The following is a 60,948-nucleotide window of genomic DNA, read 5'->3' on the forward strand; positions in this document are numbered from 1 at the left end:
CCCTGGCTGCCTTGAGGATTCTTTCTTTGTCATTGATTTTAGACAGCTTCAATACAATGTGCCTTGGAGAAGGCCTGTTGGGATTGAGGTAATTAGGTGTTCTATTTGCTTCTTGGATTCGAGGATCCAGTTCTGTCCACAAGTTTGGGAAGTTCTCATCAACAATTTGTTTGAATATATTCTCTGTTCCCTTCTCTCTTTCTTCTCCTTCTGGTATGCCCATTATTCTTATATTGCTCTTTCTGATGGAGTCAGAAAGTTCTTGTAGAGTTCTTTCATTTCTTTTAAGTCTCAAGTCTCTTTCTTCTTCCATCTGTGTAATTTCCAGGTTTCTATCTTCGATGTCACTGATTCTTTCCTCCATCTGGTCAACTCTACTACCTAAGCTGGTTATTTCATTCTTAATTTCTTCTATTGAGTTCTTAATCTCCAGAAATTCTATTTGGTTCTTTTTTAAAATTTCAATCTCTTTCTTAAAATGCTCATGTTGTTCTTTGATTGTGTTTCTGAGTTCATTAAACTGCCTGTCTGTGTTTTCTTGCATTTTGTTGAGCTTATAAGAACTGCAATCTTGAATTCTCTGTCATTTAAGTCACATATTTCCATATCTTTAATTTCCTTTTCTGGAGACTTTTCACTTTCTTTCTGAGCTGTCTTGTTGCCTTGGTTATTCATTGCAATTACTGATTTATTATTTCTCTTCCTAGACATCTGCAGGAGTGGCTTCTGCAACAGGTTGATAGGAAGAAGTCTTTCTTTTGTTTTCCAGTACTTGTTGTTAGAATGTTTTATTTTCTCTCCGATTGCAACCTTTTTTTTTCCTCTCTCACAGGGTAGTGCTATGTTTTCTCTGCACTATTCCAGCTTCTCACACAATGGGGCAGTTCCCTGGGTGACGGGGTTCTCCTCTGTTAATAGTTCGCCTGGGTCACAGGGCGCAGTGTCCGTGTTGGGTATGCGGAGAGCTTTTGAAGTTCCAAAGCTCTTCCTGCACCAGATTCAGAGCCCGTGTGTTTCAGCAGTTCTGTTTACCCCTGCAGGGATCCGCCCAGATAGGTAGGGCCAGGGGCAGTGTGAGTTGTGAGAGGTGGCCCAGAGCAATGGCGGCGACCACCACCACAGCCGGTCCTGCTTCCATAGCTCCCTCCCCTTTGCCGGAACTAGTTGGGCTCCGAATCTGTGTCTGTGGTCCATAGTTCTCAGAACAGCAAATATTCTGTTCTTTTGTTCTGACACTGCTACTGTTCTGCTTCTAGCACTGGGCAGGTGGCGGTGGGGCGAGCTCTGTGAGGGTAGGGAGGGGGCTGATAGTCTCAGTGCCTAAGGCTTCCGTTCTCTGCTCAGCAGTGAGGGCTTAAACCACGGTTTTCAGCCTTCTTCCCTCAGTCTTTTCTCTGAGGTGTCTGCTGTGAGCGTTGGGTTCAGCCATGTTATATTTTGCCCCCTCAGCCCTGTGGGCCGTAAGCGGAGCCCTAGCAGTCCGAGTTCATCCCTCTCCCGCAGCTGCGGTAGTTCCGGGATGCAGTGAGCTCAGAGCACTGAGCTAGGTCTGCGTCCTGCACCCACGTGGTTCCGTCTCCATACTTCTCCCTTCCCTCCTCCCCCACTAGTGCGATTCGCCCACCTTTAGGTGAATGCAGTAGTGGGCCTCTTCGTCTTGCCTGTCTTCTGTGCAGGGAGTTCCTTGTGGAGTTATTGTTGTTCAATGAGTTCTAAATTCCAGGGGAGATTTGCAGAGGCTCACTTCACGTCTCCATTGTGATGACCTCCTTCTATTGTTCATGTTTTTGACATTTTTTTTCCTCTCAAGGAAGTCCTTCTAACATTCCTTGTAATACTGATTTGGTGGTGATGAACTCCTTTAGCTTTTTCTTGTCTAGGAAGTTCTTTATCTGTCATTCGATTCTAAATGACAGCTGTGTTGGGTAATCTTGCCTGTAGTCCCTCACTTTTTGTTATGTTGAATATTTTGTGCCAATCCATTCTGGCCTACAAAGTTTGTGTTGAGAAATCAGCTGACAATCTCATGGGAGCTCCCTTATAAATTACTAGCTGTCCTTCTCTTGCTGCTTTTAAGAATCTTCCTTTGTCTTAACATTTGGCACTTTAATTATGATGTGTCTTGGTGTGGGCCTGTTTGGGTTCATCTTGTTTGGGACTCTCTGCACTTCCAAGGCTTATATGTCTATTTCTTTTGCCACGTCAGGGAAGTTCTCTATCATTATTTCTTCAATTAGGTTTTCCATTCCTTGTTCTCACTCTTATCCTTCTGATACCCTAATGATGCAAATTACCAGGGCGGGGCAAATGAATGGTGTTAACCAGGCTGATGGAGACTCAGCTATGGCTGTTGCCAGTGTACGTACTCCGGGAGGCGGGAGGCCTCCATGAAGAAACAAGGGCTTCCACCAGCTCCTCCCTCCTGGAGAAAGCTGCCCCTCCGGACAACTCAGTTCCTCTTTGTATGTCCCTGGCGCCTTTTCAACTGCTGCCCCTGTGCTAGAGCTCAGAGTGAGTCCATCAGCGAGTAAATCCATGCATGGGCCCTTTAAGAGTAATGCCTGGGACTGCAATCTCCCTTTGACTCACTCAGTCACAATCTCCCCTGGTTTTCACAGCCAGAAGTTATGGGGACTTCTCTCCGCAGCAGTGAAACCCTGGGCTAAGAAGCCTGGTGTGGGGTTGGGCCTCCTCGCTCCTCAGTGGGGGCCTCTGTAGCTGAGCTATCTTTTCTGATATTTAATGGTCACACACGGGTGTGGGACTGGCCTTTTCTGAATCTCCACCCCTCCCACCAGTGTTGAGGTGGCTTCTTCTGTATGTCTTTACTTGTACGGCTCTTGTTCAGCTAGACTTCAGGCAATTCTCATTGATGGTTGTTCTGTAGTTTAGTTGTAATTTTGATGTGGTCATGAAAGGCAGCAAGCACAACAGTTACCTACTCTGCCATCTTGACCCTAAATCAGTATTAATTTTTTGTAAATGACAGAGTTAATACCTCAGTTTTACATTTCATATCTAAAACTATACTCCAAGTGGAAATGTGGGGCTTAGCTTTTTTGGTGGATGACATCATCCCAGCATATTTTCTAAAAGTAAATTTAAACACAACTATTTAAGAAGAAAACAATATTTATTTTGCAAAAGACTTGTATTTGTTAATCAAAGACACCAAACAAAACTAAGATTATTAAAGCTGACCACAGTACTGACAATTAAGTCATATCAACCTTGTAAGGAAATACCACCAGCTAAAGCGAATAAAGATGAGTTGCATTAAATTTTTCAGAAAAATAATTCCGACAATGAGCATTAATAATTAAACCTTTCAAATAATAGAGAAAATATAAACATCAAGTTAAACACCTTAATTTGGTGGCAAAGAAACGTAAAGTGTTAAGTGTGCTGCTGCTACCTGATGTGTCACAGAATATTGGTAGTGACTTTTAGCCTTGGGTGCCATAGGTCAGAGACTGTTACTACCACTTGGCAACTCTAATGTCGGGTGCCATCCAACTCCTAGCTGGAATTAAATTACACAATGTCACTCTTTGCCTATCAGCAGAACAGAGAGAGACTAATGAAAACATTTTAACTTCTTCATGTAAATGATATAGTCAAACCAGATAACCTTGGCTGGGAAGGGGCCAGTTCGGAGGGGTCGATTTCCCATTTTATAATACTACATCAAAATAGAAAATCTACAGTGCCTTTCAAAAGCCCCACAATGAGAAAAACAAAAGACAAGAGGAACACAGCATCATTTCATTTACAATTTACTAGCTCTTCCAGTGTTTCAGAGTGGTAAGGGGTTTCAATGATCTTCGATGAATGGGACAAAAGGTGAATGTATATTGAACAAAGGTTTAGATTGAATCAGACTATTGGTGTAGTTTTTCAGTCTATTCGTGGGTAATGTCAGGCAGTATTCCATCCAAGCGATCTGGTACTTCATGGGGGAGGGAGGATGTAAATGTCCTAAAATTAAAGAAAAAAAATTAATTTACTTGTAACCCAAATTTTGTATCTGTATCCACTTGCACACATTCTAATATATTCTGCCAATGAAGACCTTCATGTGTCCCCAAGCGGTGGCTCAATTAAAATGTGAAGGGTGATTAATTCAGCCAGCAACACTTCTTACATTTTACCATTCAAATGCTGAAGTTATTGAAACACACATTTCCCCTAAATCTGGTTCCTGGTTAGGTTAGATGAGTTTATGGCGCTAACGATACACAGTCCACCAGAGGACTGTGATAAATGAGAACTAGGTCAAAGACTAGGGGAAATTCCACTATTGGTCAAGAGCAGAGTATACCTGCCAGGGAACCTCATTTCTCTTCATTCTAGGTCCAAAATTGTTAGAAAGGGGACCACTTAGGATCTTTAGGCTGATGTGTTGGTAAACCCAGAGAGGTTCTTCTGTACTTTTGGGCCATGCCTTGTATGTAGAGACTTGAGCTGTGTATGTGGGGCTAACAGTACCAACAAGATTTGAAGGCACTACTGGACAAGACCTTCTTGGCAAACTCTGCCCATCCATCACATGCATAAGCTAAAGCAAACACCAAGACTGACAGGTCTGAGGACCAAAATGAACGTACCTTAAAGTTGGAAAGGAGTAAGACCGTGTTATGCTGGTTACACTATCTCATACTGGTTATTTGTTATGGCACGAGAGAGGCAGTAGGCGAGAAAGATTCCGATCAGCTGGAAATAAAATGCGAGCAAAATTAAACACACACACTAAAGAGTTTAAAGAACTCAGGATATAGATACTGTCTCCTTTCACTTCTAATTCACTAATAATTTCCTTCCTGAAGTTTTTCTAGACAGTTTTCTTTGATACTCTGCAGCATCTATGTCACATTCAAAGAATATAAGTGAAGTTTTACTACTACCGCGACTAGGAATTTCACAAGTATCACTGGCAAAAATCACTCAAGGAAAATTCTAAATGTCACAGTTTGGGGAAAGCCTTTCTTACTCTTCTTTTCAGTTACCAGAACAAACAGGGTATAGCTTAGAATAAGGATGTCATCAAGTAAAATCTCCATCTGTGAGGGGCAGAGATTTAGAGCCACAATACAGACTTTTCATGCTACAGTGAGAAGTAGCAAAACTCAGGAAATACAATTTGACCCACAACATAATATCCACGCAAAATAACAGGCACATATTGAATATTGGGTTGTATGATCTAAATTTTAATAGGTTGGGACTTATATGCAACTCATTAGGCAGTTGTAGCCCAGGAAAGAAAGATACTAATAATGTTTGAGAATCTTCACTGATTGCAGAGCAAAGAAAGGTTCCCATCTATCTCATGATTTATTTAATTAACTACGGTGCTGGAAAATTGCCACAACTAAGAGAGCACCAGGTCTTTCCACAGTTAACTGCTTTCAAAAGATATGTACTGCTAGAAGTTAATTCTAAGCCTTGCTTTCTGTAGTTTCAAGGCATGACTGGCCATGGCAAAAAGAAGAGGTAAAATGGGAATAAAATCTTAGAAAACTCTGCAGTTGTGGGAAAACATAAGATCCAAGATGTCATGATGTCTACATATGTGACTACATATGTGATGAAACATTTCCTAACCACAGGGACTTACCTGGAAGCAAGCAACTCCAAAGGAAATTCCGGCAACAACTCCCATTTCTGATTCTATAATGGTCATCACCTTTATAAAACAACCCTCATGGGAGAGAAAAAAAAACACATTAAGTACAGTACAAGCAATAATAAACGCTTTGATCATATATCTCTGCAGAAAGATGAGCTTTAGCTACCCCAGCCTTTGGCATTTTATTAAAACTTACTCTTTCATATAACAGGTCCAGTCTCCTTTCAAGCACAGTGTTTTTGACAGAAGTTTGAGGAACAGAAGTCCCACCTTTTGGATTATGCATTTAAAAGTGTTTCTTACTAGTTGTGTGAGTTGAAGTTACAAATTTTCTGAGTTTCAGTTTCCTCATTTTTTCAATGGGAACAATACCTGCCCTATTTCAGATTATGTGTATTGTGAGTAAAAATTAAAAATTGAGTCAACTCTATATTCAGTTAATATTTTCGAAAAAAAAATTAAAAGGCTCCTTACTTCATTGTTTACTTTATCTGCATCTCTCTGAGGAGAACAATCTTCAATTTTACAGCAGCTTTTTGGAAATCCTTTTTCTGAGTAGTAATTAGTATCCTTCCAATCCTTAAAGTCGGTGACACCACAACAATGCAACTGAAAAAATCCAACAAAAACATTGATACTTCATATTACAACTTTGTGTCAAATATTTAACCTATCATCTTAGATTGCAATTTGTGTTCAAAACAACATTAATTATATATACTCAATGATATTTTTGTGTGGCTATCCTCAACTGGCATTATAGTTCAAAAGATTAGCACCTGTTTCTAATAACAAATGTTTCTAACATTTTTGGACTGGCCTTACTTTCCTGCTATCCTAGCTGCTAACAGTACTTGGTCCATGATACCAGTGGGGAGTGAAGAGAAGAGGTACACATGTGAGGAAAATGATTAGGAGAAAATGGAGATATGTCACTTAGTATCATCCCACACTTCTTTCCAGGGACATAGCTCCATTTTCTCCTAATCTAAGATTATGATAAGAATATAATATAAGTGGAGAGCACCTAGCAGCCAGTGCCTTATCCTCTTCACTGAGGGGTGGGGAATGTGTTCCCTCTTAAGAAGCCACCACCTACGACCACTTACCGTATTTTGAATCTTGTCTACTGCATCACTTCTATAATCTCCCGTAGTGTTATACTGCTTTAAAGCCTTCTCATAATTATTCTTAAAGCTGTTCTTAATCTACAACAAAGAGACACAAAGCTAGTAAACAAAGATTCTAGAAAGTTCTTTTAGTTTCTAGGTCAAATGAGAAATTCCTACATCTGACCAATGTTATATTTTTGACAGCAGCAATATGCATGGTAATTAACTTCTGTGGTCCAATCCTGTCCTTTAAGGGATATAGTTTAGCTGAGGGGACTACTAGGCAAAAAAAGATAACCACTACAAGTTCAAAGTATTATAGGAGCATGTATTTATTCAAGTAGCAGCTGTAGCCCCCCAACCCCAATCTTTATCCACTATAAACAGTACAAATTTGATGCATATGAAATTTTTAAGCTACAAAACCTTACTTTGGGAGATTATATTACCGCTTTGTAAAACACTCTCATTGATGAGCCTTCACTAAACTCACTGAATCATTTTCTAACCTCAGGCTTAACAGAGTGGAACCCTTATTTCTAATTCAATATTAAGGTTTTGATTATTTGCATTAAGTATATTCAATCTTTTCTAAATGTGTGTCATAAGTGGAGAACGTATCAATTTTGTGCTTTAAATAGTTTCCTATCAAAGTTATAAATTGTACCATCTCCACTTTAATAGCTACTTATGCACAAAAAATGACTGGAAATACATGTAATTATGGGTACCTTTAATTTTATTCTGGTGATTGTTAGTCTTTACAATTTTCTAAATTTTCCTTTATATTAAAAGTGGGCTAGAAATTTTACAAAAAAAGCCATATTGTCAGCTATAGGTTGCAAAGTAAAGCATTAAACACAGTTGCGATTTTTGAACTAGTAAAAGTTGTCTTTAACTCTGTTACTTAAATTAATCCATTTTTATCTCCCAAACTCAAGCTTACCTCATGTCTGAAAACAAACCCTACGATGGCAGCGACCAGTTCAACCAAAAAAATGAGAGTCAGAAACATTGCATACTGCAGGATAAAAAGAAAGTCCAAGTCAGTATTAACAAGATACATCACAGCCGCAAAGGGAGTCAAAGGGGAAAAACAAAAAAGGTCTGCTCAATCAGCTCAGCATGTTTTTATTGAAAAGGGCAGGGAAAACACAACAAAAGTGGGAATTCGCAGCTGAACTGTCAGTTGGTAAGTTTTCATAATTAACAAGAAAAATCTTAAAAGGCTTTGGCCAGTTCCAAGAAAACAAGTGTGCAAGACTTTTCAAAAACCAAGAATCAGTTCTAAGTAAAATAAAAACTCACCAGTTTTAGCATCCATGCGGAAGCCCGGCAGGTAGCAAAACAGCCGAAAGTGCCCAAAATGATGATGACAGTGCCAGTACCGATGAGCACAAAGGGGACATTGGTGGCCTTCTCATTTAAGAGGGAAAAATAATTCTCCAAGCTCACCTTGCCCCAAATGCCAACCACAAGAAGGATAACACCAGTGATCTATATGGGAAATCAGAGAATAGAAAGTTATACATTGTATACAGCAGCATCTTGAAACCACAAACCACTAGGCATTTAAGAAACAATAGGTGTGTAAAAGTAAATGGCCGGTAATCAAAATGGCGGCATGAGGTGAGCCTCTGTAAAGCTCCCCTGGAATTTACAACTCATCGAACAACAATAACTCCTCAAAGGACTCCCTGCACAGCAGACAGGCAAGACGAAGAGGCCCACTACTGAATTCACTTAAAGGTGGGTGAATCGCACCAGCAGGGGATGCAAGAAAACAGAAAGGCAGTTTAATAAACTCAGAAAAACAATCAAAGAACAACATGAGCATTTTACGAAAGAGATTGAAATTTTAAAAAAGATCCAAATAGAATTTCTGGAGATTAAGAACTCAATAGAAGAAATTACGAATGAAATAGCCAGCTTAGGTAGTAGAGTTGACCAGATGGAGGAAAGAATCAGTGACATCGAAGATAGAAACCTGGAAATTACACAGATGGAAGAAGAAAGAGACTTGAGACTTAAAAGAAATGAAAGAACTCTACAAGAACTTTCTGACTCCATCAGAAAGAGCAATATAAGAATAATGGGCATACCAGAAGGAGAAGAAAGAGAGAAGGGAACAGAGAATATATTCAAACAAATTGTCGATGAGAACTTCCCAAACTTGTGGACAGAACTGGATCCTCGAATCCAAGAAGCAAATAGAACACCTAATTACCTCAATCCCAACAGGCCTTCTCCAAGGCACATTGTATTGAAGCTGTCTAAAATCAATGACAAAGAAAGAATCCTCAAGGCAGCCAGGAAAAGAAGACGGTAACCTACAAAGGAAAGCCCATTAGATTATCATCAGATTTTTCAGCAGAAACTCTACAAGCCAGGAGGGAGTGGAACCAAATATTCAAACTATTGAAAGAGAGAAATTATGAGCCAAGAATAATATATCCAGCAAAGATATCCTTTAGATATGAAGGAGGAATAAAGACCTTTCCAGACATACAGAAGCTGAGGGAATTTTCTAATACACGACCTGCACTACAAGAAATACTAAAGGAGGCTATTTGACCACCATCAACAGGGACAATTTGTGGCAACCAAAACATAAAAAGGGGGAGAGTAAAGGCCTGAACCGGAATATGGGAATGGAGAAAGTAAGCGTGTGAAGAAAATGGAATACTCTAAATATGAAACTTTCTTTTACATACTCTTAAGGGTAACCACTCAAAAACAATCCAGAACTGAAATATATACTGTAATAAAAGAAGAAACAGAGGGAAACACCATAGAATACCACCACACAGAAATAACAGACAACAACAAAAAGGCAAAGAAACAATGGAGACACAGCCTTACCAGAAAACTAAAGATAGAATGACAGGAAATCCTCACATATCAATAATCACCCTAACTGTAATTGGACTGAACTCACCAATAAAAAGGCACAGAGTAGCAGACTGGATCAAAAAACTGAACCCACCATATGTTGTCTCCAAGAGACACATCTCAGCTACAAGGACAAGCATAGACTTAAAGTGAAAGGGTGGACATTGACACTCCAAGCAAATGGTATCCAGAGGAAATCAGGTGTAGCCATAATGATGTCAGATGAAACAGACTTCAAGGTGAAAAAGATAACAAGAGACAAAGATGGACATTTCATAATGGTGAAGAGGACTATACAACAAGAAGACATAACAGTCATCAATATTTATGCCCCCAATAAGGGAGCACCAAAATATACCAAGCAACTACTAACAGAACTAAAGGGAGAAATTGACCAAAACACAATTATACTAGGGGACTTAAATACATCATTGACAGCTATGGATAGATCATCCAAACAGAAAATAAATAACGAAATAGCAGCCCTAAATGACACATTAGATGAAATGGACATAATTGACATTTATAGAGCACTTCATCCTAAAACATCAGACTATACATTCTTTTCTAGTGTACATGGAACATTCTCAAGGATAGACCATATATTGGGACATAAAATCAGCCTCAGCAAATTTAAGAAGATTGAAATCATACCAAGCATATTCTCTGATCACAAGGCTTTGAAATTGGATATCAACTGCAAAAAGAAAGCAGGAAAAAACACAAATACATGGAGATTAAACAACATACTTTTAAAGAAGGACTGGGTCAAAGAAGAAATTAGAGGAGAGATCAAAAGATACATAGAAACAAATGACAATGAAAATACATCCTACCAAAATTTCTGGGATGCAGCGAAAGCAGTTTTAAGAGGGAAATATATCTCATTACAGGCCTACCTCAAGAAACAAGAAAATCCCAAATAAATAACCTCATGTTACACCTTAAAGAACTAGAAAAAGAAGAACAAATAAAACCCAAGGTCAGCTGAAGAAAGGAAATAACAAAAATCAGAGCAGAACTAAATGAAATAGAGAACAAAAAGACAATAGAAGAAATTAATGTGACAAAGAGCTGGTTCTTTGAAAAGATTAACAAAATTGACAAACCCTTGGCTAGACTTACTAAGATAAAAAGAGAGAAGACACTGATTAACAAAATCAGAAATGAAAAAGGGGAAGTTATCACGGACACCACAGAAATACAAAGGATCATCCAAGAATACTATGAAGGACTATATGCCACCAAATTCAATAACCTAGAAGAAATGGACAAGTTCTTAGAAACATATAGCCTTCCAAGGCTGAACCATGAAGAACTGGAAAATCTAAACAGACCGATCACCAGTAACAAAATTGAATCAGTCATCCAAAACCTTCCCAAAAGCAAAAGTCCGGGACCAGATGGCTTCACTAGTGAATTCTACCAAACCTTCAAAGAGGATCTAATACCAATCCTGCTCAAACTCTTCCAAAAAATTGAAGAAGAGACAGTACTCCCTAACTCATTTTATGAGGCCAACATTACCCTGATACCAAAACCTGGTGAGGACAACACAAAAAGAGAAAACTACGACCAATATCTCTGATGAATACAGATGCAAAAATCCTAAAAAAAAAATTCTAGCAAATCGAATACAACAATGCATTAAAAAGATTATTCATCACGACCAAGTGGGGTTCATCCCCAGGGCACAAGGATGGTTCAACATCAAATCCATCAATGTGATACATCACATAAACAAAATAAAGGACAAAAATCATATGATTACATCAATTGTTGCAGAAAATGCATTTGACAAGATACAACATCCATTTATGATTAAAACACTTAATAAAATGGGTGTTTAAGTAAAAGACATTAACATAATAAAGGCCATATATGACAAGCCCTCTGCAAATCTCATAATTAATGAGAAAATTGAAGCCCTTTGCTCTACGTTCAGGAACACGACAGGGCTGTCCCCTATCACCTCTGCTTTTCAACATAGTGTTGAAAGTTCTTGCCAGAGCAATCAGGCAAGAGAAAGAAATAAAAGACATCCAAATTGGCAATGAAGAAGTTAAATTATCACTTTTTGCAGATGACATGATGCTATATATAGAAAACCCTAAAGACTCCACCAAAAAGCTATTAGAAACAATCAACGAATACAGTAAAGTTGCTGGCTACAAAATCAATGTATAAAAGTCCATTGCTTTCCTATATACTAACAATGAAATCTCAGAAAAAGAAATACAAAAAACAATTCCTTTTGCAATTGCAGCAAAAAGAATAAAACACCTAGGAATAAACTTAACCAAGGATGCGTAAGACCTATATGCTGAAAACTATAAGACATTTTTGAAAGAAATTGAAGAAGACACAAAGAAATGGAAAGACATTCCGTGCTCATGGATTGGAAGAATCAACATAGTTAAAATGGCCATATTACCCAAAGCAATATACAGATTCAATGCAATCCCCATCAAAATCCCAATGGCATTTTTAAAAGAAATAGAACAAAAAATCATCAGATTTGTTTGGAACCACAAAAGACCCCGAATAGCCAAAGCAATCTTAAGAAAAAGAACAATACTGGAGGTATCACATTTCCTGACTTTGGCTTGTACTACAGGGCTACAATAATCAAAACAGCATGGTATTGGCAGAAAAACAGACACATAGACCAATGGAATAGAATTGAGAACCCAGAAATAAAACCACATAAATATGGACAGATAATTTTTGACAAAGAAGCTAAAAACATACAATGGAGGAAAGACAGCCTCTTCAATAAATGGTGCTGGGAGAATTGGATAGCCACGTGCAAAAGAATGAAACTGGACTGCTATCTGTCACCATGTGCCAAAATTAATTCAAAATGGATCCAAGACTTAAGCATAAGACCTGACACAATAAACTGCATAGAAGAAAACATAGGTACTAAACTTATGGACCTTGGGTTCAAAGAGCATTTTATGAATTTGACTCCAAAGGCAATGGAAGTAAAAGCTAAAATAAACGAATGGGACTATATGAAACTTAAAAGCTTCTGCACAGCAAAAGAAACCATTGACAAAATAAAGAGGCAACCAACTGAATGGGAGAAGATTTTTGCAAACAGTGCCTCCGATAAGGGGATAATATCCAAAATATACAAGGAACCCATGCAACTCAGCAACAAAAAAACAAACAACCCAATTGAAAAATGGGCAGAGGACCTGCAGAGGCATTTCTCCAAAGAGGACATACAACTGGCAAATAGACATATGAAAAAATTCTCAACATCACTAATCATCAGAGAAATGCAAATCAAAACCACAATGAGATATCACCTCACCCCAGTTAGAATGGCTGTCATCAACAAGACAAATAGTAACAAGTGTTGGAGGCTGTGGAGAAAAAGGAACCCTCATACACTGTTGGTGGGAATGCAGACTGGTGCAGCTGTTATGGAAGGCAGTGTGGAGGTTCCTCAAAAATTACGAATAGAATTACCATATGACCCAGCAATCCCTCTCCTGGGTATCTACCCAAAAATCTGAAAACATTTATACATAAAGACACGTGTGCTCCAATGTTCATTGCAGCTTTGTTTACGGTGGCCAAGACATGGAAACAACCAAAATGTCCTTTGATAGATGAATGGATAAAGAAGTTGTGGTATATATACACAATGGAATACTATTCGCTGTAAGAAAAGATGATATAGGAACATTTGTGACAACATGGATGGATCTTGAGAGTATAATGCTAAGGGAAATAAGTCAGACAGAGAAAGCAGAGAACCATGTGATTTCACTGATATGTGGTATATAAACCAAAAACAACAATAGAACAAGACAAACAAATGAGAAACAAAAACTCATAGACACAGACAATAGTTTCGTGGTTACCAGAGGGTAAGGGGGGTGGGGGTGGGAGATGAGGGTAAGGGGGATCAAATATATGGTGATGGAAGGAGAACTGACTCTGGGTGGTGAACACACAATGGGATTTATAGATGATGTAATACAGAATTGTACACATGAAATCTATGTAATTTTACTAACAATTGTCACCCCAATAAATTAAAAAAAAAAGAAACAATAGGTGTGACAACTGATTTAGCAGTTTGTGGCGACAGATCTGTGGCTGGGATATGGCAGACAAGGGGTGGGGGCGGCATAGTGGTAGGTAGAAAGGGGATCTGCATGCAAGGACAGGTCTTTATAAATCAACACGCTGGATCACTAGGCAGCCCAGGTAGCCAGGGTGAAAGCAGGGTCAGCTAGAGAAGGAATCTTAACAAAATTCTTAAACTTTATCTGTTTTTTCGTGTAAAGACAAGCCCATGGCATATTTGCCCTAGGGGTCAAAACTTCCTTAACTGTGCGGCTCCCGCCTTAAGAAGAAAACCTTCCTGGAGGAAAAAAAAAAGTTTCTATAAGTTCCAGAAACTTCCCTCCCCACCCCCACCCCTACCCCCACCCCGCAGTTCAGAGATGAGCACAAAGAATGGTACACAAAAGCAAGCCCAAGGATAGATTGGCTGGAGAGGAACCATTACCATACTTACCTGAGAAATACTCCCCGCTTATGAAGCAGTGAAAAGAAAGAGACTATTATGCAAGCGAGTCCTCAGAGTGGCCGGGCCAGCCTTACCTCTACAACGGTCTGGGGACACCCTCTGAGTACTCTGGGGAGTTAAGTCCCTCTTTCGCCCCACCCCCACCTCCAATCGAATTTGAACGCTAGGCAAGCCTGGGTCCCAGCTCAGCCTATCCGCCGACGTCGTCCCACACCCAGACCGTGGCGCGGGCAAGATGCCCAAGTTCGCGCTGGGGCCCCAGCAACTCGTCGACAGCACCCGGGTCCCCGCAGCAACTGCAGCCCAAACCACCCGCCATCCGCCCCGCACGCTTCCCTCTCCCACGCCTGATCCGAGCTCCCTCCGCTCAGTGTCACACCCCCCACCCAAGCCCAGGATCCCCTTCCGTTCCCCGGCGCCTCCGTCTCTCACCCAGAAGATGAAAGTGTAGATCAGGAGAACGCTCTTGAAACAAGTAATGACTGGTTTAGTCTGCAGTCTCCGAGATGGGGACGCCATGACTAGCCCAGGACCCTGCCCCGCTGCTCTGGGCGATCAGAACTGAGCAAGCGAGGTGCGGAGTCCTCGAGTTTCTCCGGAAACTGCCGAAAACTTACGAGCGTCCACAACTGGGAAGAGCCGGAAACACTGTTCAATTTTCTAGAGGGTGAAGTCCGGGAGGCTGTCCGGAAAGTGATGACAATTTCCGAGCGCCCCCTGCTGAAAACTATATACGTACAAAGGTTCCAGTGTGGGGAATTTCTTACATCTTTCAGTGGAGCTTGCTTACTTTTTTACTAAGTCTTTCCCTGGCCCTGCCCCTCCCCCATCCTTATAACTTCATCTTACTGTTTCTATCACCAGCAGCGCCTGGAGCGCTGAGATTCGGCCTCGCCGACCCCTGGTACCCTAGAGGGAAGTAAAGGAATAAAAAGACGTTAAAAGTGATCTAAGAGCATTTTATTACCTGGCAAAATACCCACAAAAATATATTTCCAAAGAGAAACAAAGCGGTTGCAAAGCAATACGTACAGTCCACAATTTTGAGACAAAAACTGAAAGGAAAGGTGAAATTTACCTGAGTGGAAAAATTGGCTGATTTTTTTTCTCTTATTTTGTGCTTTTCAATAAACATTGTTTATTTATTTTGTGCTTTTCAATAAACATTGTTTTATGTGGTGGGGAGGGAGCATAAGAATGAATGGATTGTGGGGAATAATCACTTGTTGGGTGTCAACTCAATTTTCCATTTAGTGGAAAATACACACTTTGTGAAACTTTGTCTGAGTCTTCTTGCTCCCTCCATAAAAATATATCCGTATGAGAAAAAATAGTTTTTGTTTTCCTGTAGGAAATGTGAGTTGATACCTAACACCAACAATACTATAGATTTAGATTTGCATGCTCCTTTACCCATATGGTGAAACACAGAAAAGTGAAATTCAACCAAAAACAAGTTAATTCTCAAGGAAAGATGGTAATTGGACATTCCTAGTTAATTGTAGATGGCATTTAAAGTATGGAACTATAGTATTATTTTTGCTTTTAAATCATGTATATAGGTAGCTCATTGTTCCCATGTTATGTATCCTGAACAGGCAGGTCTATATGATTACAGCAGAGTTATGTATTAAGGTCTGGTTTCTCAACTAAAGTGTAAGCAAGCTCTTTCAAGGCAGAGACTGAGTGTCTAGTAAGTGTGTGTTATTTCTAAAGGGATGGGATTAGGAGACCATATCAATTGCCTAGCCAACCCATTACATCATCACTGACACAAGCTTAACATCACAAATGGGCATTCAGTAGTATTGCTATGGCAAAAAGTCTTGCATTAGCAAAGGAGAGGTGGATGCCCAAACGTGTTTGCTTGAAATCTTGCTTTAAACATATACTACAGAAACATAAAACAGAAATGTTCCATTGACATGGTCACACAGAGCTTCCTTGTGCTTCGACTAATGACCTAGGACCAGCTCCTTTTAGCATCACGCCAAATGTCTGAGGTCCAAGAAAACTGTTGGAGAAAGAATTACTGCACTACCAGGCTTTGTACTAGAATTTTATCCTAAAATTAGAAAAACCTAACACATTAATACATGGAGAGAATGGGTCAAAGACACATTTATACGCCTATTAACATTGAGGCGAGTTCATCAGGAAATATAGCATACATCAACATTTCTAGCACCACGAATGCTATAGCTACAGGAAATGAGGCTTGGGGCGCGGCGTGGGGTGGGAGGTGCTCTAAATATATACAAAGCTTTTTCCTGAGGCTAGATAACACTATCTAAGGGGTTCTCCTATTAAAACAAACAAGTATGAAGTGAAGTCTTGCTAACTCCTTGACATCTTAAATGGAAGTTTCCTCTGAAACTTAGGTTTATACCATGTCCTGGACGGGATTTTCGTTGTGAGCCCCAGAGCCAAGAAATATTTCTGTGGCTGATGAAAAAAACAAAATAGTCAAAGCAAAAGCCACATCTTATTTCCAAGAATGTGTTGATTTTCCTCCTCTCCCTTCCTCTGCTACTCACAACGCTGCTTTGTTCGAGTAACAGTCGGTGCCAAATTAAACTAAAGGCTGACATGGAATTTAATATTCCTATGGCAGTAACACCTTGCACCCCTGCCTCCTACTCTGCTATATCCCACTTCGCCCCTGCCACACCACCAAAGCCAGAAATTCAATTTAGTTCAAATTTAGGCCTGGATCTGGAGCCAAACCCCGACCGAAGGGGCATCTAATTCCATCTGAGGCAATGTAAAAAGTAATTCTCTAGGTCATAAGATAAATTTATTCTTTAAAGTATTAATAATACTGTGATATTGAGCAATGACTATGTAGCAACCATTGTTGCTAACCACCGTTGTTATGCACTCAACACATATCACCTTATGAATACATCACAAAAGCCTTTATTGTGAGGTCAAGAGTACTACTGGCAGCATTTTGCAGATAAGGAAACAGGTTCAGAGAGGCTAAGTAACTTGCCTAGGACTAAGCCCTGCTAATTTCTGTTTCCCTCATGAGAAATGGGGCCACTCTGTGATGAGACATGGTTGCCATTGTACAAACAGCTGTCTCTGCTGGGAATAACCCTACCAAAGATTGCTGTACTCAGACATTTGACCGTGAACAAGGGCTCTTTGGAGCCCCTGAAGCACAAGAACTTTGATCATTTCCCCAATTCTGCATTGTTCTTGATGTTTTTTGAGTTTTACTTTTACCTTCACTCCAATAGCCCAATCAGTTAGGAAGTTACCCTGCTCATCCCACAGTGGCAAGATAGAGAGTTCAATACTTTCTCTGGTTCAACTTTAATTTTTCCCTCTTGCTGACTGCAAAAACACATGTTTGATACTGAAAATGTAGGAAAAAAGGAAAATGCTTTTCTTATGTATTGCTGCTGCTTGTATTGCATTCAATATTTAGTAGGGATTTGTGTCCCCTCCCTATTAACTTCCTGTAACCTTCAAGATTAGGTTTAAATGCTTTTCTCTGGCATTTAAACTATGCTTCCCCCAGCAAAGGTGATATCAAGTTACTTCTTACAGCTCTTCCAATGTGAATTTTCTGTTCCACAATAGACCAGTATGATTATCTCCCCAATAAACAAGATGTTCCCTATTCCCTTCCCACTCAAAATTTCTACCCCCTACTTAAGTACTTAAGGTTTAGCACAACCCCAACTCAAAGAGACCATCCTCCCTCCATTCTCCACCACAAACCACCCACTCCCCCACCCCCACCTCCTCCTTCAATCCCCACTTCCTCCTACCCTTCACCCCCACCCCACAGTAATAGTCTGACCACTCACATTAACTCAGACCCTTAGTCAATTACTAGGATACCTGGTAATTGCTTTCTTCTCTACTTACCTGTCTTACTTATATCCTGCCAACTACATGTTCAGAGATTACCTAAAAGAGCCAGTGTGGCAGGCTTGTGCGCCTGCCTTTTATACTCTCCTCAACACCCTAGGTCACAATGCTCAACTGATGAGCTCATTTGGTGCTCAGCCAATCACTGTTGAGCTCAATGGTCACGGCAGGTCTCTGAGACTAACAACTTAGTAGTGACTCAAAGTTTGATTAACTAAATTAAATTAAAAACTAAATGTCTAAGTCATCCCAGTATCACACTGTCATAAAATAGAAAAATTAAGTTGAACTGCCAGGTAACGTCTTGGGACATTATTACACCTTGTCTTAGGAACCAGTAAAAAGACATCAACCATTTCACCCAGAATATATCTTATCTCTTATTCACATAATGACCTTACCATTTTCATTTTCTAATACCTTTTTTCTAGAATCCATTCAATTACCTTTCGCTAAGTGCCTATAATAAAATTTTAAAGCACCTCCTACTTATTAAAACCTCATTTTACATTACAACCATCAGATAAACATGTTTAAACAGATAATTCAAACATCATCATTTAAATAGACAATTCACATGTACAGTTTTAGAAATTAGTTTCCTGAATAGGAATATCTTTTTAACTCTTATTTTCTCTAATGTAGTCTTATTATTCCTTCTCTGAAACTCTCTTCTGTGTCTATTTTTCATTCACTTTTTTTCCCATCCTCTCCTTTTAAAGTCTCCATGAATCCTTTCCTCCATTTTCACCACTGAAGAACTGTATCATCTTCAAGAAAGCTTGTAATATACAATTTAGGACACATTAAAATGAGAAATATTCTTGAATGGTATTAAAATTCACAATTGCATGTCAATTTGCCTTAGTCCATTTTCTAAGAAAGTTGTTTCTAGTCTAGCCTTGTTAAGCTTTGCTGAGCTCTCAGCTAGGCAAGTCAGTTACCAAATCTAATATTTCTTAAGACAATATCTTATTAACTGTTGAGGGGTTTCATATTAAAAATCTTGAAGTTGAGAATGATACTGAACTTTAAGGACTTTAAGAAATTTATATTTGTATGTATCAATGTTGTCTGTCTGTTTGTGTGCCTTTGTCATATTTTCCCCAGCAAATCATATGGACAAGTGTTTTATTTAATTTTATGTCCTTACAGTATCTAACATACTGTTATCTATACATACTAGATGTTGAAGAAATGTTGAGTTTGTTTAATTAACCCCATCTCTTTTGGGTAAGCTCTTTATATCATGCTTCATAGTAACGCTGTCCCTCTTCTCTCATTTATCCCTTGTTCTCCCTATGGATTTCCATATTCTCTCCCCTTCACTTTCTTCTTTAACCTTTCCTTGCCACCCCTTTTGCTCCTTCCAGCTCTAAGTGGGATGTGAGGCCTTATGCAGAATCCTCATCGTTGCATGTGCTAGTCTCTGTATTTGGTACTGGGGAAATGAAGAGGGCTAAGGCAAGGTCCTTTCCCTCTAGGCACCCATGGTCCAGTAAGGGATAGAGATGAATCTGAGATGAACAGACTAGTAGAGTAGGGGACAGAGATTGTCATAGATGAACAATAAGTGTGATAAATACTATCATTGAGACATGTACAGAGTGATGTGATAGAAAAGAAAGACAAAGTAAACCAGCTCTGGCTGGGGTGGGTTGATGGTAGCTTCTCAGCAGCAAAGATGAATATGGTTTCCACAGGTCAGAAAAGGAGGGAAAGGAATGCAGGGAGGAGTAAATATGTCTGTGCAAAGGCACCAAGGTGTGAAAAAAAGAGCAAGAAGTTCAGTGTGTCCAGAATGAGAAGGAATGAGGTAAATGTTTAAAACTAGGCTGAGGACATGGGTGGCATTTGCTTGTGAAGGACTTGGTATGCCTGCTAAGAGCTCAGACTGTACTCTTTGCCAAGAGGGAGCCAGTGAATGAATGGGGTGTTTTTTTTTAATAAAGAAAACAACCCTGGTAAAAATTTATTCTCTCTCTCTCTCTCTCTCTCTCTCTCTCTCCCATTTAAGAGAGTCATTATTTTCTAACACATGAGTTTAGAATGAACTCCTATTTTGATTTCAAGGGCCCCACAATCTGGCCCTACCTTATCTATTCAACTTTGTTTCCTACCACTCCCCTGAACCCTCTAACCAGTTAGCCCATCTCCCTCTGACCAAACAGTGAGCTCTTGTTTATGTCATTTCCCTTGCCTGAGAGCTTATCCAGGCCCACCTATTCTGAAAGAGTGCTCAGAGAGTCCTCACAGTCTATACCATAGCTTTTGGAATTTTATATGGTCTTGTACTATTTCTAATTGTTTGTGTCTCCTTTCTCTCCCCTACTAAACATAAACCCTCTGGAAGCTAGAAAGCAAGCTCCTTAAGATCAAGTATCACACAATTCTTACCCCAGTGCCCCGGTTCTTAGCTTACAGTAGATGCCCAATGACAGTTCGTTCCCTAAGCACACACAATTGTAACCAAGAACATATTTGTTGAAGGTCTGTCTCCTCCATTCCATAAGGGCAAGGATTTTTGTTACTTTTTTCACCGATGTCTCTCAAGTACCTAGAACAGTGCATGGCACATAATAGATGCTTAATAAATATTTGTTGAATTAATTGTGGGGAGCCATGGTTTCTTGCAGCCCTGAACCTTGTAGACTGGCTCGGTTTTTGTCCCCATAACATTGTCTTTGCCTTATCTGAAAAGCGCCTAACGGCTGCTGAGGAATGTGGTGAAAACGGCCAGTTTCCAGACACAGAAAACTAAGGGCTTTCTAGACAAATAGTAGATTTTGTCTCCTTGAAATATTTACTTTTGTGAGTTTCAGTGACCTTGTATCTTCTATGTCAAAGTAAAGTTGAGGCTGGAAAGATTTACTTTCACTGAGATAATGCATATCTTCTTCGTTTAACTGCACGTACTCAAATTGTATATATTGGTTAGAGATAATAAACTCAGGGCTTCAGCATGACTGAAGACCGGCCGCATTAGCATTTGTGTGTGTCTTTTATTTCATTCCACTCCCCATTCAGGTACTGATCGACTCGTGGCGGCTGGCCCGTCACACTTGGCGCCGAACAGGGACCTGAATACGGGGTAACAGTGAGGAACACCACGTGGCAAGGGCCCAGCTCGAGAGAGCTTATCAGTGGATGCGTGGTGAGTAAGGCACAATACCCTCGGTCGAATGAATGTGTGAGTGAGTGATAGTTCCACGACTTCTTGTCACGGAGCTTGATTGGGCCCTAATCTGCGGTTCCGGTTCTGTCATACGGCATAACGGCGACTGGACTTCAACCCACCTGTCCGGGGAATTATACCGGAGCGCCTTAGCTAAGACAGATTTGGCTCCGCGAGGGGCACGGCCAGACGGGCATCAGAGTGTTTTCTTTGTTTGAAAGAAGGGCCGAGTTAGGGTGAAGGATGGGTCACGCTAGCAGCAAGGACCTGTATGTTAGAGGACTTAAGAAATTGCTTGCCGCCCGTGGCAGTCGGGTGAGCAGAGAACAGTTAGATAAGTTTTTAGAATTTGTAAAAGAAGTTTGTCCATGGTTTCCAGAAGAAGGCACTGTCAGTCTGGAAACTTGGGAGAAAGTGGGAGAGCAGTTACAAGATTATTATGCTGCCCACGGACCTCAGCAGATCCCTGTAGAAACATTCGGGTTGTGGACCTTGATTAGAGATTGTTTAGATCTCAGGCGTAAGAGCTGTAAGCTAGAGAAAGTAAAACAAGCTGGCAATGAAGAAATTCTTTCATCTGCCGCTTCTCTGGCAGAGAGAGAAAAGGGGGAGGAAGCCAAACCCACAGAAGAACTTTTTAAAGATACAGAGCCTATTTATTATGAACCTCCGGTCGAGGACTGGGAAGATTTAGACTCTCAGGATCAGGAAGACTTAGAGGATAAAAGCAGCCAAACATAATAGGAACAAATACCCTCCTTTGGTGGCTATGGCTCAAGAAGACAGACAACCTGCAGGCACTACACTTTCTTTTGCAGATCAGCTAAAAAAGATTCAGGGACAGCTGATTGAGCTTAAAGTTGCTGTGGATGGAAAAAATTGTCCTCGGAGTCCCCAGATTCCTTTTAGAAATCAATGGAATCCTCGGGGTAAAGATCCCCCTTGGAAGCAGAGGTGCAAAGATTACAAGCTGCACTCACTTCCCTCTCTGTTCAAATGCAATTAGTCCAGGCTCAACAGACTGGGCCTTTATTAAAATCTCAATCAAAATAGAAGCCTAGGTTACAATTAAGCTCTCCTCCAAGTGTAGTTACAGGGCTGGATCCACAGCCTGAGGCCCCTGTTGTAGCCCCTGTGACAATGAGACAATTACCAGGCGTAAAAGATCAAAGGTCCCCCCTACAAAAGAGTTTACAAGCTGCTAGTACAGGACCAACTTTAAAAGGGACACATTGCTTCCTCCAATTCTCCCTGGAATTCTCCCATTTTTGTTATTAAAAAAAAAAATCTGGTAGATAGAGATTATTACAAGATTTACAAAAGGTTAATAAAACCATAAAATTAATGGGAGCCTTACAGCCAGGCTTGCCCTGTCCTGCAGCCATACCAAAAAACACATATAAAATTGTTTTGGACTTAAAAGATTGTTTTTATACTATACCTTTAAATCCTGATGACTGCCCTAGGTTTGCTTTCAGTGTTCCTTCTGTTAATTTACAAAAACCTTTTAAGAGATATCATTGGCTAGTGCTACCTCAAAAAATGGCTAGTAGCCCTACATTATGTCAAAAATTTGTATCAGCTGCTATAAAACCTACCTAAAGGACATTTTCAGATATTTACATCATCCACTACATGGATGACATAATTCTTGCCCACTCTTGTGAACCAAAGTTGCTTGCTGCTTTTGCTCATTTACAAAAAAAAAACTCCTCAATTATGGGCTGGTTATAGCCCCCAAAAAAATTCTGCAAGTGCTTCCTTACTCTTATCTGGGATATTGTTTAATGCCTCAGGCCATTGTGCCTCAAAAAATACAAATCCGGCGAGATTGTTTAAAAATATTAAATGATTTCCAAAAGCTACTGGGAGACATTAACTAAATTAGACCTCAGTTGCGGTTGACAACCGGTAAATTACAACCTTTGTTTAAAATATTACGTGGGAAAGCTGATCCTACTTCTCCCCGCGAGATAACACGGGAAAGAGGCTTTGCTTGTATTTCTCCAGGTCCGGAAAAAAAACCTTTGTGAATTCCTGGTCGGTGTTAAACCATACCATGAACAACAGCCCACAGAAGAAAAGACATCTATAGATACCAATCCACGCCCCTAGGGTGTGAAAAAGCTCTCACTTTCTGCAGCTGCAAAAGGACTTTCCACTTCAGACCCTGTTAAATAGATAAAGACTTTGGGTAGAGGTTTTGCTGGGGATATTGCTATTCTGTTTATTGTTCTGTTTATTTTACATAGTCCTCAGATGTGGACAAATAGCCCTCCGACAGGCTATAAATGAAATAACTACACGTTCTGTGTTTCTCATACTTCAAAAACAAAAAAGGGGGAGATGTAGTCACACAACAGCCTAGCCGACTGTCCCCCCCATGTCTTTCCTTAAGGAAAGAAGAGCCTGTAAGACTGTGCCTTTTTAGGAACTTTGCTTATCTCTATATTTTACACCTTATGTCTCTCTGTCTGGTCCCCAAAAGATGGTTTGCAGCCAAAGACGGGTAAGATATCTCACGGAGATACAACCTAAGCCAGGCAAAACCGAGTGGGGACCCCCAATGAGCTGCCTTAAAAGATCCAAAAGGAGCCTTGCCTCCCCTTCCCCCTGCCTGGGAAAAGCCACTGCTGTCTCTGGCTTTCCTCAAAGGAGATCGGTAGCCAATGACGGGTAATGATCAGTAAGCGTTTTTACAACCTAAGACAGGAGTCGATCGCTTTGATGATTGATATCCAATGACGGGTAAGTAAAAATGTCTGTACTGACCACCTAAGCCAGACACGATCTCAAAAAAATAAATAAATAAAAATAAAAAAGGGGGATATGTAGGGAATTGGAGCATTAAGGGTTAAGAAAATGTAACTTCAAGCAGAGTTTGGGAGGATCGCTAAGGGAAACTCCGATAAGCATAAAGAACAAACAGACACCTGCTGTTCTGGGGATGAGAAATTACCAAAGAGATAAAGACAGTCAGGGTCAAACTTTGAGAAAACATAACTAATCTGTACTTGCTGCCTCAGCCGCTTTATGTAACCTTCTTGTTTCTGTGTGTATAAAAGAAAGCTGGCTTCATGATGAAATTCAAAGTATGAGAGAAGCTAAACCTTTAAAATTTGATGCAGCTCAGGCTGCCTCTGAGTTTGTTGATGTTCTTAGGAGTGTTTTGCCCTCTATGCCTTATATTACCCATTCTGTTATAATATTTCTTACATTGGGCATCTGTGTCTGCTTGGTTCTGTGCCTACTCCCTATCCTCATCAGATGTTTCATCAGCAGGATGTTAGACTTACGAGCTGACATCCATCAGCTTGAGCTCAAGGCGAAGCCTTAAGTCTTTCTCCCGCATGCATTTAAAGGGGCGGATTAGCCAAAGACGGGTAAGTACTTGGGAGCCGCTTCAACACCTAAGACAGGGCTTGTATTAATAAAATATGAGTACCAATGACGGGTAAGTTGAGGCAGGCGTCCTGGGATGCCTAAGTCAGGCACCGTCACCTCGCCATCCTGGCTGGATGGACTTTGCTTTTATAAAATAAAAAAGGGGGAGATGTGGGGAGCCATGGTTTCTTGCAGCCCTGAACCTTGCAGACTGGCTCGGTTTCTGCCCCCATAACATTGTCTCTGCCTTATCTGAAAAGCGCCTAACGGCTGCTGAGGAATGTGGTGAAAACGGCCAGTTCCCAGACACAGAAAACTAAGGGCTTTCTAGACAATTAGTAGATTCTGTCTCCTTGAAATATTTACTTTTGTGAGTTTCAGTGACCTTGTATCTTCTATGTCAAAGTAAAGTTGAGGCTGGAAAGATTTACTTTCACTGAGATAATGCATATCTTCTTCGTTTAACTGCACGTACTCAAATTGTATATATTGGTTAGAGATAATAAACTCAGGGCTTCAGCATGACTGAAGACCGGCCGCATTAGCATTTGTGTGTGTCTTTTATTTCATTCCCACTCCCCCATTCAGGTACTGATCGACTCGTGGCGGCTGGCCCGTCACAATTAATTATGGATTAGGATGTCAGGGATTTTTGCCTGTTCACCATCCTTAACGCAGTAGATATTTGATAAATTTGTTAAATGAATGAGGCCAAGATCATATCTTCAGCATCTTTATACCACTATCATACTGTTGAACACACGGTAGAAACTCGATACATATTTATGAATGGTGGATTGGAAATGAAACAGGCTTGCTACTGAACCTTTATTTTGTATCATAAGCACAATTCTCCCCTTCATAACTGAGAAGGGGTTACCATTTGCTTGTACACACAAGGAAGAAACCCTTTCTAAAGTAGTTGAAATATTTCCACCATGACCACTGATATTTCAAAGATGGAAATGTCAAGTCTGAGGGGAGGGGGAATGTAAGGAGCTGGCCTGCACTATGGTAGAATAGTCTCATTGTCAAACACTAAAAAGAAAGCTTGCTTAGGGAAGAGAAACATATCTCTTCATTGGAGGTCACTGGGAAACAGCTTAGCAATGGTTGTAACCTTGTCATGCACAGATTATCAAGATTCTCTTAAACAGCCTCCCACTAAAGCCTCTTTAGGCATGCTTTCCCTCCACTCTTACTACAGGAAACCAGGCTTGATTCTTCAGGCAAGAAGACCATGGTATTTTCTGTAAACAACATAATCTTATCAGGAACTGAAGTCCATAGAAGTTAGGTAATCAGTTCGAGGATTTCAAAGTGTGTCTGACCCTGTGCGTATATATGGACGGTAAGGCAACTTGGAGTTGGGGAGTGCTAAGGAATTACAGGGAAATCTCCAGGGAGTGTGCTGATCAAAATCAGCACACTCTTCCCCTCTCCTTAGAGTTTGGGAAATTCCTTTTCATTAAACCTTGATGTCATGCTGAGTCATAAAAAGACCGTGTTCTTCAGAGCACCACATCTCGGGAGGTCCTTGAGCCAGCCTCTGTTAGTCATTACTATACGCTTGGGCGTGGGGCCAGTGCCATTCACACTTCCCTGTTCTGCAGCAGCAGACAGACCAAGTTCCTCTAATCGTTGCGTTCCTTCTCCTTCACCTCTCTAAAACCCTTCTCAGAGGGAGAAACAGTTATAGCTTGGGGGATAATATAGCTTTAAGGAAACTTTTGGCAGATGCGGATGTCCTAACATCTGGGCAGTGTTAACAGAATCCCGGAGGCCCGGACCGACCAGGAGCCACTCGTTCTAGGAATGTTAAAGTAGAAGTTTTTTCAACTGATGAGAGAAGCAGAGAGGAAGGAGAAAGAGAACGAGGAGAGAAAAAGAAAGCACAAAAAGCCATAAAACAGGTAAGATCTGCTGCTTAACCCCGCCGCACCACACTGTCCCCATTTCACAGCCATGGAGGGTAATAAGCCTCAGGACTTGGGCAGCATCGCTGGGGGTGAGGAGGGAGGAAGAAGTTCTTTTATGAAACTGATTATATGCTGCTTTCCATTTGAGCTGTGACCGGCTGCAGACACAGGTTTCCACTAACTTCCCAATGCTCAGCAGAGGGTTGGCTGACTCTGGAGTGTCAAATTTTCAGTCTGAGATTGGGGAGGAAGTGGGCAGAGAAGTGGTCAAAAACTCAAAGCACCAGATATGAAAAAAAGAAAGCCCTTACTCCTGAACCAAAAAAACTGGATTGAGGCTGCCTGTGGGAGAGGGTTCCGTGATTAGTTTATCTAGCTGTTCATTTGTCTGGACCTCTCTTTAAACTCCTTTCTCATCCTTTTGTTTTTCCCTCTTTCTGCTTTTATCTCTTTCCTTCAGCTCTGGCAGATTTTCTTTTCTTTTCAGCTTCCTTCCCGCATCTTTCCTTTTTCCTTGCCTCCCTCACTTGCTCTCACTTTTTCTCTATTCTGCTTCTTTGTCACTCTCTAGACAAAATCTGAAGCCAAGTAGCAATAAATTGGAAAATGAATGTATGCCATTCTTTGACTTCTCATATCCCTTAGGGACTCTGGCCAGAATCTTCCATTTTTTTGTTTCTCCATTTCGGGGACTAACTCCTCCCCTGAGCATGGCATTTCATTGAAAGCATGTGGGTGAATGGGTATTTATTGAAAAGTCCAGTGGCCAGTTTATACCAATGGGCAGCAAAATTTAATACTGTCATTTATGAAGTATTTGCCTGCTGGGAACCACAAAACTCTCATCCCATTAGAATGAGGACAGGACAGGAAGTGAGAGGGCAATTGGAGCTTGCTCACCCTCTCCTCATGTACCTCATTAGGTTCTTCCCAACCTCACCAACTTCCTGCTGGCTCAGCAGGGTAAATCTTGAAGGTTAAGCTGGGCTCGAAAGCCAGAAACCACTACTAAACCTCTAAGCTTTAAAAACCAAAGTTAAGAACAGAGTCAGGGTATACTTACTGACTAGAGAAAGGAGACATCCAGTCCTGTCCAATACAAAGTTGGTAATAATAACTAGTATATATTGATTGCTTTCCTATGTGCCAGGCAATAATCTATTCTATAGGGTAGATACTATTATTCTTCCCATTTTATAGATGAGGAAACTGAGACTCATAAGAGTTAAGGCATTTGCCCAAGGCCCCGTAGCTTAAAGGGACAGAATTAGATACACATCAAGATAGGTGTAACTCCAGTGTTCAAGCTCTTAGTTCATACACTCTAATGCTTTCCCAGATTAGTAGTTAGGAAATACTAGTTAAATGGATGAAACCATCAACTGTCAACCTTTAGATTGCAGGATTCCCTCTTGATTCTACATAACTTTATGTTGACCCTTTTCTGGACTTAGTACCTCCATGTCCCTCTCTATAACTTGGACCATGGAACATTTGCATCTGATCTCATCAGGGTCAATTGAGAATCGGTTGTTTTACATCCTCCTCTTTCTGGGAGGAAAAGAGACTATAAACAACAAATAGAGTGTTGTTATTCTATACAGTGGAAGATCCTTACAAAAGGGGATGACATAGCAAGTATTCATTAATTTAAAAATCTCTCTTCTTCACAGATCCTACATTTCCTCTTCCTCTCACTTTTGGAAATTCATTAATGGCTGACTTTTGAAAGTTATTTTCCTTTGCTCCGGTATTTCTGGTCACCTACCCATAGTCTTGTCTCCCTAACAACCCCTTCCCGTTTAAAGGATGTCCGGTCAACTAACTCAAAGAGGAGCTCTCTCTCTGCTGTTCTTCCTCGCTCCAGCAGTGACACCAACATGGTATGCAGGTAAGTTCTAGGAGCTGTTGCCCATTATTTCCAGGCAGGGCAGGGCTTAGACCAAGTCTTGGAGAAGGGAAGAGTTAGATTGTAATGAGAGACACTTAAATACAGAGCAGAACTATTCTCAACAACAGAGATGGTTAAATATTGTAACAGGCTACCAAGGGAGGCTTTTGAGTCAAACTAACAAACGATATTTGAAAACAGGCTTCACCAGCATAAAAATGAGAAGGTTGGACAGCATGGTTTTTGAGGCCATTGTCTCACCTGCCTCTGCACCTAGCTTCCTCCCTCCTCCTTCCCTCTCTCCTTCTTTCTGTCCCTCCCTCCCTCTCTCTCCCAGAGCTTATTTACAGGATGAGATTTTTACAGCCCCTTTCTGCCGAAGATGTTGATGACAGGACAGATTACATTCTCTCAAATAGGAATTCCCCAGTTTCTTCTGGCTTGTTCCTTCCAAACGAATAGAAATTTCTGGATTCCTGAACGTTTCATCCTTTACCCCTGGAGACATAGGGAGCTTAGGAGAACAGACTCATGAGGAGAGGGAAAGGGGAGGGGGGGAATAATGGGAGGATAATGAGGGGGCAGACAGACGTTTTAGATGGGGCCCAGCTGGCATTCCAAGTGCTAAGAATATTCTGTGGCCTGCAGTGTCTGCCATCATGGGGGCTGGGGGGCAGTTGGGGAAGGAGACAGGCCCTAGCAATGGAGTTAGGAAAATATCCAGAGATGAGTAAATAACAAACTGCTTCCATCACAGCCACAGTCATTGCAGCTAAAATTTTCCACATGCCCTTAGCTCCTGGTGGAGGCCTTTGGCAATAGCTCTGTTTGTCTGGAACAGCTGCATGAAGCTTTCAAACAAATATGCAAACGTCTTCCCCTCTTTGGCTTGACCTGGCTTTATAGGGGATGAAGTACAAGAGCTGACATTGAGATGAAGAAATTCAAGTCAAACCCTTGGCAGAGTACACACTCTTTGGGGTAAAAGGAGCCATTCTCCCCCAAACTTCCCATGCTTCAGTTCAAGTACATAAGGGCAAAATCCAGCTAAAGACAACAGGATTTAGGGAGTGGAGATTAGATGACTCAAAGTCCAGTTTTGAACACCTGTAAGAAACCTCATGGAGTACAAAAGCCTTTATCCTTCCCAAGATGGAAGCCTGAGCTATTGGAGTCTTGAGGACAGGGCAGTTTTATTTAAAAACTAAGATTCATCTGAAGTTCTCAGAGAGCTGTTTGCAAAGGTGGCACTCCCACTTCCACAGAAATCGCCAGTCATCACTCCTTCTGAGGCGATCAGGCTATGAGGTCTCTGACAGACTTGCAAATCCACTCATTCTGCCTTCTTCAGTTCTTAGGAGGCTACATGACAGACATTTGTAAAACTCCAATAATCCCTCCCCACATCGTTAGCTTAGCTGTGGAACAAGTGAGCTTGCTCCACTCATTTGTTCATTCATTCACTCAACAAGTACGCATTGACCACTCTCTATGCATCCAGCACTGTTCCTGGCTATCGCCTTGTCCTCAAATGGGAATCGCACAAGGAAAGCAGCCAAAAGTGGATTCAGGACTATTCAGTAAAAGATCCAGGAATAATCAGCAGGGGTTGGGAAGGGTTAAGAATATAAATATATCAAACTGGGTTAGAAATGTATATTGGCATATCTGTTCAGTTCAGGAAGTCAGACCATATTTGTTATTATAAGCCAAACATTAGTGTGGATCTGAAAATAGTCTTCAACTGTCAGTTACATTCCCAACCACACTTTTGTGAAGGGCAGTGCTGAGATGGTCTGATTGTACTATGGAAGTCAGAGGAACCCAGTAACAGACCCCACAGTAACCACTGATTGATCTAAAGGAGCTGACGAATGCTGCACAAACCTCTCTCCTCCAGGGCTGAAGAAGGACAAGCAGATAGAACAATGTGGAAAGGGTGCCTCTCTAGTTTCTTATATCTCGTCTCAGTATCCTAATATTTGCAAAAAAATACCCAAAGACAGGCAGAGAGGAGAAATGGAAAGGCTTGAAGTAGTAAGGTGGCGTCAACCCATTCCCATCACAAAGGAAACTTGGCACTGGTGCAGCTACCTCTGCACCCTGGTGGAGGCTGTAATTATCTGGCTGAGTCTTCCCCTCAGTTTTCCCACATCCCCTGTCATTCTGGAATGATGTACAATGCTTGGTGGCCTTCGATCCCACACACACAGAGTAAAAAAGCTGGATTGCAAAAAATATTTTGGATTTTTATCCCTGCTGGACATTGTTCAAAGCTCCCCCCACTGCCATCTTTAGTGGAGTGTCTGAGTTTGGTATCAGGGGGTCAAACAGCCCGGGGCTGGAATGCCCACACTGCTTCTTACTAGCTAGGAGACTTGAGCTACTCCTTTCACTCCTCTGAGCCTGTTTTCTCCTCTGTACATTAGAGAGCAATAAGGGTGTTGACCTCACTGAGGTGTTAGGATGACATAATGAGATAACACATGTAACGGGCTGAACACAGAGCACACGCTGAGTGATGTTAGCAGTCATAGTTGTTGTTGTTGTTGTTTTCTAGCCATAGACCTCTGACACTCCTGTTTGCTCTTGTGGTAAACAGAGGCTTTCTCCTTACTGGCCATTCTTCACAAGCGAGCTCTGGAAAAAGAGTTCAAGGATTGAACCCTTTAGGGAATCACACACATCTGGCCTCCTGTTTACAGGAGCTGTAAGGCTTTGAGGCTAATACTAAACTGAAACAGCTGACAAAAATTCTGCCCTCCATAAGTAAACCTCCCATGTGGGAAAAAGAGCAAGACTGAGGAGAAGTAAAGGGAGGCCAGGAGAAGAACTGAAATGGGAAAACAGAAGAAAAATCAAGAGAAGGAGAAAAAATGAACTTTTTCCTCAGGAATGAGGGCAAACCAATGAGGACATGATTTCATAACGCAAACTTTCAATTTGATTCTTTCCCTCGTTCATCAAGTTGGACCGGTTTCCCAACACCACCACCCCCCATCCTCGGTCTGTGGGGAATGGAGGAGCTTCATCATCTAGCCCTCTACTCCACCCTTTAGTGTAGGGGGGCCCCTGTGCGTCTTCCCAGAGAGAAGGCGGCAGGGGCAGGTCTGAGTATTTACACAGGCTGAAGGGCTCTAGCACTAAAACCCAGCCTTGTCCTGGAAGCACTCTTTCCTGGAAGTGAGGAATTGTCTTCTGACTGCAGCACGGCTGGCTGCTCTATTCCTGTGCATGCATTAGGGCTCAGGGAGGCTAGAAGGAGGGCTTCCTGAAACTTCGCTCCGGAAAGAACCAAGTTTTATTCCAATTAGTTTGTGTTCATGACTGATTTCCTGCCGTCTGGTGGAACACACTATTTAGTCTCGCAGACAGCCGCAGACCTGACTGCACCAGAGACTGGGCCGCTTAACGGAATGGGGGTGGACTGGGAATGTTCTCCAGCTCAGCAGCTCTCTGCGAAAGCTCTTGCTGATTAGAGGAATCGGAAATTTCTCCAAAGGACTCTGCCTGCTTTTTCTTGTAAACTAGGGCAAACAGCTCAGGCATGAAACTAATTCTCATTTCCCCTTGCCTTTTGAGCCCTCCCTCTTTGCCTTGGTATGCCACCCCTAGCAATGGCAACTGGGTGCCAAAAGGCTGGTGCCCTGTGGGCTAGTGGGAGCTTGAGGAATCCTTTCCCTCTGAGGACTGTGAGCAGACCCGTCACTAGTGAGAAGACCCTTACTCAGACTCTATATTTTTCCTCCTCCCTCGGACAGTAGTCCATCCTCAGACCTTGGTCATTAGTGGCTCTCCAGGATTCATGTGTTACATCAAGGAAATGAGTCATTTATAGTCCAGATTGGCATGATTGATGAATGGTCAAGAAGTTTGATTTTTTTTTTTCCTTTTGAAGGGAGGCTTCTAGTGCTACCAATGAACAACACCCCCACCGTGTACCTGACGTATTGAGGTTTGCCCACAGTAGTTCTGCTGCTTTACAAGGCAGAATTTTCCCCCACTAAATATCCACTGGGCTCTCTGCCCATGGACTGCCATGTCCTCAGGAAGGGACCAAGTTGTATAGGGGGAAAGGTGGGGAAGGACTTGAGTAAGAAGTCACTCTCTCATCTTGAAATTGTCTTCTTCATTCTAGGTTCAGGCTACTACCCAGATGAAAGCTACAATGAAATACATGCTGATGAAGTCCCACAGGCCCCTGCCCTGGACTACCGAGGTAATCCTCACTGCTTCTCAGACTCAGGAAGGGTCTTTTCCAGCCTAAGACCTAGGCCCTCCCCGAAGCATCCTCATCCAGCTTAGCTCATTATGTGCCAAAACTGAAGCACAGGGGTTAAAGCAGCCGTGATTTCCAATCTATGATTTGTAATCATGAACTTGGTTATTGACTTGCTATGTGACCTCACCTCTCTAGCACTAAGATTGCCTGTCTATTATTAATCATTAACTATTGACTGAGTACCTAATGCATGCCTAATCCTGTGCAAGCTAATCCTGTGGGTGACACAAAATCTAAGATAGGGTTTTGTCCCCTTCATCAAGGAGCTTAGATTCTGCTCAGAAAGGGATGAGTGAGGGGGCAGTGAAATTAGTCAATGTAGGGTGAGTAAGTATGAAACTATTTGGTAGCAGTAAATGCGATAGGAGTTAAGAAAAAGAAGTCAGGGAAGGGGTCATAAAAGATGACATTTAGACTAGGTCTTGAATGATGGGTGGATTTTCAGAGCTGGAAAGGGGAGGGGAGGGCATTTATCAAGGCAGATGGTCACAGATATAGAGGTAAGAACAAACCTGTTAGAGGAAGGAGCTAGGAAGAAACCAGCCTGACTGGAGCAGATGAGATGTGAAAGCAGTGGTAGAAAATAAAGTTGAATATAGAGTGAGACCAAATTAGGAAAGGCTCCATGATCTAGGGACTCTTCTAAGGAGGGGTAAGAGGACTACCTTGCTATTCCTGCACTAGAAGGAAACTTAGACCAGGTGATATCTAATATCGCCTCTATTTCTAAGATTCTTTGTTTCTATGCTTTCAAGCTATGCAGAAGAGTTTAGCTGTTGTACTATGAGTTGTAAGGAGCCATCATATATTTTTGCCCAGGGGAGTGACATGGTAAATGGTAATTTCAGAATATTAACCTCATTACTGTGTACAGAAAGTAGGGATTCAGGAGGGGTAGAGCCTGGGTCAGTGAGACTCTCCAGGAATCAGTAACAGTAATGTTGGTTAGAGATGATTGAGGGTGGTGGCAAAGAAATGTAGAGTAAAGATGAACCCCTGAGATGTTTCAAAGAAAGGGATGACAAGACTTGGTATAGATTTGATGTACCAGAGGCTAAGAAACAAAAGGACATCTGAAAGCATCGAGTCGGAATACCTGGGAGAACTATAGGTCAGAAAGACAAGGTTAGAAAAGAAAATTGGTTTGGTGAAGATGTCCTGTTGGCAGTGGGAAATGGAAAGATGGAACTTTGTGAGTCATCAGCTTAGATGGATGAGCTGTCTGAGGGAGCACAGGGCCAAGGTCAGAGCTTTAGAAGACATCTACATGTGATTAGGAGAAGAGGAGCCAACAAGGGGAAAAGAGATAGATAGTGGCCAGCCATATGTAGGAGGAGATCAGGGTATGATCTATTAAATTACAGAAGCCATGGGAGAAGAGAGTATTAAAGAAAGGGAAAGGATAAGGAATCGATGGGTCAAATATTGCACAGACAAATTAAGGGTATTGCAAATGTATTTGGAAAGAAGGTAAATGGTAACCTTTGAAAAATTAGGTTCAATAGAGATACGATCAGAGCTTTGTGCTCCTCTGTGATCCTTTCTTGCTACCTTCTACCTATCTTCTTCTCGCTGCCTAATGGTCCACATCTCTGCCTCTCTGTCTCAGCACCCACTAATTCCTAAACTGCCTACAGTCTGTTTCTTACTCACATACAAATCTCCATGCTGAAACGACATACCTTGAAGATCACAATTCACTCCCAAAGCCCAAATCTTATAGCCCTTTCTTGAACATCAATCTCCGCAGTCACTCAGCAGCAGTGAGCCATCCCTTTTTTCTCAACTCCCTTCCTTGGGTTCCATGACATTTTACTATTCTGGTCATAGCTGAAGCCAAGAAAGAAGATGGGATCTCTAGTGGTGACAAGAGAGAGAATGAAGCATGGATCTGAACTTTGGGTGACGCTGATCTGTCTCCAGAGCTCCTGGACTACATCTCCAATTGCTGCTGGGCCCTTCCACTTGGAGACATCTAAAACCAAATACTTTCATCTTCCATGAAAAAGGCTCTACCAGCTTACCTTCCTACTTTTCTCTTAGAAATACTTCAATGGCAGCTTTCATAGCCCCATCACCTCTAATAGCCCCCTTTTCCTCATCACCTCTCACCAGTCATTCATCAAGAATTGTCATTTCTTTATTAATCCATGGGATTAAAACTTTTGTTACCTCACAAATAGATAATGGCAATTGCCTCCTAACTGGATTCTCTGGCTCATGTTTCTCCTTTTTTCAAACCTAGTATGCCACTGTGACCATTTCTAACAGAATTTGGCCTCAGTCTAACTGGATGGCCTGACAACTTATTACCCCTTCTTCCCATATGAAATCTATACTTCAGCCAGCATAGTAGAACTCTGCTTTGTTCCCTGACTTATTTAGCCCACACTGAGCTTTTCTTCATCCATTCATTCTTTTCACTTTTATTTTTATTTATTTATTTATTTATTTATTTATTTATTTATTTATTTATTATTAGTTTCATGTGTATAAAACAACAGTGATTAGACATTTACACACCTCACAAAGTGATAACCCTAACAAATCTACTACCCACCTGACACATACATAGCTATTAAAATACCATTGACTATATTTCCTATACTGTACTGTAGATTTCATAACTATTTTTTTAATTATAATTGACATTCAGTATTATTTCATATTACTTTCAGGTGTACAGTGTAATGGTTAGGCATTTATGTGATTTATGAAGTCATACCCCCGTAAGTCAAGTACTCATCTGACATTACACATAATTTTTACAATACTATTGACTATATTTTCCATACTGTATTTCACATCCTCATGACTATTTTGTGACTACCAATTTGTACTTACTAATCCCTTCAGTTTTCTCACCCATTTCCCCAACAGCCCTCCCTTCTAACAACCATCAGTTTGTTCTCCGTATCCATGAGTCTATTTCTGTTTTGTTTGTTCATTTATTCTGTTCTTTAGATTCCACATATAAGTGAGATCATGTGGTATTTGTCTTTCTCAGTCTGATTTATTTCACTTAGTATAATATCCTCTATGTCCATCCATGTAGTTGTAAATGATAAGATTTTATTCTTTTTTATGGCAGAATAATACTCCATTTTATATATGTACCACCATTTCTTTATCAAATTATTTACTGATGAGCATTTTGTTTCCATATCTTGGCAATTGTGAATAATGCTGCAGTAAACATAGGGGTGTATATATATTTTCAAATTAGTGTTTTGGATTTCTTTGGATAAATACCCAAGAGTGGAATTACTGGGTCATAAGGTAGTTCTGTTTTTATATTTTTGAGGAACCTCCATACTGTTTTCCACAGTGGCTACACACATTTGCAATCCCAACAACAGTGCACAATGATGACCTTTTCTCTACATCTTCACCAGCACTTGTGGTTTGTTGATTTATTGATAATGTCCATTTGGACAGGTCTGAGGTGATATCTCATTGTGGTTTTTGTTTGCATTTCTCTGATGATTAGTGACATTGAGCATTTTTTTCATATGTCTATTGGCCATCTGAATGTCCTCTCTGGAGAAATGTCTATTCAGGTCCTCCGCCCATTCTTTATATATATATAAATTTGGGGTATTAATTCCTTATCAGATGTAGCATAGGCAGATATCTTTTCCATTCAGTAGGACGTCTTTTTGTTTTGTTGATGGTTTCCTTTGCTGTGCAAAAACTTTTTAGTTTGATGTAGTCCATTTGTTTATTTTTTCTTTTGTTTCCCTCTCCTGAGGATATATATTAGTGAAAATATTACTAAGGGTAAGAGTTTATTTCCTATATTTCTTCTAGGAGTTTTATGGTTTTAGGTTATTACATTTAAGTCTTTAATCCATTTTGAGTTTATTCTTGTATTTGGAGTAAGAAGGTGGTCCAGTTTCACTTTTATGGGAGTATCTGTCCAGTTTTCCCAGCACAATTTATTGAATAGACTGCCTTTACCCCAAGGTGTATTCTTGACTCCTTTGTCATAGATTAAATGGTCATACAGGCACGGATTTATTTCTGGACTCTCTATTCTGTTCCACTGACCTAAGTGTCTGCTTTTATGTCAATACCATGCTGTTGTGATTACTATGGCATTGTGATATAATTTGATATCAGGTAGTATGATACCTCCAGCTTTGTTCTTCTTTCTCAGGATTGCCATGGCTATTTGGGGTCTTTTATTGTTCCATATAAATTTTAGGATTATTTGTTCTAGGTCTGTGAAAAAATACCATTGGTATTTTGATAGGGGTTGTGTTGAATCTATGAGGTGTGATCAAAAGATACCACTGCATCTTTTGTTTAAATAAAAAAATTATTACAGTAAAAGACACCTTGCCATGAATCCCCCTCAAATTATTCCCCGTTGCTTTGAACCCACTTTTCCCATTGTTCTTGCCACTTTTGTTGTTGTTGTTCTTGCCACTTTCTGAAGCAGTTTGGGAAGTCCTCTTTTGTGAGTGTCTTTACTTCATCCTCCATCATGACAATGCTCCATGTCACACATTGCTTCTGATATGGCGATTTCTGTCAAATAAAAACATTACAGTGTGTCCTCATCCACCTTATTCACTGGATCTGGCACCATGCGACTTCTGGCTCTTCCCCAAAGTCAAAATGACCATGAAATGAAAATGTTTTGAATCGATTCAGGACATCGAGGCAGCCATGACAGCAAAACTAAAGACACTCACAAAAGAGGACTTCCAGAACTGCTTCAGAAAGTAGAAAGAACAGTGGGATAATTGTGTTCAAAATGAGGGGGAATATTTTGAGGGGGATTAATGGCAATGTGTCTTTTACTGTAATATTTTTTTTTTACCTAAACTTTCACCATAGTTTCTGATCACACCTTGTATATATTGTTTTGGGTAGTATGGACATTTTAACTATATTAATTCTTCCTACCCATGAGCATGGTATATGTTTTCATTTATTTGCATCTTCTTTAACTTCTCTCTTCAATGTCTTATAATTTTCTGAGTACAGTTCTTTTACTTCCTTGGTTGAATGCATTGCTGGGTTGTTTTTTTTTTTTTTTTATGCAGTTGTTAATCAGACAGTTTTCTTGATTTTTGTTTCTGATTGTTCGTTATTGGTGTATAAAAATGCAACTGATTTCTGAATATTAATTTTGTATCTTGCTACTTTACTAAATTCATTTATCAGTTCTAATAGTTTCTCGGTGGAGTCTTTGGGGTTCTCTATATATAGTACCATGTCATCTACAAATAATGACGATTTTACTTCCTCCTTTCTGATTTGGATGTCTTTTATTTCTTTTTCTTGTCTGATCTCTGTGGCTAGTACTTCCAGTACTACGTTGAACAAAAATGGTGAAAGTGGACGTCTTTGTCTTGTTCCTGATCGTAAGGGGAATGATTTTAGCTTTTCCCCATTGAGTATGATATTACCTGTGAGTTTGTCACATATGGCCTTTATTATGTTGAGATATGTTCCTTCTCTTCCCACTTTGCTGAGAGTTTTTATCATAAATGGATGCTGGATTTTGTCAAAGCTTTTTCTGCATCTATTGATATAACCATATGAATTTTATTTTTTATTTTGTTTATGTGGTATATCATGTTAATTGGTTTGTGGATTTTGAATCAACCTTGAATAGCAGGAATGAATCCCACTTCATCCTGGTGTATCATCTTTTTAATGTATTGCTGAATTCAGTTTGCTAATATTTTTTGAGGATTTTTGCATCTACATTCATTAGGGATATCACCTTTTAGTTTTCTTTTTCTTTTTTTTGTAATGTCTGTCTGGTTTCGGAATCAGTGTAATTGTAGCCTTTTAAAGTAAATTTGGGAGGCTTGCCTCCTCTTGTATTTTTTGGAATAGTTTGAGAAGAATAGGTGTTAATTCTTTTTTGAATGTTTGGTAAAAGTCACCTGTGAAGCCATCTGGTTCAGGACTTTTGTTTGTTAAGAGCTTGTTGATTACTGATTGGATTTCATTATTAGTAGTAATTGGTCGGTTCAGATTCTCTGTTTCTTCTTGATTTGGCCTTGGAAGATTGTATGCTCCTAGGAATTAATCCATTTCTTCCATATTGTCCAATTTGTTGGTGTATAATTGCTTGTAGTACTTTCTTAAAATATTTTGTATTTCTATGGTGTCTGTTGTCACTTTTTGTGTTTCATTTCTGATTTTATTTATTTGGGTCTTCTCTCTTTTTTTCTTGATGAATCTGGTTCTTTATCAATTTTGTTTATCTTTTCAAAAAACCAGCTATTGGTTTCATTGGTCTCTTGTATTCTTTTTGTTTTTTGTTCGTTTGTTTGTTTTTTGTTTTGTTTTGTTTTTGCCTCTATTTCATTTGTTTCTGCTACGATTTTTATTATTTTCATCCTCATACTCACTTTGGGCTTTGTTTGCTGTTCTTTTTCCAGTATCCTTAGGTGTAGCGTTAGACTGTTTATTTGAGGTTTTTCTTGTTTCTTTAGGTAAGCTGCATTGGTATGAATTTCCCCCTTAGGACTGCTTTTGCTGTGTCCCATAGGTTTGAGGTCATTGCACTTTCATTTTCATTTGTCTCATTTGACTTCTTCCTTGATCTCTTTGTTGACCCATTCATTATTTAGTAGCATGATATTTACCCTGCATGTGTTTTTCCAGCTTTTTTCTTGTAATTGATTTCTAGTTTCATACCATTATGGTCAGAGAAGACACCTGATATGATTTCATTCTTCTCAAATTTATTGAGACTCGTTTTGTGGCCTAACATGTGATCTATCTTAGAAAATGTTCCTTGTACACTTGCAAAGAATGTATATTCTGCTGCTTTGGGGTGAAATGCTCTAAAAAATCAATTAAATCCATCTGGTCTAGTGTGTCATTTAAGACCACTGTTTCAGTATTGATTTTCTGTCTGGAAGATCTGTCCATTGGTGTCAGTGGGGTGTTAAAGTCCCCTAGTACTTAGTATTTTATTATTCATATTTTTTATCTTCTCTGTTTTCTTGTTCTTGTTCTTATTCTCATTCTCATTCTTGTTCTCGTTCTCCTTCTTCTTTTCCTTACCCTTCTCCTCCTCCTTCTTCAAGAAGTCCCGCTAATGTTTCCTGTAATACTGGCTTGGTGGTAATGAATTCCTTTAGCTTTTTCTTGTCTGGAAGCTGTTTATTTCTCCTTCAATTTTAAATGATAGTCTTGCTGGGTAGAGTAGTCTTGATTGTAGGCCCTTGTTTTTCATCACTTTGAATGTTTCCTGCCACTCCCTTCTGGCCTGCAAACTTTCTGTTGAGAGATCTGCTGACAATCTTATGGTAGCTCCCCTGTAAGTAACTAGTTGTCTTTCTCTTGCTGCTTTTAGGATTCTCTCCTTGTTTTAACCTTTGCCATTTTAATTATAATTTGTCTTGTTGTGGGCCTATTTGGGTTCATCTTGTTTGGGATTCTCTGTACTTCCTGGGCTTATATGTCTATAGCATTTCCCAGGTTAGGAAAGTTTTCAGTCATTATTTCTTCAAATAGGTTCTCGATGCCTTGCTCCCTCTCTTCTCCTTCTGGTAGTCCTATGATGCGAATGTTGTTACATTAAATATTGTCCCAAAGGTCCCTTAAACTATCTTTCTTTTTTTTAATTCTTTTTTCTTTTTGTTGTTTTGATTGGGTATTTCCTGCTACTTTGTCTTCTAAATTGCTGATTCGATCCTGTGCTTTATCTAATCTGCTGTTGATTCCTTCTAGCGTATTCTTTCTTTTTTAAAACTTTTTTTTTTATTGGGGAATACGGGGGAACAGTATGTTTCTCCAGGGCCCATCAGCTCCAAGTCATTGTCCTTCAATCTAGTTATGGAGGGCACAGCTCAGCTCCAAGTCCAGTCGCCATTTTCAATCTTAGTTGCAGGAGGCACAGCCCACCATCACATGTGGGAATTGAACCAGCAACCTTGTTGTTAAGAGCTCCTGCTCTAACCAACTGAGCCATCTGGCTGCCCCTCTTGCAGCTTAGTGGCAGCTCATTATCTTCAATCTAGTTGTGGAGGGCACAGCTCACTGGCCCATGTGGGAATCAAACTGGCAACCCTGTTGTTCAGAGCGCGTGCTCTAACCAACTGAGCCATCTGGCTGCCCCTCTGTCTGTTTTATGGTTTCTATGTCCTTTTTTGTTGAAGTTCTTTCTATCTCTTTGTTGAAGTTCTCACTAAGTTCCTTAAGCATTCCTATAACCACTGTTTTAAACTCCGTCTCTGGTAGCTTGGTTGCCTCTATTTCATTTAGTTCTTTTGCTCGAGTTCTCTTCTGTTCTTTTATTTGGGACATGGTTCTTTGTTTCCTCATTCTGCCTGCCTCTCTGTGTTTGCTTCTGTATATTAGGTAGCTCTCTTATGTCTATCAGTCTTTGCTGGGTGGCCTTATGTAATATGTGTCCTGTGTGGTCGAGTGGTGCAGTCTCCCTGATCACCTATGCGTGTGTTCCAGGAGTGTCCCTTGTGTGTGTTGTGTGTATTCTACTGTTGCAGTTGAGCCTTGATTGCTTTTGGCATATCAGTGGGTGGGATTGACTCTCAGCTGACTGGCTGTGAGGTTTGGCTATGCCCACAGTCTATGAGCTGTTGTGTGTGGGCCTGACCCCTCAGAGGGGGATTTGTCCCAGTGTGCTCTTGTGCCTGTTGAGAACACCCTTTGGGTGTACCGCTTGTGGGACTATTTGAGTGGTCCTCTGATGTGGTCTGAACCTGGCCTCTGGGTTTGTTGTTTCTGGTGTCTCTTGGGAGGAGCTCCTGTGAGGCACATTTCAGCCTTGCCTGTGGCCGGCCTGGGGCTACCTGATAGAAGCTACAAAGCTATATGTGGTTGGTTGCTGCCTGTGCTGGACCTGGAAGTGTGTGTGGGTGGCCTCGCTGTGAACCAAGGCTGACTGCCACGTGTATTGGGCCTAGGGCAGCTTAGCAAAAACTCCAGGGCCCCCCTAGTTCTGTTGCCACCTGCCGGATGCCCATAAGACTCAGCCATTGAAAGAGCCTCCTTAGGTGTGTGGACTGGGTTGGTTGACCTGGTGTTGAAAGTGCCCCCAGTGCTGTAGCACTAGCTGGGCTGTGTGGGGTCCCAGGGAGTCATGGGGTGTGGACAGTGGTTTTTACAAAATTAATGCAGATTCAGTTCTTACACCAGTTCTGGGCCTGTGACCACATCGCAAAATGACCTGAGAACACCACAGCTAGACACTGCTTGCCTCAGGCCCGCAGATCCCTGAGATCCACCCAAGGGAGACTGCTGTACAAGTTATGGCTGACTGCCCACCACCGAAAGTTCCCCAGCCTACTGAGGGCTGTCTGCTCTGTAAAACACTTCCACAGCTTGTAGGTTGGGGCCATCTGCCCAGGAGCCAAGAGTGCCTCCATCAACGCAGCACTAGCTGGGTGTGGAGGGACCCAGGACTTTACCAAAGTGGTGCACATGCACGGATTTTGCAATATTAGTGCAGTCTCAGATTTGGCCCTTTGGGAGAGGGTTCAACATAGGAAAGATGGTGCCCTCCTGTTGGCTACACACGAGATGGTCTCCACACAAGGACAGTGGCGGCTGTCCCTCCAGTGCTTGCTCTGAAGCCACACAACTCAGTCTTTCTCCATAATTCTCTGGCACCCGTCAAGTTGCCATCCCTCCACTGGAGCCCGGTTGAGTATTTGCAAGTTAGTGAGACTGTGTGTGGATCCTTTAAGAGGACATCTGGGTTTCGAGCTATCTTTCTCCTCACTGGGATGGACGAACAGAGTCCTTGCTGATTTTCACTGCCAGATATTGTCGGGACTCCTGTGCCTGGCACAGAACCCCTGGACTGGGGAGACCAGTGTGGGCCTGGGAGCCCTCCCTCTTCAGGGGGTAATTCTGCCACTGACGTGTCCTTCCAAGTGTTCAACCACTATCTGTGGGTTTGGGGTCAGCCCGTTTCATTTCTCTGCCCCTCCTACCAGTCTCAATGTGGCCTCTTCTTTATGTCCTTAGTTATAGGGGTTCTGTTCATCTAGTCTTCAGATGATTCTTGATGTTGATTGTTCTATAATTTAGTTGTAATTTTAATGTGATAGTGGGAGGCTGCAGGCATAGTGTTTACATATTCCAACATCTTGGACCTTCCCATTCATTCTTGTACTCACTTATTCAATGAATATTTGTTGAGTACCTACTATGTATCTCTTCTGAAATAAATGTTTATTTTCTGGACCACTCACTTGGCATTCATTATGTACTGCCTCTTTGGTTTATTTTTTATTACTCTCAACAAAATAGTTACCTATTTAACAAAAAGAGCCACATAAGATACCCCCTCAGAGCTATGTAAAAGTAGATGCTCAAAAAATGTTTACTGGCGAGTTGGCATCCTGGGAGCAGAAGTCAGATTGTAGGACACTGTAAATGGGAGTAGATAGGAAAAAGTAAAAGATGCAGAAGGCACTTTCAAGAGGTCTAACAATCCTATTATTGATGTAAACCTGCCTCATTGATTATTTTTAAATCTGTATAAAGCCCTTTATAAAAATACAAGCTACATGGAAGCCTGTGTCCTTGAGGTCAAGTGTCTCCTGGCTCTCTTTGGGACTTAGTCTAAGGGCATAAAACTAATTGAATGAGGTTATCAATGTAGGAGGTGGGTGGCTAGGAAAATACAACCTGAGATCCCAGCCTCCCTTGTAAAATCTTTGGGACCTCATAATCCCAGCTCCACAGCTGTAGTGGTGCCTAAGAGACTTTCTGTAATTTGGGGATGGTGTCTTCAGAAGGCAGCAGTGTGCTATTGCTTGAAGCAGGATAAGCCAGTGGCTCAAACCCAGACAGGGATTTAGGGAATATCATTCCCAGGGCTAGATAAAGTTTATATACACAGTTTCATTTGATTCTCATAACAGCCCTATGAAACTGATTTATTTTTCCCATTTTACAGATCAGAAAACTAAGTTCAGGGAAGTTAAATTTAGAGAGTCACAGAGCTCAGAGGTGGTAGAGCAGAAATTTAAATCCAGGTCTGTCTAACTCCAAAGCCTTGCTCATTCCTCTCTAATATAGTCAGTAATATTGTGATAGCATGGTATGCTGTCAGATGGTTCCTGGACTTATGGTGATCACTCCTTTAGGTGTATAGATGTTGAATAACTATGGTGTACACCTGAAACTAATATAATGTTGTATGTTAGCTATATTTTAATAAAAATCTTTTAAAAATATAACCCATTGTTTTTATTTTAAAAAAGAGATTTTAAAAAAGAAGAGGTAACCAGTAAAAACCAGATAATTATTTTAGAGCAAACTACTGGTGTAGTTCGGTGCCACTTTCATTAATCTTGAACTTTCTTTCATTCCTTTATTCTGACTCCTAGTTTGGAGTCAGAAATCCTTCTCTGAGGTCTGCCATTGGTCCTCCGGCTGCCGCTTTCCCTGAAAATTGCTTCAGCCTTGGGCAAGCTGGTAACTCTGCCAGGGTTATCTGAAGATAACCACAGAGAAGGCACTTTCAACCCTGTTGTCAGCATTTCATTTTCTTTATAATCCTTGAAAAGAGACAGGTGAATAGCTGCACAGAGCACAGGCCATTGGCCTGAGTTCAAGTCCCAGCTCCTCCACCTTCCAGCTCTTTGATCCTGAACAAACACATATTATGTGCCAGTCACTGTGCTATGTATTTTATAAATGTTATTTCATTTAAACAAATTCCATGCTTGTAGTGATATAAGATCTCTAAAATGCATTAAGTTTATTTAAAAAAGCATTGGTGGGAACAGTGGGCATAATATGCTACTGTATGTATTAAAAGAAGGGAAAAATAGAATCTATAGCAATTTGCTTTCTATGCATAAAGAAACTATTAACGGTGATTTTTTTTTTATAGGTGGACTAAGTGGCAGTAGGTGTGGAAACGGGTTGGAGGGAGACTTTACTGTGTAACTTTTTATATTTTTTTGAATTTTGAACCATGTGGCTATATTACCTATTGAAAAATGTAAATGTATATGCCAAAATAGCATCCTAACATTCTGCAGTGGCAGATATTGTGATTAGAAAAAAATATGGGTTTTAGAGCCAGACAAAGCTTGGATTCAAATCCCAGCTCTGCCCGTTACTTGCTGAGGAACCCTGGATAAGTTACTGCCTCATCTGCAAGATAGGGATAAATGCCTCCCTACCTCACAGAGCGATTGGGAGAACTATAGATGATGGATATGAAAATGAAAATATAAAACCACACAATAGCTACTCAGTAATGATGAATACATTTCCTGCCAGAAATTTTTACCATGAAGTGTTTAGCCACATTCTTAGTTTCAGTTTCCCACCAGCATGCTTTGCGTACAGTTGTTCAACCAGTTATGAATCTCCATAACTGTACTGTCATTTATCCTGTATTTCTGCATCTCATGCACATCAATTGCATGAAGGCATTGTCACATGGCTTATTTATTTCCGCATGGTGTACCCACCATTTCCCCTGTTCTACCAGTCTGGTGACTGTACCCAAGAAAGAAACGAAGTCAGTCTTGAATGACTTGTTTGTTCTTGAGGACATGTGGAGATCAGCACTTCTCTTTCTAAGTGCTTATAAGCCTGTATTTAAATATTCTAGAACACTATGCTATCAGTGCTGTCAATCTCGCCAGGCTACACTCATAGTTCCTAGAGGCTGCCTTCTTCCTTCTGGGGATCTACTGTACAGCATGGTTACTATAGTTAATAATACTGTACTGTACACTTGAAATTTGCTAAGAGTAAATTGTTAAGTGTTCTAACTACAAACAAAGGTAACCTATGTAGGTGATGGATGTGTTTGTTAACTTGTTTGTGGCAATCATTTATATATACACCGTATTTCCCTGAAAATAACACCGGATCTTATATTAATTTTTGCTCCAAAAGATGCATTAGGGCTTATTTTCAGGAGATGTCTTATTTTTTCAGGTACAACAATCTACATTTATTCATGCACAACAATCTACATTTATTCATTTATTTGTGTACAGAAATCTACATTTATTCAAATACAGCCATGTCTTCATTTTCTGGAACATCGTCATAACTCTCCAAACCCCGAATTCTGGCTTGAATTTCTGGCGATTCCATTTCCTGTGGAACCATTGGCCCCAATCTCTCATGTCCAGCAATTGAGCTCTCTTTAAATGAGCACTTCTTGTCCATGTAGCCTGCTCATAGTGCATTGGCAACACAGCTGTCAGTGATTTTATCCCATGAATTCTTCACCCAAGTCACTACCTCTTGCAGGCTAGGCTTCACAACGTTTCCATGCTGATTTCTCTCCGTTCTATTTTCAGTGTAGTCATTGATTTCCATGCACAAATGGTCCTTGAATGGCTTGTTTATTGCAGTATCAAGAGTCTGGAGATAGGCAGTCTTACCTGCGGGAATCATTATTTGACCTATTCTTCTCTCTGCAAGGAAGTTCTTCACGTCTTTCGCGTGGTGAGTGCTGGCTGAATCCCAGACTAGCAGACCTCTTTGGCCACCTCACAAAACACGTGGCAGCATTAAATTGACCCACTTCCTTATAACTGCTTGTATGCACCAGGCTTTTTTGGTTTCAAGAACATAAATGCCTGAAACACGTTCAACCTTATCTTTCTTGCCCTTAGTGATGATTAGAGGTAGGGCTTTCTTTCCATCTAGATGAATTGCCAAAATACAGGTAACACGTGCACTTTTGTAACCAGTGGAGGGAATGTAGATTGACGAGGCTCCCCTCTGATCAACTGTCGTTTGAGATCCTTGGCCCATAAACACTGCAGTTTCATCCATAGCAATCATGTTGGAGAGTTGGTATTTAGAAAAGTCGATGCCATCAACAAAGGACTTGAATGCAAGTGCACATTTAATAACTTCAGTACCTTCCAGCTTGAACAGTGTTGTGGATCTTAGAGACAGTTCATATCGCTGAAGGAAGCCATGCAGTCAGCGTTGTGATGCTTTGAATTCTTCTGGGGATATTTCTAACTGTGGTGCCACTGCAAGGGCAAATGCTTGAATATCAGCCCTGCGCACAACCAAAGCTTTTGCTCTCCTGTCAGCAATCCATTCGCAGATGATGTCTTCCAGCTCAGGAAATAATGGTTGCTAACCTGATCCACACTTGCGCTTCTTAGCATTCCACTCGTCCACCTGTTGAGTGAGGTTATGGTACTCTGCTCAGCATTTTCAGACCATTCAGAGATCCAACTTCTTCTCTTTGCAGAAAGCTGTAAGATTCTTGCCCTGAGAATCCTCCATGATACCTTTCTTGTACTTGACAGAATAGCTCTTTCTTTTTGCACTCATCTTGTCTGGGGTCAAAATATTATTCTCTTTAAATGTACCATTAAATCAAGTGTTAATTGAAGACTTACGAGACAGGAGTGGCAACAAAAATGATGACAGTTAAGAATGATGGTCCACACAAAAGTGACGAAAAATTGCAGGCACCAAAATTCAGAAAACGTTTATTTCACACAAGTGCATTAGGACGTCCGTTGCAACACACGATGTATTGAATTATGAAGATTCATATTAGACACAACCACATCCATTCGTTATCAAGTGTGCACATTATTCGTGCATTGTGTCTGTACTCTGATTGGTCATTTGGCAATAAGTCTGGAGTTCATCTGTTTATATAGGCGTTTACCTCTCATCCAAAGGCACCCGCTTGGGTATTTACAAATACTTAATTATGATTTATATTATCATTTATTTTAAGTATTAATGTCAATAATATTATTTATATTTAATTACATATTAATATTATTATTTTATAATTCAATATGTTCGTCGTGTGTTGCAACGGACATACTAAATGTGTCCAGCCTGGCTGACGATCTTAACTGGGGCTTATTTGGGGGGTAGGGCTTATATTACAAGCATCCTGAAAAATCATGTGTATATATTTTCTTTGGCACCCCTGGTATTAAAACATCACATTGTATACCTTAAATATATAGTTTTGTTTGTCAATTATACCTAAATAAATCTGGGGGTGGGAAAGAAAATTGCGATAGTGTTTTCACTCTTTTTCAGCCTCCCAACATGTTTTCTTTATACCAGGATTCCTCTGGGCCAGCAAATTTAAACTTATTTACAGTAGCTAGGCCCTCTCTTGTTGTCTCAGCATTTATCCTGAGATCTATATTTCTCTTTACTATGCTCACTTATTCTATCCATTCCAATGTGATGTGTATCTCCCCTGACAGAATGCGGGAGAGAAATAGGACAGGGGTGATTTTTGAGGTCCCAGTATCCCATATGAAGTCTTTGCGATATGTGTTGTGACTATATAATCAGCAGCTCTGCAACTGTAGTGCTTAAGAGACTTTATGTAATTTGCAGACGGTGTCTCCAGATGGCAGCCGTGTGTCACAGGCAAAGGCTCAAAACTAATGCTGGAAGCCACAAGCGTGTTGTTGCTTGTAGGATAGTTTCCTCACTGTCATCTATCTTCATTCTCCAGATGCCTTCAAGCAGAGATTCTAGCCTTCCTTTCTTCCTTTAACTCCTGATGTACTTTTTCAAAGCCACCCTCTTTTTTGTCCCTTAGGATTTGGGAATCTAATAAGCTTATCTGGGGTTTTAGCCTTCCAGACCCCAGGTTAAGAGATCTGTGTCATCCTGTGTATGCATCCTTGGCAGGTGGCCCTCTGCCTGTTTATATGTATTCCTTTAAAATCTGAACCCACTGAAGAGTAGTTTATATTGTGTAGCCAATGGGGCAACTTTATGATGCTTTTATGATTTAATGGCCCTATTACCTTTTGTGCTTAGTACTGAACTAGGATTGGACTTTCACTCCTAAGCAGCATTCTTTGATATTGCATTCCCTTCCTCTCTCTAGCTTCCATCTCTGTTATTTTTAAAAAATTATTTTAAATTTGCCTACCATGAAATTCACTCTTTTTGGCATACAGTTCTATGAGTTTTGGCAAATACATAGTCAGGTAACCACTACTACAGTACCAAACAGTTCCATAACCTCAAGAACTTGCCCAGGGCTCTGCTGCTTTAAGGTTAGCCCCGTCCTCTACCCCTGACCCCTGGCAACCACTGATCTGTCCCTATATTTTTGCCTTATCCAGAATGTTGTATAAGTAAGAGTCCTACAATATGCAGCCTTTTGAGTCTGGCTAGTTTCACTTCACAAACTGCATTGGAGATACATCTATATCGTTGCACATATGAGCACTTCCTTCTTGCGCATGGATAAACCACAGTTAGTTTAACCACTCACCCACAGAAGTACATTTCAGTTGTTTACAGCTTTGGCAATTATAAATAGTGACACCTTAAACATTTGTACATGGGATTTTGTATGAACACAGGTTTTCATTTCACTTAGGTAAAATCCTAAAGTGGGATTGCAGAGTTGCATGGCAAGTGTATACAGCGGTACCTCGGTTTTCAAACATAATCTGCTCTGGAAGACCGTTCGAGTTCTGAAACGTTCGAAAACAGCCGACAGCTAGGCCTCAGGATCTTGCACTCAGCGGAAGCCGTGTGATATGTTCAACTTCCGAGGGGTGTTCAAAAACCGAAGCATTTACTTCTGGGTTTACAGCGTTTGTAAACCAAAATGTTCATCAAGGGAGACATTTGAAAACCAAGGTACTACTGTATTCACTTCTATAAGAAGCTACCAAAATATTTTCCAAAGCAGTTGTATCATTTTGCACTTCCCCCAGCTATCCATAAGAGCTCCAGTTTCTCTCCACCCTCACCAACACTTGGTATTATGTTTTGTTTGTTTTTAAGTTTAGGCATCCTAATGGGTGTATATTTGTATCCTGTGGTTTTAATTTGAATTTCTCTAGTAACTAATGATGCTGAACATCTTTGCAGGTGCTTACTTGCCACTGTATATACTCTTTGGTGACATGTCTGTTCATGTATTTTGTCCATGTGCTAACTGGACTGTTTGCCTTTTTACTGTTAGGTGTTGAGAGTTCTTTATATGTACTACATACTAGTCCTTTGTTGGATATGTGGTTTGCAAATATTTTCTCACAGTAGGTAGTTTGTCTTTCGTCTATTAACAGTGCTTTTCCCAGAACAAAAGTTTTTAATTTTGACAAGGTACAATTTATTGATTTTTTTCTTTTATGAATTGTGCTTTTGGTGTCACGTCTGAGACCTCTTAGCTCTAGATTCCAGAGATGTTTTCCTATGTTTTTTTCCTAGAAGTTTTGTAATTTTATTTTTACATTTAAATCCATGATCTATTTTGAATTAATATCTGTACAAGGTGTGAGACTTAGGTCGAGGTTTTGTTTTGTGTATGTGTTTTTTTGCCCATGGAAGTTCAATTGCTCCAGCACCATTTGCTTGAAATGCTATTTTTCCTCCATTGACTTGCTTTTGCCCCTTTGTCAAAAGTCATTTTGGCATATTTGTATGGATCTATTTCTGAGCTCTCCATTCTTTCATTGATCTATGTGTCCTTTTGCCAATACCACATGATCTTGATTACTATACTTTTACCTTACTTTTCTTCTATTTCTACAGTCCCCCGATGGTGTTACACATTAAATATCCAGGATGGAGAAGCCACATGCTACTCACCAAGGGGAGGAAATTATCGCAGCAGCCTGGGCACTCGCTGTGAGCTCTCCTGTGACCGGGGCTTTCAACTGATTGGACGAAGGTCGGTGCAATGCCTGCCAAGCCGCCGTTGGTCTGGAACTGCCTACTGCAGGCGTAAGTGGTGTGTGCGGATGCTGACATGTATATGCAAGAGAAGCCAGCTAGCTAGCCATCCACTGAGGTTATAGGCCTGGAGGTGTTTCTATGCAAATTGAGTTTTTCCATAGGCACCCAACAGGGCCTTTCCCCATCTTACCATTCTAGCTCATTCTCTCTCCCTGAGGTTATTGCCCAAGTAATATGACCATTTAAGTAGCACCCAGCCCTGCTGGCTCAGGGGGCCCCAGAGTGCACGTAAGGCTTGGGCCTGGGGCCTGATGTGGACATGGGCCTTCCTCTGGAGCTCCCGAGAATGTGTGGACTCAGATTCTTTCCCACTTGTGATAAACTGCTATACTTCCTGGCCTAAGGCCTTAGAAGGCCTTGGCAATGAAGGCATGAGACATCTGCTATTCTTCATTTTCTTTGGAAAGTCAAGAAGAATCCTTAGGCTAGAATATGAGGATGTTAATACACATCAGCTCCCACATCCGTATCTCTTCTTCCAGCCCTCCAGCCTACTCTTTTTTAGCAGCTGAGCTTTGTCTGTCCATATGTCTATCGCTGAATGCCATTTGTAGGACACCCATGTGTACAGGGCCAAGTATTGGTCGCTTCAGGAGCTTACTCAATTCCTCAGTTACCCCAAGGCATCTTGTATACTAACAGGATAGAAATGCAAGTGTGTGTATGTGAACGCAGTGTGACCAGACTCAGGGTGCTGAGCATCCAGAGAGAAATCGGGTTGGTCAGAGAGGGTGCTGTGGAGGAGAGAAGAAGCTTGATAGCCAGAAAGAAGGAAGCCAGCACACCCCTCTAGGTGACTGTAATTAATGTTTTAGGACTTAGAACCCATTGTTTCCAAAATGAATTTGAATTGGCCTTACAGAATTAAGTAATATGTCTATAAATGAACATGAACATAAAACCAGTCAAAAGAATGGAGACGAACATATTTCCGGGTGCCTAGAATGAGTTAATTACTATATTTGAACACTGAATCTAGCTTTGCCCTTCCTTATAAGAGACAAAAAGGTAAACACTTTGGATGTGTCATTTTCACTGTCAAATAATACTAAGAAAACAAATTCGCCTGAAAAGACAAACCTTTTTTCTTGGCCCTGATTTCAAGGAGGTCATTTTTGCATAAAGGATACTGGAAAACGTAAAAGGCAATAATCTTCTAGTCTAGTTTAACCAAGAAGCAAAATGAACATAGCTTATAGAATCTATATTCGAAGCTCCAATAATAGAACTTATACAGGGTTAGAACTTAGACAATGTAAAGGAATGTATGGCTCACCCACTTCTTGCAAGTATCAGGTATCTCAAACTAGACGTTGGCAAGCACAGGCTCACAATCAACTCGTGGTAGCAGTCTCCGCTTCTGGCACAGGTGCTGTCTAAAGCACATGGATTCCTCTTTAATCAAATACCACCAAAGCTGGCCCTCCAAGCACTGGCCTGACTTGTACTCTATCCCGGACAGAGGGGCCAGCCTACTTCCACCTGTAAGTGAGCCTCAGCTGAGGTGTGCTTATGGTAACACCAAAATTATACTCAAAAAAGAGCTTTGAATTTGCTCAAGGCTATCTAGCATTTGAGGAACAAGAGATGAAAACTAACAGCAACTCAGGCCCTAAATGAGCCCAGAAGTTTATATGTATTGTCTTTTTTAATCTGCACAACAGTCTATGAAGTAGCCACATGTTAGTGGTAAAAACACTGAGACTCAGAGGAACGAGGTAACTTGCTCAAGTCAGAGAGCTAGTAAGAAGTGGAGCTGGGATCCAAAGTCAGGTGTGATTCTTAAATCCATGCATTTGGACAAGTAATTTACTTCTTTGAGAAACACCCCCCGCCCCCCAAGCACTACTGTATCTTATAATATAAAAATAAGAAGGCAATTAGAAAAAAGAAGTAATTAGGCAGAAAAATGTACGGGCAGTTTTGGGTAGGGTTTTCTATATTTTCTGCTGGTCTTATATGGTCCTCCCTGTGCTAGATGCCCAGGCATCACCTCCAGATAGCCCCACAGGCCACTGAGCTTGCCACTTGGTTCTCTCTTAGAGATGAGATGCCACGCATTGCCATTCATCACGAGTGGCACTCACACTTGCACAAATGGGGTGCTTCTTGACTCCCGCTGTGACTACAGTTGTTCCAGTGGCTACCACCTGGAAGGTGACCGCAGCAGAATCTGCATGGAAGACGGGCGATGGAGTGGAGGCGAGCCTGTATGTGTAGGTAAATGCTGCTTGCTCCCAGTTGTCCTGCTACAAACAGCCACCCTGGTATGATGGCCACAAAGGAAGTGGCACTCTCACCACAGAAGGCATTCCTGCTTTCTATGAGGGTAGCACTCTGGGCACATGCTTCATGAAGTGATCGCTTCCTCTGCAGCTGGGCTTCCTTCCCCAGTTTCACTGAGCATCTTGAACAGAGACTGCATCTTTTACCTACACAGTGGTGTGGTATTGCTTCTATGGGTTCCCTCCAGGGAAGGCAGGGGGCCCACAGCCAGCACCTGATTTCTGACCTTGGCAGACATAGATCCCCCCAAGATCCGCTGTCCACACTCACGTGAGAAGATGGCAGAGCCGGAGAAACTGACCGCTCGAGTCTACTGGGACCCACCCTTAGTGAAAGATTCTGCTGATGGTACTATCACTAGGTGAGTAACAGATGCCCCTTATGCCTCATAACAGCTTTTCCCAGGCTCTCAGGCTGCCAACACTGAACTGAAAAGGCTGAGGCTGTAGTGATGATGTGCCCCAGACCCAGATCCTAAGGGTCTCTTTCCTCTGTGGTTCTTTCACTCTGTCCCATGCAGGGTGACACTTCGGGGCCCTGAGCCTGGCTCTCACTTTCCCGAAGGAGAGCATGTGATTCGTTACACTGCCTATGACCGAGCCTACAACCGGGCCAGCTGCAAGTTCATTGTGAAAGTACAAGGTCAGAAAGAAGTCTTCCTTTTCCACATTGCTCACTATTCCTGCTGTGCCCTGACCCGCTAGATGCCCACCACAACCCTCTCCTCTGTATGCCTGAAACCAACACCTCATTTAGATTAGGAGAGGGCAAAAACAAGTTCACGAACCAGGGTCATTCAGGAAGCCTGCATGACATGTGCATACACGTTTCAGAAACTCTTACTCCCCAACAAGATTTTCTCATTCTCCTAAATCTAGATAAAATTCACCAAGATACTCTGTGTCTATTTCTTTTCTTGGCCTTCTGATTATCAAATCTAATCAGTCTTCATTCGCCTCTGCTGAAGTTGGTGGTGTTGCCTGCCTGATTCTTCTTTGTTTTGTGTTGTATTGTTTTGTTTCGCTTTTTTCATTATAAAAAGAGTTCACACTCATTTCTGAACAGTTGGGAAGTAAATAAATACACAAAGGGAAAAAATCTATTATCCTATCATCCAGAGGCAATTATTAATCTTTTGGTATTTTTTCCATCTTTTTTTATCTTCACATACTTTAAAAATATATATAGGTGAGATCATACTGTATATCTAATCTTAGATTACTCTTTTTAACTTTGCATTATAACACAAGTAATTTTCCCACGTTCTTTAAAAAATTTTCAGAAATGGTTTTAATGACAGCATAATAATCTACTTCTAAGAATATATTAAAATTTGCTTAACACTTCTCCCACTGATGGATATTTAAGAATCCTCAAATTTATTTTTTGTTATTAAAAGTAATTTTGTAAGGCAGTCATCTTTATGCAGGGTGAAAAGTCTGAAAACAAAAACAGTAACATTATTTTGCAGATTAATAAAGCCTTTTGATGACAATATATATACTCACCTGTACTTCCAGATTTTATGAATGCCTTTGTCTACATTTCAAATTTAGTCCCTTAAGAAAGGGAAATTATGGCTCTATCCCTGGCCATTGGAAACACAAAGAAGTCATTCATTCTGATCACCCTAGATCTCCTGATCTGGAAAACAAAGCGTGGGCACCCTCTTAGCCTTTTTTTCCCTAAAAGAGATACCATGGACCCTAACTTGAACTCCTCCCTGACAGTAAGACGCTGCCCAACTCTGAAACCACCACAGCATGGCTACCTCACCTGCACCTCAGCAGGGGACAACTATGGTGCCACCTGTGAATACCACTGTGATGGAGGTTACGAGCGCCAAGGGACCCCCTCCCGGGTCTGTCAGTCCAGCCGCCAGTGGTCAGGATCACCACCCATCTGTGCTCGTGAGTGAAACCAGGGAAAGTGGACACATTGATCAGGGCTACTTTGGAGGACCTCCCAATGTGTATGGCACAGGGGCCCAATAGCAGTGTGTATGATGTGGGAAAGGGGAAGGGGGTCCTGAGGTGTGTTTAAGGGCCAATGATCTCCCTCAGAATACTCCAAGATGAAGGACTTAAAATCTCCAAGTGTTATTTCAGGATTTTACCCAAGGAAAGGGAGAAACAACCAAAACGAGTTAACCTGAACGACTAGAACTCTTCAAGATGTTGTTACCCATGCTGGGATGAAAGAGAAGTCCATACCCTCACTGGCCATCTGCTTCTGCCCTAGCTATGAAGATTAATGTCAATGTTAACTCGGCTGCGGGCCTTCTGGATCAGTTCTATGAGAAACGGCGCCTCCTCATCATCTCAGCTCCTGATCCCTCCAACCGATATTATAAAATGCAGATCTCTATGTTACAGGTGAGACCCACTGCCCTAAGTAGGATTTAGCTCCTTTACTAGCCTCTAACCCCACCCTGTGACTCCCTTACCTCTTCTAAATGAAAGAGTTGCTCTTTCTGCAGCATAAACCCTACTTCCTCAAAATTTTTGTGGACAACATTTGATCAGTTTTACTGCAGACAAATTTAGCACATTTAAAAATCTGCTGTTTTTACTAAAAAGGCAGCGAGGCCACTGAAATGGTGGGTGTGGCTTACAGGGGGCTTGGTGAAGGACGGGAAGGGAGTGTGCCAGAGCACTCTAGAAAGACTTGTAAGACAGGTATGATGAAATGTAAATGTTGGGAATAAATTACCTTTATGTTCTCAAGGAATAATAGCTCTAACAAACACTTAGATGGTAAGTGTTATACAGGTACAGCTGTATAAGCCTGTGCTTTACACATAGTCATTTAATTTTCACAACAACCCTTAAGAGGCAGATACTATTACTATCCTCATTCTAAAGGTGGGGAAATTGAGACATAGAGCGGTTAAAGATTTGCCCAAAGTCACTAGCTAATAAGTGGCTGAGCCAGGATTGAACCCAGCAGTCTGACTCCAGGAGCCACGCTCTTAATTAACACTAATAGTAGCAGAAGGAAAAGTGTTGTATTATCTCAAAGTAAAATGAGGGAGCTGCATGATGATTTTTAACATATGAGATGCCAAAGCCACTTGTGGGAGGAGAAGTGGATGAGACAGAGTAAGTATGATCGTTGGGACTTACAAAAAGAATAGACTAGGTTCTTGAAAAGAACTCAGGGTATGAAGACACGACTAAGAGAACCAGCTCTGACGAGCTGCAAAAGGAGCTGGATACCCAGGTAAAAGAAGAAACTATTTTAGGGGGTTTCTAAAGGTTGAATCTTACAAGTTGCCAAGTTAATATTCAGAGGCCCATGATGGAAGCAGCTTTATCAAAAAGATGACCTTGGGTATCTAGACCAAAAATGACCTAGTTCCTCCAGAGATCCAAAAAGGGCAGACAAAGGCAATACCTCAGTCTGAACAGGAAGCAAGAACAAGAACAGGAATGAGCCAGTGAGACTAGTGACTCTGAAGATCAGGACTAAAGGAATAGCCTGCAGCTCAGACAAGGGGTGGAGTGTTCACTGTGGCTTTAAACCTCACCCCAGGTGACTGGTTAAGAGGTGACCCTGAAGGACCAGGTAGGACAAAGAGCCAGGGGAGGGTTACAGGGTGCCCTGCCTAGAGGGAGGAAGGCAACAAAAGGTAATGAAAAGAGCACCAACTGAGAGAAGGCCCCGGCCATGTAGCCTAGTGGTGAGGAGCACACACTTGGGTAGGTTGTGGCAGCACTAAATTTAAATCTTGGCTCAGTATCTCATTGTTATGCAAATTTGGGCAAGTTACTTTTTCCTCTACAGTGTAAAAAGGATATCACTTACCTTGTTAGGGGTGCTGTGAGGATTAAATTAGATTACGCCTGCAAGGCATTAGGTATGCATTTCAGTAAACAATAGCCATTAGTATCATATAACAATAGCTATCAATTAAGAATCTATGTAGTTTCCAGTTGTAACAAAAATAAATCCTAGGTATGTAATGTACAGCATGGTAACTATAGTTAATAATACTGTATCATATATTTGAAAGTTGCTAAAATAGTAGATCTTAACAGTTCTCATCACAAGAAAAAAAATTGTAACTAGGCATGGTGATGGATGTTAACTGGACTTACTGTAGTAACCATTTCACAATATATACAAATATCAAATCATTATGTTGTACACCTGAAATTAATGTTATATGTCAATTAGTATCTCAAATTTTTTTTTAAAAAAAGAACCCACATAGTTTAAAACCTATGTAAAACTAAGCAAGGAGAGATTATGTTCCTGCAATTCATCAATGACATTACTCTTTTCTACTTCACATGGTGTAAGCAGTTTTGTATACTTCATTAGAATAAACGCAACACTGTTAGGGCAGGTACTTCAGGAATGACACAGGGAGAGAGGCTGTAGACCCCATCATGTGATGGTTGGGGGAGAAACCTATCCTTTCCCAGACTGCCTCAACTTGGTCCCAGGAGGAGTCACTGAGTAGCCTTAGGTTTGAGTTCCATAAAATCGTCTCTCCCTTCCCAGCAATCTATCTGTGGACTGGACCTGCGGCATGTGACCATCATTGAGCTGGTGGGGCAGCCACCTCATGAGGTGGGGCGCATCCAGGAGCAGCAGCTGTCAGCCAACATCATCGAGGAGCTCAGGTCCAGGCTGGGGGGCCACAGGAAGGGGTGGGCAGAAACCCTAGGCAGGACACTGGCAACAGGAGGGTTGTGGGAGAATCAGCGACAGTACTCTTGGGGCATTCCTTGTGTTTGAACTCTTTGGATGCATTAGGTAAGACGAGAGAGTGGCAAGACATCAGAATCAAATTGGGTGACTTCAAATACAGATGGCCAGGCCCCACCCCAAGACACCTTGGGACTGTGTACCTCAGGTGACTGAAGCACAGCCAGAGCTGACACATAGACCCAAACATGACTCAGATAAGCCCCTGATCCTGTTGTGTCATGCCTTTCTTGCCTTGTCTCAAAGAAGCAAAAGGCATCTTTAGGCACTGAAACCTGAATTGCACCCATCTGCCCCTGGGGGAAGAGCTGACTATAGGTGACAGGTGGTAGAACTTGATTTTTTCATTATCTATCCATTATCACCTTTCCAATGCCTCCAGATGTACTCAGAACCAATAAAGCCATCACAGCTCTATTTTCTAGAAACAATATATGCCTCTGGGGCCCAGTCTCAGTGGGGACAGAAAAGATTCAGTACTAGGTAGGAGAGAGACCCGGGAAACAAACACGAAGGAGACTGCAGATAGAAGAGTTGACCAGGAGATACTGATCAACCTTAGGGCTGCCATGGATGGTTGTGCAGGTTATGCTCAGCCCATCTCTGGAAAACACCAGTCACATCGCAGTGCACGTGACTGGTGCTCCCTCTACTTATTCCATGCAGCCCACATAGCTCTATGTCATAGCCTCACTTACAGGGTCCTGTGAAGGAAGCACAGCCTGGTAATAAACAAGCTGCTCCATCTGCGGTGGGGAAAGGACAGCTCAGCAGAGCCAGGCACATAAGGGTAGCAAGACTAGGGTCTGAGCAGAGAAAAACAAAGGGGCTTGAGCTAGGTAATGGAGGGGATGACAAGGGATCGGGTGGGGAAGGAATCAGTCTATCAGTGGAGCTGTGAAAGGTCAGAGGGTAGTAGAACCTGGTGGGATGGAGCCCAAACAAGGTCTCACACCTCCCTTGGCCCTTCTCTCTAGGCAATTCCAGCGCCTCACTCGCTCCTACTTCAACATGGTGTTGATTGACAAGCAAGGACTAGACCGTGAACGCTACATGGAACCTGTCACCCCTGAGGAAATCTTCACATTCATTGATGACTACCTACTGAGCAACCAGGAGCTAACCCAGCGCCAGGAGCAAAGGGACGTATGCGAGTGAACTTGAGCCAGGGCATGGTTGAGGTCAAGGGAAAAGCTCCCATAGTTGGCTGAAACTGGGACCTAATCAAAGGAGAAAATGGTTTCCCACAGTTCTAGGAATGGGACTCTGTGGTGGGTGAGGTTCTCCAATCCCAGGACATTTCCGTGCACCTTTTTAGGGCTCTGTAATAGTTTCCCTAAGCAAGTCTCTGCTTTAGGTAGCACTGGAGGAGCATCAGAAGCTAGATAGGGACTGAGAACAGGCCCTGGGCAGTGGGTTGGGGCGGCAGAAGGTCTTCCTTCCCTAATCTGGGCCTCTGCTCAGCTCTCCAAAGTCTTCCAGATAAGTAAATCCGAAGTTCATTCACTAACTGGCTGTGTTTTAAAGGGTTCCTCTACCCTGAGGTGACAACAGAGGGCAGCACCATCACAACAGACAACCAGGACATTTCAGCAAATGTAGCTGGATTTTCCTCATAGGTTAACTAGCATTGGAGGTGTTGTAACTCTAATACACACGTACCTCTTTCAAAAACAAGAAATGAGGGGACCCATTATAGATCTGAAGCCTACTGAGACCAATGGCAGCCATGGACTTCCCTTAAGGAGAACTAGTACTTCTCTTCTGGGAAGTTCTCTGCCTCATCTGCATTAAGGTCACTGGCCCTGGGTTGGCAGAGAAGTCATCTATCATTTGATGTTTATCATATGGAAACCCACTGTTAAAAAAAAAAGAAACAGGTCAAAATGGAGTCACTTTTGTCAAGTCATGTCACCAAACCAAAACTTAATAACTAATTGCAGTTTCAGCCTCTCCCGGGAGTGGGATTTTAAACCAATCAGTCTGAAATTTCCTGGTCAATACTAGTGAGGTAATCTGCATGATAAAATCCCTGCAATGCCCTTTGTTCTAAAAGCAATCCTTTCTTTTGCAGTAACTCCCCTGCCACATTCTTTTGCTTGTAAAAACTTTTCATTTTCTACAATTCATGAATTGCTTAATAAAGCCAATAAGATCTTCAAAATTTGAAAAAAAAACACATATTCTTGGACTTGTCATTTCCCCTGTTAGGACTTTGAGCTACAAATGTTATGTTAACCATTACTTCACCTAAAAATTAGGAAAATGCTGCAAAGGGAGAGAGCTTGGGAAGAAAAATCAGGCCAGCGCAGAATGCTTTTTCCTGGCCCCTCCAGCCAGGGAGGGCAACAATCCAGCCAGGCTCATGGGCAACAATCTCCTCTTATTGAGGCTCCAGTTCCATAGCAAAAGGTAGCTCATGCTGTCCCTTCCTCAGGGGAGTTCCCTGCTCGTGATTTAGAAAACCTTGAAAGCACCACTGCAAGCCTCTGGAAAACTAAGTAGTGGAGAAGGAAAACAGACAGATTCAGCCTCATGTATTAACTTCATCAGAAAATCACTTTTAAGAGGTGAGCACAGAGGAAGTGGAAGCTGCGGCAGTGCTAAGTCTAGCCTTAAGAGCCAGGCCTGAAAGTAAATTTGAGGCCAGGCTATTGGGAAGTGGGGCCACACTCAGACCCCTGCTCTGGCTTCAGCTGCACTCAGTGGTGCAGCAATGTTTGAAAGAAAAGCATTCTTCCCCGTGCTGCTGAGAACCTCCGATTCTACAGTCATGAAACCCAGTGTCATGGTTAAGACCCAGAAGCCTTTCTTCTTCTGCTCTACCCAGGGGGTCTTCAGTGGAAAATCAGAGGGGAGAAGGAAGCAGGCTGAGTGGAGAGGCAGAGCTAATAATGCCCGAGCACTCACTGTATGCCAGGTGCCATTCTAAACATTCTATCTACTGACTCTGAAATCTTCACAAGAACCATGTAAGGTAGGCACTATTATTAGTCCCATTTTTCAGTTGAGGGAACTGCAGCACAGAGAGGTTAGGCAAGTTGCCTAAGATCAGACAACTAGTAAGTGGCAGAGTCGGGATTTAAACACCAGCAGTCTGGCTCCAGAGTCCATGTTCTTAAACATTACGCTATATGCCTCTACTTCTTTTTCTACTTCTCATTTAAAGACAGTTGACAGCTCCAAGCAAGGAAAAAGGTTTCACCTTCTATACATAATGCTACTCAGACACAAGACTCAGAATTGGCCCAGGAGGAAAGAGGGAAATGGAAGGCTCTCAACCCAAGAAAACTCACTCTCCACCGCAGAGTGATGGGACATAAATCATGAGCCCAGAACATATGGGAATAGTAGTGAGTCAGAGAGAAGCTGCTTCCATGGGGGTAGGAGGGGGAGGAGTAGTGGAAATCTCGTTTTTAAAATGCAAAATCAAAAGTTAGGCAGTTGCTGAGTGGAATGGGACGTGGAGGAAATTATCAAACTTAGAGCAAAAAGGTCCCTTTCTCCCTCTTCCCTCCAGGGAAATATAAG

The 60,948-nt window shown here is 41.3% G+C and overlaps 2 protein-coding genes across 3 annotated transcripts; one reads left to right on the plus strand and one right to left on the minus strand.

Moving 5' to 3' along the window:
• Positions 1-3,760: 3,760 nt before the first annotated feature.
• Positions 3,761-14,829, minus strand: TSPAN6 (tetraspanin 6). The gene is made up of 8 exons (XM_019716608.2): positions 14,618-14,829; positions 8,050-8,238; positions 7,688-7,762; positions 6,739-6,837; positions 6,104-6,238; positions 5,618-5,701; positions 4,608-4,713; positions 3,761-3,978 (listed from the first exon to the last, which is right to left on the minus strand). Exons 1-7 carry the CDS (start codon positions 14,702-14,704, stop codon positions 4,645-4,647), a joined length of 738 nt encoding a protein of 245 aa, XP_019572167.2. The 5' UTR covers positions 14,705-14,829; the 3' UTR covers positions 3,761-3,978; positions 4,608-4,644.
• An 11,391-nt stretch (positions 14,830-26,220) lies between these two features.
• Positions 26,221-59,594, plus strand: SRPX2 (sushi repeat containing protein X-linked 2). 2 transcript variants are annotated; one of them, XM_019716617.2, is made up of 11 exons: positions 26,221-26,542; positions 28,222-28,439; positions 32,578-32,658; positions 50,212-50,403; positions 52,459-52,635; positions 52,936-53,062; positions 53,222-53,343; positions 54,432-54,611; positions 54,943-55,076; positions 57,211-57,332; positions 58,395-59,594. In XM_019716617.2, exons 2-11 carry the CDS (start codon positions 28,358-28,360, stop codon positions 58,573-58,575), a joined length of 1,398 nt encoding a protein of 465 aa, XP_019572176.2. In that variant the 5' UTR covers positions 26,221-26,542; positions 28,222-28,357; the 3' UTR covers positions 58,576-59,594. The 2 variants fall into 2 exon arrangements, with proteins under 2 accessions (XP_019572176.2, XP_019572177.2); XM_019716618.2 differs by having other exon boundaries at positions 28,357-28,439.
• Positions 59,595-60,948: the final 1,354 nt, after the last annotated feature.

This window comes from Rhinolophus sinicus, chromosome X (assembly GCF_036562045.2).
Source record: "Rhinolophus sinicus isolate RSC01 chromosome X, ASM3656204v1, whole genome shotgun sequence".
In the NCBI taxonomy this organism is placed as follows: Eukaryota; Metazoa; Chordata; class Mammalia; order Chiroptera; family Rhinolophidae; genus Rhinolophus; species Rhinolophus sinicus.

Excerpts from the sequence above, each read along its gene's own strand:
- TSPAN6 (XM_019716608.2), bottom strand. The coding sequence starts at position 14,704 with ATGGCGTCCCCATCTCGGAGACTGCAGACTAAACCAGTCATTACTTGT. Across the intron at positions 8,239-14,617 it reads TCTACACTTTCATCTTCTGG|ATCACTGGTGTTATCCTTCT; the intron begins GTGAGAGACGGA and ends TTTCCCATATAG. Across the intron at positions 6,239-6,738 it reads TAGACAAGATTCAAAATACG|TTGCATTGTTGTGGTGTCAC; the intron begins GTAAGTGGTCGT and ends GGATTTTTTCAG.
- SRPX2 (XM_019716617.2), top strand. The coding sequence starts at position 28,358 with ATGTCCGGTCAACTAACTCAAAGAGGAGCTCTCTCTCTGCTGTTCTTC. Across the intron at positions 50,404-52,458 it reads TGGAACTGCCTACTGCAGGC|AGATGAGATGCCACGCATTG; the intron begins GTAAGTGGTGTG and ends GTTCTCTCTTAG. Across the intron at positions 57,333-58,394 it reads AACATCATCGAGGAGCTCAG|GCAATTCCAGCGCCTCACTC; the intron begins GTCCAGGCTGGG and ends CCTTCTCTCTAG.